This window comes from Salvia splendens, chromosome 14, assembly GCF_004379255.2.
Source record: "Salvia splendens isolate huo1 chromosome 14, SspV2, whole genome shotgun sequence".
Lineage (NCBI taxonomy): Eukaryota > Viridiplantae > Streptophyta > Magnoliopsida > Lamiales > Lamiaceae > Salvia > Salvia splendens.
In genome coordinates, this window is record NC_056045.1 from 29,531,429 (window position 1) to 29,592,443 (window position 61,015).

A 61,015-nucleotide genomic window follows, 5' to 3' on the forward strand; every position below is an offset into this window, starting at 1 on the left:
CACATTAAGTGTCATATTTTGTCATTTCGATCTGTCCCACAATAAGAGTCACATTCCACTTTTACCATAAATGATAAGTAAACCCCACATTCCTTCAACCAATTCTATTCACATTTTATTATAAAATTAATATATAATAAGTGGGACTCATAGTCCACTAACTTATTCAATCTACTTTTCTTTACATTTCTTAAAATACACTAAATGTGACACTTAATGTAGGACGGAGATAGTACATTCAAACAATGTGGGAATAGAACATTAGAGAAAATATCATACTCAATGCTTATTGTACATCCCAATTTTATAAGTAAAAAAATGTTATTCATGCCTTGAAGTTATTTTCGATTGAAAATAGATCAAATAGTGAAAAAATATAATAGTAATAATCCATGCTACTTTTAAAGTTCATGGATTAGTTACGTGCAATCTATAAAATTTATGTACCATTTATACATTTCAGTCAAATAGTAATAATATTGTGCCTAAATTATGTAGTAAAGGGTTAAGAGTTCGATGTCATTTTATTCCTCAAAAATATCCCAAACTTAGAACAATCGAAAAAAAGAAAATATTTCAATTTTTGTTAAAATTTAAGAGTTCAGACATTTTTACTAAAAATCTTAAACTTAAATTTAAGAGTTCAGACATTATTATGCTTTAATTGTTCATTCTTTCACCTTCTCGAATCTCGAACTTCCATACGCCATCTGTCTTGCTGTTTATTCAAGATTTATTTCTTGTTCCCTCTACATAATTTTTTAATCATCAATTTCTCCTTGGAGTCTCAACAAATAATTTAGAAATTTGGTTAATTATATTTGGGCTTTAATCGGGCTTTTACTCAATCCCGGCTCACCTCATTCTCTATAGCAAATTGCATATTCGAATAGTCAACTTTATATAGTTTGAAATCCAAGTACTATTATTTTCTATGATTAAATAATCCTCGTCAATTCCTCAAGACAGCCTTAATCGGAAAACACGATTATTTTTTGAAATACCAGTAAACTTTGTTTTAATTGAGAATGGGAATACATATAATAAATTATTTAATCACCTTAACCATATATATAAAGCTATTAAACGCATAAAACATCTTATAAAATGTTTCGGTGCTCTAGAGAGAAAAAAAAGACGGTTAAATAATTGGGTAAAGCTATGTGATCATAATGAGGCTGGCCATAAATGGCATTTCAGTAAATATAGATATTTTTGGATATTAATAGTTTAATGGTCTCATTTAATGCTTAATTCAGTTGACAATATTACCCTTAGTTTTTAATTGTGATTTCTTTCTTTATTCGAGTAATTTGTACTCAACTTTTTTACTACTTTGTTTGATTTATTATTATATTATATAATCTTAATAATAGTTTTTTCAATTTTAGTTATAGGAGTACAATACTCCATAATATATAATCAATAAGATAATGATGAAGTTACTCCACTCATATTATATACATATATAGTAAATTAAATGATATATCAAATTATGACATTATATTTTTAAGTGATATACTCTTATTCAAAAAATATTAAAATAATATTTTTATTAATTTTTATAAGTTACTTGAATATTATGATTAAATTTTAAAAAATAGTTAAAATTAAAATTTTTGTTATTAATTAAAAGCATTTCTACGGAACAACATCTAATATGAAGCTACTACAAAAATTTTGTGATACATATACCAAAAAATGTTGTATACGTTTGGAGTAAAAATGACTTTTTGGTGTGACATATACTCAAAAATCAGTTTGAGTTTAGTGTAAATAGTTGTAGATGTCTTTATAGATTTTATTTTTCAAGTAAAGTAAATTTTTTTAGTATTATTTAATTTTTATAAATTATTGATAAAGTCTTGTGAGATCGAGGATTTTAATATATTTAGAGTTAATTATTAATTTTATGTACCATAAGATGTTATGGTATAGCATACTCAAGAAAGAAGGAGAAATTAAATTACTATGCTACATCCTTTATATGAGAATTATTCCTTAACACAATTCTGATTTAGTCCATCTATGCATTGGGTTCTTTCATTTTTTCCGTTTAGTTTATTACTTTAAAAGTCAATATTAATTCATTATTTTACAAGCTATTAAAATATCAAAATTCAATTTAACAATTTTCTATATAGTTTCAAAATAAGTTGTGAATATGTGGCGTTACATTTCCTTATTAGTGAGTAGGTTGTGATATATAATTTAGTAAATAGTTAAATCTGAATTATCTTGACAAAATATTAATATTATTAATAGTATGTGTTTTCATTAAATTTAAATTATTTCACTATAATTAAACAGAAAATTAATCTGTAGTATAACTAAAATTGAATTGTTTTTATATCAATATATTGTTATAGTATTTACATGTATTTTATTCACAACTTGTTTTAATAATAGGATAAATTATAGTATACTTTAAATTAGTTTAAATTAAATAAGTGAAGCTAAACATAAATAATCACTAATAATAGAATTGAAATATCAGGAGCATATTTTATTAGGATTTCAAAATTAATTATATATATTAAATAATCTGAATAGTTTTTAGTACCTCTTTTTGAATTAATAAAATATGTGTTTGATTACAAATAAATAAGTGTATGTTTGATTACTAAATAATTTTATAATAATTAAATATTAGTATAATTAAAATTTTCAAAATTATTAAATTACGTAACTAAACTGTATGGTTCAATGTTTTCTAAATGTAGGCATTAGTAAATAACTAGGAAAAAGTACATTTTTTCATCATGCCTTAGAGTTGGATCTACTGATTTTCCAATCAAGTCAAGAATGAAGAATGAAATTTGAAGTCCAAATTGTCGTATTATTGGTTGGACACAAATATACGAGTACCATTTATATTTGAAGATACAAATACAATATATTATACTACTACATAAGTATTTAATATTTGAGGATATATTAGTCTTTAAAAAATTGCAACTCTCTAGATGCATAAATTTCATCAATTTAACATTAAGTACACAGAATTTTAATAATTTTTTAATATTATAACTGACCATAATATGACCATTTAGCATCACTCTAAATAATTACCGTCTATAAAAAATAATCAACGGATGAAATTGCAATTTGAATGGATTGGGACATATCACACGGCGAAGGTCGAGTGGATGGAGACGTCTTCTAACAAAATTATAAAAATACACACATTAAATTGTAGGTGACGTCACGGTGGAATTTAATCCTTGCTTGCTGGAAGACCATGATAATTGACTAATTTTAAATAACAGTATTTTCGTCCAATTAATATTTTAATTTTTAACACACAGATTTGTCAACCACCAATTACTGTATTTTAATATTTAACACAACATATATTTTCCACCACCAAGTTGTTATTAATATGTACATTTAGGAAAAGGGAAAATTGCAAATGTTTAAAGAATGGGACTAGCAGGTGGATTGAACTTTTAATTGTACTGTACCTTATAAAATTAGTAACATAATGTTACCTAAAATAGTGTATCAAACAAAAGGAAATTTGCTTATCGGTAAAACTGCACTTCATAGTTATTGTTTGATACACTATTTTACGTTTTAACTAACATTATGTTACTAATTTTATATACTAAGTTACAGTTGAATTAAAAGTTTAATCCACCTGCTAGTCCCATTTTTTAAACATTTGCAGTTTTCCCAGCGGCGAATTACTTGGATGGTGGTTTTTATATGTTGTGTTAAAAATTTAAATATTAATTGGTGGATAGCGACGAGTAAGTAGTATGTTTGAAAATTAGTAAAATACTAGTAATATTAGATTAGATGGTGTTTAGAGCATCTCCAATGCTGGCGGACGTCAAATAGCCGTCAAATAGCCTTCACACTGCCACATCATCAGCACTACAATTCTCCTGCCACATCAGCTTGCCACATCAACTGGACATCAAATAGCCATCAAATAGCCTTCACACTACCTATCCACATCACTAATAACAATTATATAATTTAATTTACAATTGTATCAACATACATAATTTAATTTACGAGACAAATACGGAAAATTCGAATAATAATATTAAAATTTAAAAAGTACATTACTTTTAAAAAAAAGTACAACAATTTAAAAAAATTACAAAAAGTAAAAAGTACATTAATTTAAAAAAGTAAAACAAAATCACTCATCGCCGCCGTCCTCGTCTCCGTCGTCGCCCAACGCTTCTTCACTGCCGTCGCCGTCGCCTCCGGCCCCGGATTTCGGCGCGGGGCTGCGACGACTCGCCGACCTTCTTCGCCTTGCCCTTCTTCTTACCCCGCCCTACTCCCTGGCTTTGAATGAGAGTTTCAGAAACGTCGTTAATATCAAAACCCAAGTCCGCTAAGGAGAAGGTCTCCGAATACTGTGCATCCGTTGGGGTCGATGTGTGCGAAGAACCGGTGGAAAAATCAAAAGTCGGCCGATAGGCGTTGTCCCCCCCGTGCGTCGCCTGCGACTGTGGAATCATATGTTGCGCCGGTGGCATCATCTGCTGCGCCGGTGGCTGCATGCCGGGTGCCCACCCCGGCATCATCTGCATAGGGGGCTGCATGCCGGGTGCCCACCCCGGAATCATCTGCTGCCACGGGTACACGTTGTAGTACCCGCTCATTGGAGGCCAACCACCTCCCCCAGGAGCCGGGGAAGTATGGGACCCTGCCCCGGGAGTCGGGGGCGTCTGAGACCCTACACCGGGAGCCGGGGGAGTCTGAGACCATCCCCCGGGATTAACTGGAGTACCTTCGTAGTTGTTCTCCATTGCTCGTTATTGATCTTGTACAGAAAGTAAGGTAGAGAGAGAGTACTCGTTAAAACAAGTGGTGCGAATGAAAATGAGGTTCAACGCGCGTATATATTGTGTTTTGCGAAAAAAAAAAAAAAATATTTAAATCCGACGCCGGTTTGGCGCCGATCCGGGAGCCACAATGGCGCCCGTGAGGATCGGCGTGGGAACCGGCGTCAGCGCGGGAATCGGCATGGCGACGCCGATTTTGACGCCGATTTCGCCCACGCCGGTTCCAATGGTTCGGCGTCAAACCGGCGTGGGCGAAAAATCGGCGCTCCGGTGGTGACGCCGACCATTGGAGATGCTCTTAAGGAAGCAAGGTTTACATTTTTCCACCGTGAAGTTCAATTTAATGTGTTTTCATACTTTCCATCCCTATTTTCTAAAGTTTGTTACTCCTCCATGGTTCTCTCGATGGCCGTCGACGTCTCCATCCACTCCACGTGTCCACCTTCGCCGCACGATATATGTATTGTCTCCATCATTCAACTGTCTAATTATATACTTCGTCAATAGAACACTTCGTCAATAGAACAGAGTAAAGAATAAATGCTATGGGACCCACAAGCCAAACACTCAAGTATTACTCCCTCCGTCCCGTGTTACTCGCACGTTTACTTTTCGGCACGGAGATTAAGGAATGAGTGTATAGCAAAGTCAACAATTTCGGCTGTAGGTGATAATTTTTACTCAAAATGGAAATAGTGCAAATAACTTGGGACGCTCAGAAAGGAAATAAGTGCAAGTAACACGGGACGGAGGGAGTACTATTTAATTAAAATTGTAAAATGACTACGTGTAACGAGAATTATTATTCAAATTATAAAACACTTAAGTTTTTATTATTATAAAAAAATTGTAGTTCAATAACAATTCTATATCGAGCCACGTAGTCATTTGAACACCAGGTTTCAAATAAAATGTTAATGAGACGGACTAAATGAAGACAGTGATTTTAGGATCTTACGGTAATACGGCTTGACTATCACCACATGCGTATGCACAAAAATATTATATTTGAAAAATCCTTGCCATTTTCTTTTGACAAATGCACGTTCTATATTTCATTCTGCGCGAAAGTATACTATGAAAATGTTGGAATTGTACTTGGTCAAATGGTTTTTGACTAATAATAAATGTTACAAGACATTTAATTTTATGAAATTAAATGCAATAGCGTCGATCTACGTTCCGAGTAGATGACCGTAGTATATTCATTTTCTCAAATCCGATTCCCGGTGAGTGAGAAATAATATATTAAATTTGGTCACAATAAAGCTAAGAAATGAGCTATGTGAAGAGACTAAGGGATTAATTAACTAAGTGTTAATTATCTCACATCGGGATGATTAACTTCTCTGATGAAGTATTTAATCAGATGAATTATCATGTGTAATAAATATCATGGAATAAGACGGGTGAAAGAGCTCACACGCGTGCACCTGGCGTCGGGTGCCATGTGCCTTGTGCCTTGGCAATTGGTCTTTGGGCTGTTCTTGGAGCTGGTCGTTGGAGCGTGGTTCGTGCCCCGCTTGTTCTTTTTAGACCACCCCAAACTCCACGCTATCCCGACGGGTCCTGGTCCCCGTCATGGTCCCGCTGGACCCCGACTCACAACGGGAGTCAAAAGGTCCCCGTTGGACCCCGACGCATAATGGGAGACATAAGGTCCCCGCTGGACCCCGACGCACAACGGGAGTCCAAAGGTCCCCGCTGGACCCCGACTCATAATGGGAGACAAAAGGTCCCCGACGGTCCATGGTGTATCCCGTCGTGTAGCATGTCCAGGTGTGTCGTGTCTCTTCAGCTCCCACTGGCTAGTGCACCAGTTAGTAACCCCCGGTGGTTACAGTCAAGCCATCATGGCACACATAGTGGCTGTTGACTCCATCAATATCCTGCAGGTGGACTTGGCCTATAAATAGGCAGTCACTCCATGCATTGTAGAGACCATTAGACACACAACACATTTGCATAGCTCTCTCCCTCTCTCTGCATTGTCTTCCCGTCGAAGCTCTGCCCTCGCCATCATCTAGTTCGTCGGTGCTTGTTCCGTCTGCGGTGCTGCAACGAACAAGACGAAGCCGTTTTATCTTTGGGGACGACACGCCAAACTGAGAGCACTACCGGGGCGTATCTCGTCTTGCGGAAAGAGGACTCCTCGACTCGGCTTACAACTTATTTTCGGTTTATTGTTCCGAATTCTTCTTTGTATTTCAATTTAGTTTATTTCAGTTTAATTTCTCCATTCTTCATTGGGTTGTATTGCCCGGTTAGTGTATCCGTGTATGACAGTTAATCAACTTTCCAACCAAGAGAAAAATCTCAATAGTTTTGATGGATGGAGACATATCTCAATAGTTTTGATGGATGGAGACATATGGTGTGGTGGCCAATGTGAATGGATCGAGAGAACCATGACGGACAACAAAATTAACAAAGGATCTAGATGGACATTTTCTTCGCATGTTGAATTGGAAATTTGGATTCAAGTTCGGTTGCCATATATATCCTTCCCCGCCTCTAGAAATCCACATCGTTTTAGTTTTAGTACATCATAAACTACTACTCTCCTTTTGTTTCTCATCTCGAGCACATTTCCCCAGTTCTCACAGTCAACTCCTCCTCCTCCTCCTCCGATCATCTCACCTCTCCTCCCAAGAAATCACCGCAAAGTCCTCCTTTGACGCCGATCATCACAGCTCTCCCACGCAGCCTACCGCCGCACGCCGTCACCAATTCCTCCTCCGCCGCGATCATCACAGCAGCCCAAAGCAAGCAGTCGCCTCATGAAGCCGTCAATTCCTCCTCCGCCGCCGATCATCACACCTCACCAGCCAATTCCCGTCATGGCTGAAGAATTTGTTTCTGCATTTGCCGATGTGCAGAAGGACGATTCGAATAATGAGAAATTGGTGGATATTGTCCGCAGCCACTATGAGAACAGCCTCATCTCCCTCGCGTTCTGCTCAACTCTCCAACGCCGTCTCAACACTGATCCTCCTTCCCTCTTCCACAAATCCTTCCTTGATAATATATCCCGTATCGTTGCAGACCACTCCACGATAGAGACTACGCTTAAACCGATGCACGATGGCTTCGTCAAGGACCTCGATAGCATCGATTTCTCCCAGAAGGTGTCTGCTGTTTTCTTCGTCGCAGCGGTCATAATCTTCACGGCCGCGAGTGCGATTGCTACTGCGAACGCCAATCCCAAGTGGGCATGGGCGGCAGTGGCTGGGGTCGCGACGGCTGCCCCCACGGCCTCCATCGTGTTTGGAGCGCTCGGAAAATGGCGCCATTCAGTACTCAACAAGAGTGAGACTGCAGTAAAGAAACAAAGGGAGATCACCACACGTATGATTAAGGCCGCCGATTACGGCATAAAAGATCTGAAATCCATCGAAATGGTAGCGAAAAAGCTGGAGTCCTCTTACAGCAAAAGGAGATCTGAAGAATTACTACAAAAAGTTAAAAACTACAATGATGAGATCAAGTGGGTTAAACAAAAAGTGCTTGATATTATTATCAAGCCCTAACACTAATTCATTTGATAGTACTCCCTCCATCCCAAATTAAAGTGATAAAAAGTACAAGTACCTTAGATTTGAATTTGTAATCTGTGTTTGAAATGTACCTTGAATTATTCCTTTTTCTGAAGTCAGGACAATGGATGTCGGACTGATGTACCTTTCTTCTTTAAGTCGGATATTGGGTGGCTGACTATATACACATTATTGAATTTACAGCACAAAGGGATTGGATGCGCGGAATGTGCTAAAACAACCCAATTTCCTTGTACACACATTCTTGAATTTACAATCTGGTCTTGATTTTTACAATTCAACATCTTCAAGATTTACAATGCACTGGTGTCAATATAACTGCCTGCCTGTGATTTTATACCTTTCCCTGGTACTACAATATTTTTGTAGGAAACGTGTTTTCATTTGGAATGAGCATTTCTTCCCCGACCCATGGTAGCCATTCCTCGTCTTCTAAATCTTATTCGTTAACAAAATTACCCTTCTATAGTCTCTAATTTTAAGATATCAACATCAGATTTTGGGCATCTCCTCCCAGTCCAAGTGTAGAAATGCAGCCAAAGCATCGACTGCTTGCTTTGCTTTCTCAATTTCTCATCGGGGTCAACGCCTACTTATTTCAATGCATCGACAACCTTGTCATCTAAAAAAACTAATGGATTGAGTAAATAACACAATAGACATGACAATATCAATCACTGTATCAACAAACATCATGAACAGCTCTAGATCACACTGATTTGAGCATTCTCCTTAAAAACACTTGAACTTTCAAAAAAGCCTAGGGAGGAGGATTCAAAAAAGCTTGAACATCATCTCCAGATATAGTATACGCCGATTCTGAATCGGAATCACAGAATTCCTCATCTTCCCTAGATGAATCGCAAGTATGAAATGTTGACTTTTGTAAGAAATGTATGCCCTTCTTATATTTATCTATGGCTAATTGTGCTTTTTAATAATTGATAATTTTAGCATAATTAAACATAAATTATGTACAATATCAAACTTTGATGCTTCGTGAAAAATTAAGTAAATTATTTTTATTGAAGGAGATAATTGAATAGAGACTATAAAATTTGAGTTTGTTCCTAATCTAATTGCATAGTTTCTTAAATCTTATGAGAAATTCATATTACCTCCATTCTTTAAAAATAGGATTAATTCTATTTTGGTCTATCCCTCAAAATTATAAACTCTTTATTCTAGAAAAATAATTTTCTATTCTATAAAAAAGTGAGGCTCATTCTCTACTAACAATACTAACAATATTTCGATCAATTTTTTTATTTCAACAACTCCTAATTATGTTCTTTAAAATCCTATGTTGCATCCAGTCCTTGTCTAGTGGGTCCCATAGCTTCATTCTTTGCTGCATTTTGTGACAATTAGACTATCCTCATCGGTAAAAAAAAAAGACTATCCTCATCGTAACCCTTATTCAACCCAACCGCAATCAACTTTTTAGTAAAATATTCATTTATCTTACATCCACATACACAACCCCCAACTTATTATAATTTTTACTTCCATCAATGACCTCAACCCAACCCACCTAATTAACTATTTTCTTTTTATATATTTTAAATTAATATCAGATTTATAATTAATTTAAATTTACAAAATATACAAAAATAAAAGTTAAAGAAAATTTAGTTTATGTCTGAATATATTTAATGGGGCATATATATAAATTAAATAAATATTAAACTAAAAAATAATTATAACATATAGATACAACAATTTAAATATAAAAAAGTTAATGAACAACAAGTAATATGTTGACATGTGGTATGACCCTTACTTTTGTTTGGGGTATGACATGTGTATGACCCGTGGGGTCAAAAAATTTATTTCATTTTACAATTATTTTTATTATTATTTTTTTCTTTTGTATGTGACCGATAGGGTCACCGATGTATATAGTTGTTTGGGGGTTTTATATAATTAACTGATCCTAATTAAGTTTTGCCTCCTGTGTTTGATTTCCTCAACACCTAATTAAGTTCTACCTCCGTCCCATCCTTGTCTTGTGGGTCCAATAACTTCATCCTTTGCTGCATTTTGTGAAGACTTCCTAATAAAGTTACCTCCTGGGTTTTATTTCAACAACTCCTGGTCCATTCCTCTCCCACTATTGCAACGGTGTATCTATGTGGGAAAGATACTTTCTTTTCTTTTTATATGTATAATAAATTAGCTTCAATAAGATTCTTTTCAAGATGTGCTACTCACTTAGCAACAGGGAAATGATTCTACTATGATAAACGTCCTGAAATGAAAAAATGATTGTAATACTACGGAACAGAGGAAGTAGAAAATAAATGGCACTTTTAGCTTAGGTAACTAGGATTAGTTTTGTTTAAATAAATTACTACGGAGTACTAGTTTATTTCATTATTTAGTTCTCTATTTAAATATCATTTAAATTCTAATTTCTACTTATTCCATTTGACATACTAACTTAAATTCATGGAGTAATATACATCATATCTTAGATTTATAAAAAAATAGTTCAAATACATTTTTCAATTATTACTATTTTTAATATCTATTTCCTGATTCATGGATTTCTTACCTGAAACAGTGAATTCCGTGTAGGTTCATTTTTAGGATGTTACAAAAAGTTTTGAGAGAAATAAGATAAATGCTATTAAAATATCAAACCTTAAACATTAAAATTAATGGTCAATTTTATTAAGAGTTCAGCCATATTACATGGGATACTAATCCAAATCCGATCTTTGTCTCACATAAAAAATTACTCTTTGCTACTAAATTTTAGAATTTTATATTATATAGAAAACTGTAATGTCGGGAGCAATTTTTGAGGGATTATTTTAGAGAGATTTTCCTTATATATTTATGTACGGAGTATTATTTGGTCACATATCAATGTATTTAATCAAGATTATCTGACTATCTAATATTTTTTTATTTCACACGTATTAATATATAATTTTTTAAGGAAATATAATATGCCGTGTATAGCATGGGTGAAATACTAATATTATATTAAAAAAATAACATTAAAACTTTTAAAATAAAGAGTGAACGGCATAAAATGGCCATAACTTTTCGCCTTGTAACAGCAGAGACCCCTAATATTTAAAAATCTCATCACATGTATCTAACAAAATATATAATCACAAACCGTGTTTTTTAGGACCATAACACCCTCAGGGCTTGAAAGGGCAAAGTCGCCATTTTGTATGGCCGCCACTGCATCACCTGCTACATGTACTGTTGACGAGACGACGAAAGCAGTTGATGTGACAGAAACATCATGTCTTTTGTCTTTTGAACCCTTCCCACTGTAGACGCCGCTTCAGACGACCTGCATTGAAATTTCCAAAATTTTGTGAATTGCAAAACACTTAGCCGGTTGTTTCTCTTTCCTATTTCCCTCCAATTCACTTTCACTTCATCATTTTCGTCTGGCATAACCCTATCTCACCACATTTTTCTACTCATTCTCGGAAAACGCCGCTGCCTTTCACGCCATTTTCATCAATGCCTCCAAAACGGAGACGAAGTTCCGCTGGAGCGTCCTCCGCCCGTAGTTCTTCAAGGCGCAAAAAGAAGCCGCCAACGCCATTGTCTTCGTCACCATCACCTCCGGCATCACCTAGATACGGTAGAAGGGGTCGAGGACCGGAGATAATCGACGTAGACCCAGAAACATGGAGCATTCGCGATCCTCGACTGGATTTCTTTGTCCCGGAAGAAGAATATAGTAAGTTCAAATTTTAAATTCCAAGCAAACGATTTTGAATGTGATTTAGCGCTCCGAAAATTGGTTGTTTTGTGAAATTATTTTGATGTCATCGCGTTTGGGAAATTGTTTTGACTGTGATTTTGGACTTTATATGTGAAATTTGTTGGTTTAAATTTGGAATTTTTCTAACTCTATACAAACCCTAACAGGGGACCGTGTCGGGATGTTTTCCGTCACTTTTCATCACGGAGGGTCAATCTTCGAAATCAATGGACAGAAGAAGTATGTTGGGGGACAATTGTCATTCTTTGACTTTTGCAATATTCGCCAATTCGTGCTCTTAGATCTTTCCAGTATGGTGTTGCGGTTGAGGTACGATAGGAAAACCATCTGTGAGTTCTATTACGTTCATCCAAGGTACAGTGATGGCTGTATGGGCGTGGACATAGGAGGTCCATTGCTGCCCATTACTGACGATCCACATCTGGTCCCTTTTCTCGAAGTCGCGGCTACTAGCACAAAGCTAGTTCACATTTATCTCGTGGAGATGACAGAGGCGGCCGCCTTGCTCAGAAGCGAAAGGAAGAAGCGGAGGAGTTTCTAAAATTTGTGGAAGCTTGTAAAAAACCCACGGTCGTCATTGAAGAGATTGACGAACCGGAACCAATTGTGCCGAAGCGTAAACCGAAAAGGAAGAAACATCAGCACGAGGAGCAGAGGAAACCATCGGCACCATTATTGATGCTTGAGTGGTACCCTAGGGATGTCGAGTTTGAAGAGTATTTGACCAAAAGTTTAGAAGACAAACGTCGCGAATGTAAGAGGGAAGATGAGGCAGCACGTAAGAATTTGATGGATGCATTTGCATCATGTAGTGCAGAACAAGCTGAAGCTGTTGTGGTGGAGGTTGAAGAGAATAATGCAGTCGATGGAGTTATTGGATGTCCATGCATGCATGCGAAGCTGTTGTGGTGCAAGATGTCCCAACCCCAATTCACCCCATGTCACCTCCTACTGGGCAATCATTGCCTACTCCAATTCACCCCTCTGTTACAGATATACAACCTGAGGTTGAGGTAGAAGATGGAGTTGAACAAGTTAGACATGGCGAACACGTTATACAACCTGAGGTTGATGTTGAAGCAGTTGTAGACCCTGCAGAGGTTAGTACACCACTGTGGACTATGTTTGTGATTTGTTATTTATGTTTGGTATTCATATGTGATTCATCTTTTGGTCAGATTGGGCAGCATGAAGATGAAGCAATTGTAGACCCTGATAGCGTGGCAGAGGTTAGTCCACACATTTGTACTAGAGTTGTGATTTATGTTTGTATGTATGGTGTTCATTTGTGATTTTATGTTAAATCAGATGGGGCAATCTATTCATAGTCAGGATGTTCAACAAGGCGAAGACAATGTGTACAACCCGACCTTGGATTTTTCAGACGAACCTCAATGTCAACTGCAGTCGGAAGTTCCCATTATCGAGGAGATTCTGGATGAATTGCTATTGTCCGGACTTGAACGTGGTGTGGAACATGCTGGACATGAAGTGCATGATGGGCCTGAAGTGCAGGGTGGACCGGAAGTGCAAGCTGGACCCGGAGTACAGTGTGGACCGGAAGTACATGATGGGCCGGAAGTAGAACCTCAAGAGGAGATATACATTCCATCGTTTGAGTACGTTCTGGACGACTGCCATCTCCATAACGAGGGACCGCTGACTGATGATGAAGACGATGAGATGGACCATTTTATCTCGTTGGCAAACATGTGCCGAGATGAGCAGCTTTTCACCTCATATTAACGACGAGTGTTGATATGATGTGTATGTTAACGACGAGTTGTTATATTTTGGTGGCAGTGATGATATGATATGTATGTTATGTGTGTTACAGACTAGTTTGTAACAAATTACTCTAGTATTTTGGTGGAAATGATATCATGACATATTTTGGTGGCATTTGATAGAGTACTTCGTCGGTTTGTATCCATTTTTGTACATAGTATGTGATTTCCGTCATAGTTGAGTAACTTCATTCGTGATTTCAGGCATAGATGAAAACAAAACGTAATCAATCAACATCAGGCATTTGATAGAGTACTTCGCCGGTTTGTATTCATTTGTGTACATGGTTTGTGATTTCAGTCATAGTTGAGTAACTTCATTCGTGATTTCAGGCATAGATGAAAACAAAACGTAATCAATCAACATCAGGCATTTGATAGAGTAATTCGTCGGTTTGTATTCATTTGTGTACATAGTTTGTGATTTCAGTCATAGTTGAGTAACCTCATTCGTGATTTCTGGCATAGATGAAAACAAAGCGTAATCAATCAACATCAGAAGATAACGAAGGAAGGAGTGAACACGACATAACTTTGTTATAACAGTAGAAAAATTACAATACATAAGAACAAGATTGTGACTTTTAATTGTCGGAGAGTTGTTGCCGTTTTACCAATTGTTAGCGCCAATACGTCACACTCTTCAGTTTTCATGCCTAGTTGTAACTTCAAGGCTTCAAACTCCACAGTTTTCATGCGTAATTTCTCTTGCAGAACACCTTCAAGTAGCGATTTGGCTCGAAGTTCAGATTCGAATTGGTCTCGCTCAAGTTTCACTCTCTGAAAGTAACTGTCTTGGCTTAGGGTGATAGACTCGCATCAACCCATCGAAAAAACTTCCAATCATCTTCCTGCATAATACTTTCTCATTAATCTTTCTGCCAACAAAATTAATGGAAAAACGAACAAAATACATGATTTTAACCTTCCATATTGGGCAGCGATAGTAACGTCTACCCGGGTTAGCAGCCGTCCTAGATGTCACAAGCTCAGCCTCAAGATCGTGATTACAATTCACAATTTCGGGACGAGGCCAATTCCAATTGAAGCTTGAACCGAAAGATTGAGAAGAAGAAGAAGACATTGCAACACGACCTGAATTCAATTCGACAGTACAAAATTCAAATCAGCAATGCAATTTCACCGAAAGATAGCACATAGCACAAAAACTAAAATCATAATTCCAGATGCCCAATTGTAAACTTCAACCAAGAATTGCAAAATTTTCCAGATGCCCCGGCTGTAACCCTACAACCATTAAATTCGACCAAGAATTGCAAAATAGTTTTTCAGATGCCCGACAGTAACCCTACAACAAAAAAAATCAACCAACAATTGCAAAATAAAATTCCAGATGAAATCGCCTAAACCCTTGTGGATACCCTAAATTTAGCGAAATCCAGATGAAATCCCCTAAATTCCAGATGCCGAGCAAAATAAAATCGCCTATTATGTTTAGAGAGGGAAATATGAAAGCCGACGAAAATGAAAGATGAAAGAAACAGAGTGTATATTCTGTTTAAAATCAACGAATGAAATCATTTAGAGAGGGGGGGAAAGATGAAAGAAAATAGGAGAATGGAAATATGATTACTATTCCGTTTGACAAGACAACTCTTACACATGCAGACTATGTGCAGCATAGGGTGCATGTTTAGTAGGTAAATAGTCTAAACTGCCCTTCAGCCCATTTGGGCATTTTCGTCCGGAAAATGGCAAAATACACAAGGTTTGTGATTATATATTTTAATTTATCAATTCTCTTCTTCAGCCCTCAGCCCTTCCGAACATCACAACTCTCCTCCCAACCAACCGCCACACGCAGTCGCCAAGTCCTCCTCCGCCGCCGATCATCATTGATCTCAGACGCAACCAACCGGGGCAGCTCATTTCCACCATGGCTAAAGACCTTATTTCGGCGTTTCAGGAGCTGCAGAAGGACGGTTCCAATAATGAGAAATTGGTGTATCTTGTCCGCAGCCACTACGACAACAGCCTCATCTCCCTCGAGTACTGCTCAACACTCCAGCGAAGTCTTAACAACTCTGCAAACGATCATCATCCTCATCCCCCCTTCTCTCACAACTTGTTCCGTCATGATGTATCCCGTCTCATTTCAGACCACTCCATGATTGTCAATACGCTGAATCCGATGTGCGACGGCTTCACCAAGGAGCTCGACCGCATCGATATCTCCCAAAAGGTGTCGATAGAAATCCACAGGGTCCATCCTCAAATCAATTAGTAATAATCAATATGATATATTGTAACAGTTACTTTTGTTTCATTTGCCAACAGGTGTCTGCTGTTTTCTTCATCGCAGCGGGCATAATCTGCACGGCCGTGAGTGCGATTGCCACGGCGAATGCCAATCCCGAGTGGGCATGGGCGGCAGTGGCAGGAGCCGCGATGGCAGCCCCAGTGGCCTCCATTCTGTTTGGCGCGCTCAGGAATTGGCGCCAATCAGTACCCTGCAACAGTGAGACTGCAGTCAGGAAACACAAGGAGATCGCAACACGTATGCTATTCGCCGCGGGTTGCGGCATAGAAGATCTCAAAAAAATTCAACTTGTAGCTAGCACCTTGGAGTCCAACAGCAAATCATTGTCGAAAACTGTTGACCACGCTAAGAAAGTGGCGGCCGTCAAAAGGAGCTCCGAAAAATTACTACAGAAAGTTAAAACTTACAATCATGACTTCAAGTGGGTTAAAAAAAAAGTTGTTGGTATTGTTACCAATCCGTAACACTCAGTTCATATGATAATACTCCCTCCATTCAAAATTAGCTAAGAGATTTCTTTTGGTTAAAAAAAAAAGAAATCAAGGTTAATTAAAAGGTTAAAAAGTACCTAGTATTGTTCCTCTCTACTTGAATATATTCAGTTCGAATTCTACCTTGTATTATTCCTTTTTCTGAAGTCAGGACAATTAATGGATGTCCGAATATGATTAGAAAGTCCATGGGGATTATTGTGTATACGCTGTTAAGGGCTTTTCCCCTTCAACCCACCGGCAACTGCAGTTGACGGCTGAAAATTAATATCCGGCGCCCGTGTTCGGGTCGGCGGCTTGATATGATCGACTGTGCGCGGGAATTCGTTCCCGTCGGGCAGTTCGTCGTCTAGGTTTTCAATTGTCAACGATATGTTGGGCAAATAATATTTTCATTCATGAGAAGTTATGAACAAAATAGCCCTATTTATATTCTATGGATCCTAGGTTTGGTTCGACCTAATCCTATTCATCGGGAAAGAACCAACAAGAAAACCCGACGGAGCTTATAATTACGCTCGACTCAATTGCAAAAATAATTAATAAAAAACAATATTCTTAAACTAAAATAATAATAATAATAAAAAAAAGACAACGCTAACAAGGACTCTCCGACTCTTATTTGGGTACGAACTCGCCGAACCGCTTCGGGGGTCGCCTATTCCTTGTTGGCTTCGATATGGCGATGGATTGTTGCGGCTGCTGCTCTTCCTGTGGTTGTAGCTCTTCCTCCGGGTCTACTTCCGACTGCCCCTCCACCGGCGGCTCCTGGACAGGTCGTTGAAGGACCGTATCAACTCCCTCCCCCATAGCAACCTCCTTGTCCTCAAGGAGAACATTTGGAAACCTTCTGTGTACTAACTCCAACGGCTCCCACGTCGGGGAATCCGTCCCATCGAACCAATGCACCAAGACATGTTTCGTCGGACCTCCTGCGTGCCACAGCACCCTACGATCAAGCACCCGGACCGGGTACACCACTGGCCTATCGCCAAAAAACTCCGACGGCAACTCCATCCCTTCATCCGCCGCATCGCCTGGCACAAACGTTCGAAGGAGACCTACGTGAAAGATGCTATGAATCCGACTTCCCGCTGGCAAACGCAACAAGTACGCCACCGGCCCTATGCGCTCCACAACCTCAAAAGGGCCGTAGTAGCGCCATGCCAACTTCGCCGACTGTGGACGCGCCACCGAGTGCTGCCTGTACGGTCGAAGCTTCAAGAGAACCATGTCGCCCACCTCAAACTCGACATGGCGACGATGTTTATTTGCGGATTCCCGCATACGCTGCTGGGCACGGTCCAAATTTCGCCGCAGCTCCACCAGCTGCTCGCTCCGTTGATGGATCAGCTCTGCGGCCGACGGGGGTGTCGACGCCGAGGGTTGTGCGAACACCAGGCTGGGGGATTCACGACCGTACAATGCCTTGAAAGGCGACATGCCCAATCCTGCGTGATGAAAACAATTGAGAGCAAGCTCCACCCACGGAAGAAAATTAGCCCACTTAGACGGTCGGTCCGTCGTAAACGCGCGCAGATACTGTTCCAAGCCTCTGTTGCGCACCTCTGTTTGTCCATCCGACTGCGGGTGATATCCGGTCGAAAAATTCAACTTGGTTCCACTCAAACGCATTAAATCCGCCCATACCTCATTCAGAAAGACCGAGTCCCTGTCCGACACCAACGTCTTGGGAAACCCATGATGGCGGACCACCGTATTAACAAACAGGTGAGCCACACGTAAAGCGTCAAAACGGGTCGGTAGGGGAGCGAAGTGAACATACTTGGACAAGCGGTCCACCACCACCATAATTGCTGTATAACCCCGAGACTGCGGCAAACCTGTAATAAAATCCATCGATACATCCTCCCACACTCGCGTGGGCACCGGCAAAGGTTGCAGCAGACCCGCAGGCCTTTGTGTGGAATATTTCGTCGTCTGACACACGACACAGGCTTCCACAAACTTCTTCACTTCTGCCTTCATCCGAGGCCAGTAAAAATCCGCCCCCACTCTTCTCAACGTGCGCTCGAACCCAGGATGGCCCGCCGACGGTGAACTATGGTATTCCGCCATGATCGACGCTCGAGCAGACGAGCGCGAGCTGACATAAATGCGGCGTTTAAAATACACGAGCCCATCCACCAAGGACAAATGGGCGGCGACTTCCCCGTTCCTGATTGTCGCCACGATTTCTCTCATTTCCGGCGAAGAGGCTGTCTCGCGGCGAAGCAAGTCAAGCAGCTGAGGTACAGGCTGGGACACGGTGACCAGCTATTGGCAGTGTAGGGTGGCGTCATCGGTAGCCTCTTCGGCTAAACCTGCGGCATCCGCCGTGGCCTGCGACTCCTCACGACGTGATAATGCATCCTCCACACTGTTAGTACTCCCCTTCTTATATTCAATTTTGAACTTCTAACCCATCAGTTTCCGTACATATAGCTACTGATCAGGAGTCTGAACCACCTGTTGAAGCAACTCCTTCAAACTCTTTTGTTCACTTCGAATCACGAACTCGCTTCCCAATAGGTATTGGCGCCATTTTTGCACCGCCTCCACGATTGCATACAACTCCTTGTGATACGTCGAAGCCACCCGACGACGCGGCCCCAGTTTCTTGCTATAGAAAGAGATGGGGTGATTGTCCTGTAGCAGGACGGCCCCAATGCCCGAATCAGAAGCATCCGTCTCCACACAAAAAGGCCGCTCAAAGTCGGGCAACCTAAGCACTGGCGCCTTTGTCATAGCATGTTAAAGAGCAATAAAACTCTCCTCCGCGGCGGGCGACCAACAGAAGGCGTCCTTCTTGAGAAGGTCGGTCAGCGGGGCGACAATTAACGCGTATTGGGCAATGAACCTCATATAGTAGCCCGTCAGACCCAAAAAACCTCTTAATTGCTTCACGGTTCGGGGCACAGGCCATGCCGTCATCGCATCAATTTTAGTAGGGTCCGTCTTCAATAAACCGTCGGTAATTAGGTGACCCAGATATTCCACTGTCGAGTTACAAAAAGAACACTTGGACAACTTGACAAAGAAACTGTGCTCCTTCAAAACTTCTAGCACGGCCGACAGATGTGTTTTGTGATCTTCGACGGTCGGGCTATAAATCAAGATGTCGTCAAAAAATACAATGACAAACTTGCGTAGCATCGGCTGGAAAATGGAGTTCATAGCGGCCTGGAAAGTAGACGGCGCATTAGTCAGGCCGAAAGGCATAACGAGGAATTCGAAGTGCCCATCGTGGGTGCGGAAAGCCGTCTTAAATACATCCTCCTCATACATCCGAATCTGGTGGTACCCCGAGCGCAAACCCAGTTTCGAAAATACTCGCGCTTTCCCCAGTTCATCAAAAAGCTCGTCCGCCGTTGGAATTGGAAAATAGTCGGGGACCGTAGCATTGTTCAAAGCCCGATAGTCAATGCAGAAACGGTAGGACCCGTCTTTCTTTCTGATAAGTAACACCGGTGACGAGAACGGGCTGCTACTCCGTTGGATAATTCCTTGTTCAAACATTTCTCGCACCTGCCGCTCGATCTCATTCTTCTGGAAATAAGGGTACCTATATGGTCGCACGTTTACCGGTTTCGACCCTGGCAGCAAATGAATCCTGTGGTCATACTGACGGGACGGAGGCATCTCAGTAGGTATCCTGAAAACGTCCCGAAAACCCTCCAAAACTGCCGCCACTCCTTCCGGTAAATCCTCGGGAAACACGTCCGACCCAGCCGGCGTCGAGTCTAGCTCCAATAAGGCAATCTCGAAACACACTGACACAACCGCCGATGACCGCAGCGTGAATAGAGATTGCACACCGAGGCGCCACGGAGGAACTGTGATCCCTTTCAAGGTGAACGGCTGTCCCTCGTGCATGAATTCCAACGTCTTGCCCGCGAAATCTGCGGAAATCCTGCCCAGTGATTCCAGCCAATCCATCCCTAAAATCACATCCGGGCCGTGAATTGGTAAGATGTGGAGGTCCACAACGAACACGGATCCCTGTACTTTCAACTCAGTTTGTCTCGCCATGTGAGTGCAGAGTAAGGCGGCCCCATTACCGACAAACACCCGAAACGGCCTAATCGGTGATAACGACAACTGTAGACTTTCCGCGATTGCTGGGTGTAGGAAGTCTCTATCACTGCCTGTGTCGATCAGTATGCAAACATCACGCTCCTGAATCTGGCCCAAAACTTTGAGCGGCCTAGATCGTCGACCCCCATCCAATGAGTGGATATGAGCGATCTCCCTAATCTCCTCCTCATCACGGATATCATCAACCTCCGCATCACCTAGCGCGTCATCCTCATCCCCATAGCAGAGCAAACGCTGCTTGCACACGTGACCCATGACCCACTTTTCCGGACAGTGCCAGCACAGGCCCAGACGAGAACGCTCCGATTTCTCCGCCTGCGACACCCTGACCGCTGGCAGGCGCGGCTGATCCTTCGGTCGTTGGCCCTGACCCGCCGAGGGCCCCGTATTTGACGGTGGTTGGGACCCCGTTGGAGCCGTTGACGTCCGATTGTCGCGACCCTACCACTGCTTACGTGGAAAAGCCGTGGAAGGTTGCGCCAGGCTCCGATCAGACTGCGCATCAGCAAGTTCTAGCGATAAAGCCATGGCCGCCGCTAGAGACGACGGACGGTGTAATTTTATGCGTTCTTGCATATCCGTCGTTAGACCCGCCACGAACAAAGTGTATAATTTCGACTCCGGGACACCCTGGACCCTATTCAAATACCTCTCAAACGTATCATGGTACTCTATCACCGTGCCTGTCTGGGTCAACTTGGCTATCAACCCAAAGTAATCTTTGAAGCTCTGTCTGTCGAAGCGGTGGCGAACGTCCTCCAGGAATTCCTGCCACGTGACAAATTCGGTATTGGCGCAGTAGTTAAATACCCATTCAGATGCTGGAGGATCGAACAGCATGACCGCGTAATGAAGACGTTGGGCGTCGGGCATCATCACATGATCAAAATAATACTGAACCCTCGAGATCCAGTTCGTTGCGTCGCTGCCATCGAACCGAGGCGGCTTAATGGACACTGAATTTTTATCGAACCCCGTAGCAGGCGGCTGATATCTGTGGGGCGGGTCCCAGCACGTAGCCGGTGTGTCGACTTGCTGCGGCCACCCTCCAAACTGTGTACGAGCGTAACGGGTCCCCGGGGGGTCCCAGGCCATCCCGCTCCTGCCCCTCTCACCGCGGCGTCCCCTATCGCCCATCGCTCCCTCGCGAATTCTGAAATTAGGGTTCTGGACGCGACCTCCTCTGTCGCCCGATTGCCTCCTGCGATAATACTCGTAATCCCCCTCATCCGCATCGTCAAACCCTAGGGGGGTTCCGGTTCACGCGACAAGTTCGGTTCCAGGCTCTCAAAACGGCGATCCGTCTCATCCCTTCACATGTCAAATTTATCCATCTTGTCCAATAATCTATCCAGCTTTCCATTCACGGAGTCGTCCTGAAGTGAATCGGATGCAGGACGATTCTCCAAATCACCGTCCCCCACCTGTGGCCGCTGGAAAGGCCCGGTACGGCGATTGTTGAAGTACGGTCGTCGCGACGTTCCATCCGGAAACGTGTCCGGTCGATGAACGCCCCACGCTGATTTTCTGTTGTTGTTGAAACAACTCATGATTACGTCGATGAAAGCACCAGATGTTAAGGGCTTTTCCCCCTCAACCCACCGGCAACTGCAGTTGACGGCTGAAAATTAATATCCGGCGCCGGTGTTCGGGTCGGCAGCTTGAGATGATCGACTGTGCGCGGGAATTCGTTCCCGTCGGGCAGTTCGTCATCTAGGTTTTCAATTGTCAACGATATGTTGGGCAAATAATATTTTCATTCATGAGAAGTTATGAACAAAATAGCCCTATTTATATTCTATGGACCCTAGGTTTGGTTCGACCTAATCCTATTCATCGGGAAAGAACCAACAAGAAAACCCGACTGAGCTTATAATTACGCTCGACTCAATTGCAAAAATAATTAATAAAAAACAATATTCTTAAACTAAAATAATAATAATAAAAAAAAAAAGACAACGCTAACAAGGACTCTCCGACTCTTATTTGGGTACGAACTCGCCGAGCCGCTTCGGGGGTCGCCTATTCCTTGTTGGCTTCGATATGGCGATGGATTGTTGCGGCTGCTGCTCTTCCTGTGGTTGTAGCTCTTCCTCCGGGTCTACTTCCGACGGCCCCTCCGCCGGCGGCTCCTGGACAGGTCGTTGAAGGACCGTATCATACGCATTCTTGCATTTACAATGCATTCTTGATTTTTACAATTCAATATCTTCAATATATTTTCAACTCCTCAATAGACTTTCGATCTTATAACATGATTTCCCCATGGCTTCCGGTTCCTAACTTAACATTTAACATAGTATTAAGAAAGAACGTAGAGAAAGACATTTTCGTGAGCCAGATGTTTTTGCAACCATACACTGCAGCGGAATTCTCAAATTAGAGGGCAAAATAGAACACTGGGCTTTTCTTTTAGTTTCAGCCCATCAATAAAAGCTTTCTTTTTTATAAAATAAATATTCTAATGCATAAAACCCACTACTGTTTTCAGATTGCATATTGTAAAAATCATTAGCAGGTGGCTCTGGATTTTGGAGTTGTATTTTTCATAATAAAAAGTTCAAAAAGCACTCTAAAACATACATACACTTTTAAAGAGCTCAAGTTTTAATGTATAATTGATAATATAAAAAAGAGATACTACTGCTATAAAGAAAAGATTTTGAATCCGATCCCGAGCGAATTTTTTTCCACTAAATTAAAAAGTTCATTATTAAGGGAGGAAGGGATATCATTGAATGCTTACATAGGCATAGCTAGAGGTAGAGTTAAAAATCACTCTAAAACAGTAAAACCCTCAAACTAAAAGCACTAATATTAGTATGTAAACATATCCAATACCTTACATGGGTTTTACCTGCATCAAAGCAAGACTAAATTTTCACTACTTAATCTAGCTCGTACTTCATATTATGATTTGATTCCATGATTTCAACATCAATATATAACAACAAATCTCACATTTCCAAGTTAAGAATTAACACAGATCTATTTTCTTGTTAGTATACCATTGTTTCAACCGAAGCAGCCAATTCACTCAACCCAAGTCTCAACATAGACTTCAGAGATAAAAACTAGCAGATTGAGAAAAAGTCTACATTTAATCTCCAACAATGTCTGAAATGGTGCATTTCAGTTCAAATCCAAATTTCGAAATTGTAGCAGAGGAAGGGCAACTCAGTATAGGAAAAGTGGCGCCTTGCACTAGGCTGTCGTCGGCAGTCTCCGGCGGAGACGAAAGGAGGGAGGAAAGAAGAAGTAAATCTGCGTTGACTTTTTCTTTATTATCATTTTTCTTTTCTCATCCTCTTATAAGGAGTATTAGACCATCCACAACGCGTCTCGCGCCGGGCTCGCGTCTCGTCTCGTCTCGGAGAGACGAGACCCCCGCGAGACGCATTACAGCGCCCATCTCGTCTCTATCTCGCGCTCGTCTCGTCGCGTAGCTCGTCTCGGCGAGACACGAGACGAGATGGCTCGTCACGCGCCAGGGACACGTGGCACGTCCCCATGCGAGCGTGACGCCCACTCGCTGGCCAGCGAGTGGGCGTCGTCACTGATGACGCAATAATTCATTTTTTAAAAAAAAAAATCGATTTTTAATTAATTTTTTTTCAAACGGTAATATTACCGTTAAATTTTTATTTTCATTTTTAAATTTTTTAATTTTTTTAATTTTTTACTCTATAAATAATTCTATTTCATACTCATTTCAAACACAAACACACATCTATTCCTCTCAAATCCTCTCTATCACTCCAATTTCCATCTTCAATCAACTCAAACAAATGGATCCTTTTGAGCAAATGCGTCAGTTAATGGAACAATCACTCGAAGAAGATCGACGACGAGAGGCGGAGGAAGCCGCACCACCCCCACGACGCTCCCGGAAGTACATCAATCGGAACCGGGAGGAAGCCGCCGCACGGTTAGTACGCGACTACTTCTGCGATAACCCGATTTGGGGAGATACCTATTTCCGTCGTCGTTTCCGCATGCGGAAACCGCTATTTCTCCACATAGCGAATACTTTGGCGGCCAGGGAGGAGTTCTTCCGAGAAGGGTTCGACGCGGTCGGTCGTCCCAGCCACACGACGCTGCAGAAATGTACTGCAGCCATCCGGCAGCTTGCGACTGGACAAACGGCCGACATATTCGACGAATACCTGCACATCGGAGACAGCACTGGGCGCTTGTGCTTGCTCAACTTCTGCAGAGGCGTCCGGGCAGCCTTCAGTGACGAATTTCTCCGGAGGCCAACCACGGAGGATTGTCAGTTCCTCCTCAACCTGCACGAACAAGTGCACGGATTCCCCGGGATGCTTGGCAGTGTCGATTGCATGCACTGGCAATGGAAGAATTGTCCGGTGGCTTGGAGGGGTTCCTACACGAGCGGCCACAAAGGCACCCACCCAACCGTTGTACTCGAGGCCGTTGCCGACTACCGACTTTGGATCTGGCACGCGTACTTCGGGGTCCCTGGCTCGAACAACGACGTAAACGTGCTCCAACAGTCCGACCTCTTTACCGAAGTTTTGGATGGTAAAGCGCCGGCCATCAACTTCGTCGCCAACAACCGGCGGTATAAAATGGGGTACTATCTCGCCGACGGCATCTACCCGAAGTGGCCAACCTTCGTGAAGACGTGCGGCAGGCCAGCGAACCCAAAGTAGGCTCTTTTTGCGCAGAAGCAGGAAGCTGCGCGCAAGGATGTGGAGAGGGCGTTCGGGGTTCTCCAAGCGCGCTTCAACATCATCAAAGCCCCGGCTCGTTCGTGGTTCATGGAGAGCATGGTCGACATCATGTATACGTGCATAATCTTGCACAACATGATTGTCCGAGACGAAGGACCCGATGCCGGAAATTGGTTCGACCCCGAATCCCTCGGAAGCTCAACCGCAAGTAGTCCGCCGCGAAGTGGAGCGCATCCATCTATACAAGAACGGTTGGCTATTCGGGCAAGGACACGCGACTCTAGCGCCCACACCCAACTCCAAGAGGATCTAATTGAGCACATTTGGGAAAATTTTGGCGGAGAAGATTAAATTATGTCATTTTTATTTTTTTAGAATTTTAATTATGTCTTCGTTTTTTTAATGTTAAGTTGTAATGTTGTTTTAATTTTAATAAAGTGTGTTTGTTTAAATTGAATTGGGTTTTAAAAAAAATTTATAAATTAAATTGAATGAATAGTAATTAAGAGACGGTATAGAGACGGTTAAGAGACGGAGCGTTGCAGGTTCCGTCTCTTAGTTAAGAGATGGAGGAAAAAAGGACAGTGGGGCCCTCAAATAGTGTTCAAATAGTAGTTAAGAGACGGTTTAAGAGACGGTATAGAGACAGCGTTGTGGATGGCCTTAATGCATAGACATTGAGATATAAATGGACCAATTTAGATTTGGGTTTGGGATTTATTTGATTGGGCTGTATTAATTTGGATTGTTTTAATCAATTTTTACTATTATGACTTATAATATCAATTAAATTTCATCGAATCATCCGATATATTATACTATCCCAACATTATTACTCCATTTAAATTTACGGCAAAAAGTCCTACTCCCTCAGTCCCCCATTATGTCCTAATTTTCTATTTTGACTAATCTCTTATTAAATTTCTCACTTTCATTTTTACTTGATAATGGCCCTATATTGCATAATTGTTTATTTATATTTTATTATAATTATAACATACTCTCTCCATTCCGTCATAAACGACCCACTTGATAATGAAGGGAATATTTCACGACATAAAAGTCTACTACACCATAAAAAAAATTTATGGACGAAAATAATTACTAAAAAGAACCTATCTCAAAGAACAAAAACTGAAAAAATTATTATTATTTTATAATACTCCGTTTGTTTATTTATTAATAAATTCTATTTCGATCTGTTTGGTTATTTTTAAAAATGGATTTGTTTTATTCTATTTTTTAATATGGATAGTTGGCATATGGTGTTAGAATTAAAATATAGATGCACAACTCTTTGAATTCCAATTGTTTTCTATTTTTTTTAAATTTTAACAAGTGCTTGGCTTGTGAGTTTATGAGATGGTCTTCGAGAGAACTGTAATCAATGAACGCGATCGATAATTAAGGTTATTTTTATTGGGACGGATAAAGAAGAAAGTGAGTTATTTTTAATACTAGGATAAAAGGAGTATAATATTATGTTCTTCTTATGAAAATATGATTTAATTAATGTATACTAAGACAATAATATACCTTAATCTTTTAATTGATAATGACCAGTAATTTGGACGTGGTTTCTGCTTTAGAGTTCTCAACAACAAACCCCTTCCCTTACCTTTCTAATTCTATTTGTGGGAAGCTTCTACGATGGAGTCCATTTATGCAAGGAGATAGTAGATCGTATGATTTTGGTTGCCCGGCCCATCGTGACAGGTCTCGATAGCATTGTAAATGCAGCTCGCGGCTTGGAGGTCGAGATCAAATCTTTGTCGGAAGCGGTTGATGATGGGGAGAAAGTGGCGGCGGTGGAAAATTGCTTCGTAGAATTACTACAGAATGATGAAAAATACAATAGTGTTGAGTAGTACTCCTAGTATTATTTTCTGTTGGGTAGTTTGTTTTATTCTTTTTATTTGTAGTTATTAGTAGTTTTATATTCTTTCTATTTTATTTTGTATATTAGTGAGTAGTATTTTTTATTTTTTCTATTTTATTAAGTACTTAGTTAATATGTATAATTGGCCGTATTTTATTTTATTTTATCACAACCATGCATATTGAATTCTTAGTACATTGGTATGAATTTATATAAAAAAAATAAGATTGGTATGAATTTGATTTTCTTTCTATTTTGGTCGCAGCCACAAGAGTAGTTTTTGTTGCCATAGGTGTCACACCGCCTAATCAAGGTAGTCGACCTACGGCCATGTCGATCGAGGCCTACGAAGGTCGGAAAGAAGCTGAATGGATCAAGGTAAAATTTCCTTTTATTCGTGAAAAGAATCATCCAAGATTTATCATTCTTTTACTACATTCATTTCTTTTGTACCTTCATTTTATATCATTCCATTGTACCAAACATGTCCTTAGACTCTCGAGACATAGCACATACCCACATCTGACACCATTCTAGAAAATCCACAAATAAAATGAGAGAGGTTTATTACCCTCAAAATATTTGTGCATATGTGATAAGGGAAAGACCCTTATCAAGTGAAAAAGATAAAGAAAGTCGCAGAGGAACCGTGCTCTGTCGACAATCGAAAATTCTAAACGGAAAAACTAAATAAACATAAAGGACAATAATTATGATTTCGTATTTCTTGTGCCTGTCAAGTAAAAGAATCATCCAAGATTTATCATTCTTTTACTACATTCATTTCTTTTGTACCTTCATTTTATATCATTCCATTGTACCAAACATGTCCTTAGAGCATCTGTAACGCGGAGGGCCGGGCCGCAAATCGCGAGTCCCGGCCCGTCCCATGCGTTACACGGAGGCGAGTCACGGCCCAGGCCTGTCCCGGGGCCGCGTTCCCGGCCTGGTGAGCGTCCCGCGTCCCTGCCTGGGACGGCGTTGCAGCTTCGGGGCCGTGACAGAAGGGCTGCAATTTTTGCCAAAAATTGGAAGAGAAGAAGAGGGAGGAAGATGAAGAACGTGCTGCAGATTTGCAATTATTTTTCTGAATTTTTACATTTTGGAAGAGGAAGAAGAGGGAGGGGAGAGGAAGAAGGAGGAAGAAGGAGAGGGGCTACGTGCTGCCTACTATCCAAATTTTTTTTTTTAAAAAATTTTTAATATTCTAATTTTTTTATATTTTTTAGGTTATAATTTATTGTTTTGTATTAAAATGAAATTCTCGTCTAATAAATGAAACTTTCCGTGTTATAAATTTCCGGTGTTTTTTATTTTACGTGTAAAATAGGTTGGAGTTGTGAATAGTGTCATTTATTAGTTGCGGTCCGAGTTGCGACATGCATGGTTACAGCAGTTGGGGCTTGAGCCGCAACTGTAGAGGAATGATGACGTGGAGGGGACTTGGGGCCGGAAATGGGGACGGGGTTATTGATGCCCTTAGACTCTCGAGACATAGCACATACCCACATCTGACACCATTCTAGAAAATCCACAAATAAAATGAGAGAGGTTTATTACCATCAAAATATTTGTGCATATGTGATAAGGGAAAGACCCTTATCAAGTGAAAAAGATAAAGAAAGTCGCAGAGAAACCGTGCTCTGTCGACAATCGGAAATTCTAAACGGAAAAACTAAATAAACATAAAGGACAATAATTATGATTTCATTGATTGAATAATGAGAATAACAATAGTCCTATTTATAATACTCCTATGAATAACCTAACTTGGTGAACAAGATAATAACGATATGGAAAAGATATGATAATATAATAATAGAGATATGAGAGATATTTTTGAAGATATACTCGTATCAATATGCTCACACACAATATTATTGATCATTTTCAGATATGAGATCTAGGTAGATAAATAGTTCACAGCTCGGATATCTTGACACTGAGCAAGAACTCGGTACATAGACAAATAGTTCACAGCTCGGATATCTTGACACTGAGCAAGAACTCGGTCAGAGTGTCGACCACCACCTTGTTGTCTGAGAAAAATTTGACCTGTGTAGTTATTATGTTTTGATTTACTTTCTTGGTGGCTAGGATTTTATTTGCTTTCCTAGTTTATAGAGATCTTTTTGTACCACACATACTATAAATATGCGTGGAGTCTTTTATTATTATTTTTCAAATTGAAGAATTAAATTAATTAATCTCATTCTTACTCTGGCGTGAAACGCCCCCTAGAACTTCAACTAGGGTTATTCTCTTTTTCTCTCTACAAATTCACTCAAATAATTCCTAGGCAAAAGCCTATCACGCATGCACTTGTCGTTTGATCAATGAGAGCACCCAAGATTTATAAGATGTATTCTGTTTAAAGAGCTTATAGGAGTACTATTCTGTTTTGATAGCTTGTAAATTGTTGATTAAGGTGTTTAAATACCAAAGGATCTCTATTATGTGAGAAAGCAGTGACAAGGTCCACACATTCAGTGGCGAAGCTTCGTCGATCTTTCTATCGTGAGGGATATAATACATTTATATATGTACACATAACTTGGGAGTAACAATTACTCCATCAAAGATCTCCACCAGCATCCTCACATTAATTTCCCCAGCCCCTTCTCAGTCCTCCTCCTCCGCCGCTCATCACAGCTCTCCAACGCAACCAACCGGCGCTGCCTATATATACCCCATCCCCATGGCCGATGAATTTGTTTCACACGGTAGATCTTTGTTTAAATTGTAAAATGGGCCTTTAAATGGGCTTATATCCAACTCCCAGACAGAGTCATTCCAATCCACTCCCAAAGCCCAACTCACTTATTTTCAATAGCAAATTACATTGCATACCAAAGACCAACTTTATATAGTATGAAAGCGAAATAATATCATTTTCCACACCAATTACTCAATCAAGTCTGTCCTAAATTACAATAATTCGAAACTAAACAGATCTGTATTTAAGAAGGTCTAAGTCAAGTGTTTGATAATAGTCTGAAGCACACCATCTTTAGCCCAATTCATCCTGTTACTGTATGCTTCAACTTTTGCTACCAAATCTTCAAAGCCCCTTTTCACAGCCCCCACTTTGTTCCCATCTTCAACCGTTTCCGACATAGATTTGTTATCGAACTTCAGCCTCCGAGCCACGCCGTGAATTTCCCTAAGATCTTCCATGCAGAGGTTGGCGCCAATAATCATAAACGCAGTTATCTCCTTGTGCTCCCTGGCTGCAGTTTCCCGCTTGTTCAGAAGTGAATGGATCCATTTCCCGACTGCCCCAAACAGAATGGAGGCCGCTGCTGCTGCCCCTGCCACAGCCGGCCCGGCCGCTTCCCTCTTGGGGTTGGCGTTCGCAGCAGCAATCGCAGCCGTGGCCGCGAAGAACATGGCAGCGAGCGTGAAGAAAACAGCCGACACCTTCTTAGAGACATCCATGGAATCGATGCGCTTGACTAAGCTCTCATCCATGGATTTGAGCGTCGTCAGCATGACCAACTGCTCCTTATAATGGCAGGATAAATCATGGTAGAAGTTGTGGACGGTCGAAGGATCGTTACCTGGCTTGTTTGTGAGTGCTGAGACGAACTCGGGCCCGTTGAGCCTGTTCACATAGTGTCTGCTGACAAAAGAGGCCAGCTTTCCATGATTCTTGGCGTCCTTCTGCAGATCACGGAACGCCGCGACGAATTCTCGGGCCATGGGGTCGGCGTAGGAGGTCATGTTAGAGGCCGGAGTTTCAAGCCCGAATCGGCTCATGTGGCTGCCCATCACCGTTTACGATGAATGAGAATGGCCGGGCCGGGCCGGATGCTTTGGAGAAGTGTGATGGGAGGCGGAAGAGGATGACTTGTGGTGCCTTGCCGATGGATATAGATAGATAGAGAGAGTGCTATTAAGGTAAGAGTGAAATGTTATATACATAAACGCTAGCAGAGTCGGGGACTAGGTATATAAGGTGGAGGAAAAAGGAAAGGGGAGGATTTTGTTGGCTGTCTTTGTTGTTTATATTTGTGTGGGACAGGATGTTCAACTTTTTCAACAAAATCGGCTTTTAAACTTTTTTAGTCTTTCTTTTAAGAAAGTTCTGAAATGGAATGCACTTTGGGCTTTGCTAAATTAAATCAGTTGGGCTAGTTTATTTTGATGGCCCGTTTGCAATTGTGTGTTGATCCAATCCGGATTTGGCCCAATACTTAAATGGCTATCCCGATGGCTGCCACGTGTACCCTCCCACGCGGATCGTGACGCTGGACTTTTAGATTTGAGGTGTGTTTGTTTGGAGTCTATACACTCTCTGGTGCCTCCTTGACTCCTCAGTCTGTTCATGTACTCTCTCTTCTCGACTTTGCTCCAGCTTCTCTCTAAACTCTCTTCTCTCTCTCTTTAAAATGCCGGCCGATCTTCTTCTCCGGTGGCTTCTTTCTCTGTTTTAGTGAGGATCGAGTGTCATCTCTCAACTCCTATGTTGATCTGGAGATTTGTGTGAGTTTCGAACGGTTGAGTTCGTTTCTGGTTTTTTCTAGAGAGATCTTCGGTTAGTTTCATAGATCTGTGGGTTTTGAGTGTTCTTGAGGCTTGAGACTGTGGCTGTGAGTCTTTGAACGCGTGGGGCGGTTCATCGTGTTGTAGTACTTGGGAAACCCTAGCTCGGGGTCCGATTGTTTCACGGTGCTCTCTTGTGACTTGTTGGATAAGATAGAGGAGGTCCTTGGCCCAGTGAAGTCGTGTGTGCGACCTGAGCCACTCTCTGATCCTTGTGTTCCAATATTTCATTTGTTGTCGGTTTACTTGCTTAGATCTGAGAGGATCCATTTCCTTGTGTTACTAACTTGTGTACTAGTTGTGCATGTAATTTCAGAGGAATAATCCGGTGCCATTGCAGTCGGTTGAGACTCGGCAATAGATTAGGGTTTCTGTAAATCTTGTATTTGTCTCAAGTTTGTGTTAGTATAATACTTGGGTTTGTAACTGGCTTGTTCTTGCTGAGATTGGCCATCTCAGCGTTGATACAAAATTAAAAGAGGTCTCGGTAATTAGTGAATCCTAAGTGATATGATCCCTACAAAAGTATTAGCTTCATTTTATTTTATCTCACATTTAATTATCTCTACACTTGATATGAAAATAATAATATTAAAGCTCAAATCGCCCAAAAGAATAGATCATACTTGGAGGAATAGTTGTTTTGTGTATTAAATTATGAGAAAAAATATTTTAATATATTAATATGAATAAAAATATTTTTTTTGGAAAAAATGTGACATCTGTTATGAGACAAATTTAAAAGTAAAATATGACATCTATTGTGAGACAAAAGAGGCTAGCTTTTCATGATTCCTAACGTCCTTTTGCAGATCACGAAACGCCACGACGAATTCTTGGGCCATGAGGCCGGCGTGGGAGGTAGGTCATAACGCCGGAGTTTCAAGCCCAAATCAGCTCATGTGGCGGCCCATCAGCGTTTACAATGATTGAGAAGGGTCGGAGTTGAGGAAATGGACTGGGCCGGTTGCTTTGGAGAAGTGTGATGAGAGGCGGGAGAGGAGGACCTGCGATTACCTAATTTGTAATATAATTCAATTAAATTTAAAATTTAAAGGTATTATTTACGTATTATATTTATCTTTATTCTATTAGTTTCGTCTATCAGAATTTTAGTAAATAAAGGGGGAGGTCTACTTATATAAACACAGTATATTCAATTAATTATCCTTTTTAATCAACATATTACTACTATCTTATTTCCTTTGGTCAGGGCCCACTCATCAACCTTCGCTACTGCCAGTATACTGGCACTTTTAACACATCATAAATTCGACTTTCATAATTTCATTTTTTTTCATCATATTCCTTTTGTCTAATATAAAGTATCTATTTTTTTAGCATTTCTCAACAAAAATGGTCCATTCCTAAAAAGATACACTATTATCACAATTTTATTCCATCTCACACATAATTTTATCTTACACTTAATGCATAAATTAATAGTATTACATAAAAGCTCATATCAACCAAAAATACCCAATCTATCCAACCAAAAAGGTTCATATTTGGGCTTGAAATGGGCTTTTACTAACTCCTAGCCTGAGTCAATCCAATCTCACTTCCAAAACCCAACCCATTTATTTTCTATGGCAAATTGCATATCAAAATACCCAACCTTATACTGTACGTACGAAAGGAAAATAATTGGCAATTTGGCACGAAGTCCAAACTAAAAAGAGATTAGGATAAACATTTTAACATTAATTTATAAAATTGTAAATAAAAGGGAGAGAGCACAATCGTATATTGAATAGATGATAAATTAACAAATTTATAAACATGTATTAATCTAGTACTTGAATACGAGTTTCGGGTACCCAAAACTCGAAAAAGTCTTGCATAAACTACTTGGATCTGTAATTTTGGGTTTTGGATAGCCAAAACCCGCCGGGTATTAGGCCTGGACGGGATCGGATATACCCGAAACCCGAGAACTAAATTGCACTAGTAGATTGGCTGACCTTAACACATTAAAATAGGGTTATAAATATGATGATAAGTTTTTTCGTTTTAAAAAAATAATAATACGTGTGTATTAAAAGGCCGGATTAATTGGGCGTACGAATCAGCTGTGAATATTTTTACTTTGTTAAATAATATCTGCAAGTTTGAGTCTCACTCTATTCAGTACTCCACTATTTTCCTTTTATATTTTTATAGTATCAATAAAACTAAATTAATCTTGTTTTCAACCCATAAAATTCTGTGGAGTTGATGCCTTTTCCCTTGAAGATGAAGAGGGGTTGGATTTTGGCTGGCTACTGGAGTTGGATGTATAGCAAAGAACTTGCTGAGTGCTGCCTAAGCCGACTGAGAGATAAGACATGCCATGCCTATTACGCAGGTTGGCCTAGAAAGGAGGTTCATAAAGTGAAGTGGAAAAGTTTGAGAAATTTCGGAATAAGGGTTTACCTTTCGAAATTTAAGATTCAATTCGCTGACCTTTCGAAATATGGGATTGAGGCATGCGAATTTTTCAGAACAAGGGATTTTTGAATTTTTCTATTTTTTCTCTTATTATTTCCATCTCAGCATTTATCATTGACCAAATCACCCTACAATATTTTCACTTCAATTTTGATAATTTTCACCTCAATTCTGATGCCTCTTGATTCTGATACCTCTCCTTTTCACCCAAAAATAAAGATGCATCCAAATCCTCGTCAGGCTCTACTCGCGAAAGATATGGATCTCCGGTGTTCCGCAGGGGCAGCAGCCGCCGTGGAACTTTGTCTTCCCGAATTGGTCGAGGAGCGCAGGAATTCGAGGGTGACAGCGCCGCTGCAGCGGCTGCTATGGTTCTTTCAGATACTGCCCGAACGTGTTCCAATCTTGCTGCTTTTGCAATTTGTAGCAGTTGAGCGACAACGGAGTCGCCAATTTCTGGTTGCCGTAGGTTGAATCAGACATATGGCTGTTGAATTGTAGTGAGGTTAAGCAGACAGCTTCCCCCCTTTTGAAGAAGTTCAAAATTTGTTTAGGTCATTAATTTGATGATGAAAGAAGATGAGGGAATATGAATGAGGTCGGGAAAGTGAAAAGAAGTGAAGGGCAAAGAAGATTGTTTTCAAGAAACAGACACACAAAAGAGAGAAAACTATTTGTGAAAAATTATAGGGTAGTTTGGACAATTCATAAATATTGAGATGGAAATAATAATAAAAATGAAGAGAAAAAATAGAAAAAATTTAAAAATCCCTTGTTCCGAAAAATTTGCATGCCTCTATCCCATATTCCGAAAGGTTAGCGAATTGAATCTTAAATTTCGAAAGGTCAGCGAATTTAAACCCTTATTCCGAAATCTCTCGAAAATTTTGGGAAGTAATGACATGGATTTTTATTTATAATTTTTAAAACTAATTTGATCAAAACTTGACTGTTGCATAAGTTATAAGTTGACAATATAAAATTTGAAATATATAAAAATAAAGTGTGGTGATACCCGGGATTTGACTGCCGCTTCCTCTCTCATCTTCTTCATCTTCACATCTCTCCAAATCAACCAGCTATCGTCGGCCCATTTCCTCCACCTCGATTCTTCTCAAAGCCACTGTGAGCGCTGATGAATAGCCACATGCATGAGTGAAACAACGTTCAGTACCTTGATGCCCAACGCTGACGTAATGGTCCACGAATTTGTTTTGGCGCTTGATGACCTGCGGAAGGACCCTTACAACACTAAGAAATTAATGGATTGCGTCCACAGCCACTACGCGAACAACCTCAACGCAACCAAGTTCTGCTCAGCTCTCCAACGACGTCTCACCCTCAGCCCTGCAACCAACAAGCTTATTCATCAACAACCGGTAAATGATTCTTTCATGCTTCACAACTTCTACCGGGAATTAGGCTTTCTTGACGAGGACCATTCGATGATGGAGAAGACGATGAAATACATCAACGAGAGCTTCAGCAACGAGCACACTTCAATCGCTGTCTCCAAGCAGAGGCACTCTTTTTTCTTCACCACAGAGGCCATGGTCTGCGCGTCCGCGGCGTCGATTGTTGCGGTGAATGCCATTCTCCATATGTCATCGGCAAGGGCAGGGATCGCTGCTGCCTTCTCCATTCTGTTGACCGGACTCGGGAAATGGCGGCAATCGGTTCTGAAGAAGGAGGAGACTGCACTCAAGAAACACAAGCAGATAACAGAGTATATGATTGTCGGCGCCGAAAATGGCGTGTATTATGTCAGGGTTATTGAGAAAATGGCGCGCAGGCGGCTTATGATGGGAAGAAAGTGGCGGCGGTGGAAAATAGATTCAAACAGTTGATATGGACAGTTGAAGAGTACGGTGATGGGATGAAATGGGTTAAGCGAAGTGTGATTGAGAGCATCATAAAAACTAAGGTTGGTTAAGATTGAACTGATTTAACCTTTTTTTGAAATTACAAGGTTAAAGTGAATAGATAATAAAGTAAGAGAAACATAGTAGTATGAGAAAAAATAAAGTTTTTTTAGCTAAAATGAAAATGACTCAACTCCCTCTGATACAATATGTATCTTGTTTTGAAATGTACTCCATCTGTTTCATTAAAAATGAAACGGTTTCCTTTTTTGGTTGTCCTATTAAAAATGAAACGTTTCATCAAATGGAAACAACTCTATCTCTACTTTTTCATCCTCTTACTTTACTCTCTCTTTCTTAACTCACAAAACAAGTATATTATATTGTTCCTTTTTCCAAAGTAAGGACAATGGGTGTACCTTTGATTTGAAATGTACCTTTTATTATACTCAATCTGTCCTATAATAGATATCACACTTTTCTTTTTAGTTTGTCCCACAAAAGATGTCACATTTCTTTTTTTTGGAAAAATCTCTCTCTCACATAAATATAAATATATTTCCTCCCTCCCCGATTAATTGTCACTCTTTTCCATTTCGGTCCGTCCCTCAATAATTATCACATTTCATTTTTACCATAAATGGTAAGTAGATCCCACATTCCACTAACTCACTTGTCACATTATATTATAAAATCAATATAAAAAAGTGGGTCTCACATTCCGTTAATTTTTTCAACTAACTTTTCTTTACATTTCTTAAAACTCGTGCCCGATCAAAGAGTGACAATTAATTGAGGACGGAGGGAGTACTATTTTTTCTTTCCACAAAACACATAAAACATCTCCTAAAATCTAATGTCATATGCCATCTATTATAGGAAGGGGGAGCACTTTTTTTCTTTTGAGTCGGATATTGGATGTCCGACTAATGTACCTTTTCTCTTTAAGTCAGATATTGAATATCTGACTATGATTAGTACGTACATGGGATTGGATGTGCAGAATTGACTAAAATGATCTGATTCTCTTGCATACACAATAAAGGAATACTGCTTGCACGAAGCGGCCCTGCTCATCACAATTCACCAACGCAACCAATCGCCACACAAATTAAGTGGTGCTCACCGATAATGTTCGCATAAGATATATAGGATATATAACATTTCTCATATAAATATACCAATTTTCAAAAAATGACAGATGAAAAGAAACAAAAAGAAATCAATTTAAGTTATTTAACAGTCTTGATTGTTTGTGATTTATTCATATTCAACACATCCAATTTGAGGAAGGGTTGAGGTGCCATGTGATCTAACCCTCTCCTCAGCATACAAGGCCTGTAATTCAATCAGACAACATTTAGAATGTATCATTCTAAAAAAATGTGCAATGTTTGATTTAATTAAAGAGGAGAAGTTAAGTATATATAATGCACAAACTTCTTTTCTCCAGTTAGCTCGTAGCACATATACAGAGAGAATGGCGATTTGCATAAAGGAACCTGCTAACATTCCTAGCCAAATTCCTTTGACACCTAGGTCAAGTTTATAGCCAAGCAATGCACCCATCGGGATCCCAACCGCGTAGTAGCAACCGATGTTTATCATAGCAACAGAGACTTGCCACCCTGCCCCGACCGCCACTCCTACATAGCCGATGACTCACTAATTAAAACCCTAATTCTATCTGCGACTACTATTCATTTCTTTCGTATTTCTTGTGCCTGCCAAGCTAAAGAATCATCCAAGGTTCAATATGCATACTAAAGAATCACTCCTAACTGTGGATGCTCACAATCTTTTGTTTCTTGCAATTGCCATAATTAATAATTTTAGAATGTTCAATATGCATACTAAATAGTAGTAGTATATTAAAAAATTATGTAGCATAACATTAAATATGAATATTTTATTTAAAATGGTAATTTTTGTTGATTATATCTAGTACTAGATACTATTTTTAAATTCTAATTTGTTATACTAAACATGAATCGTGGTGTATTTATAATATTAATTTTTTATTCTATAATAAATATTATTAAAATAATGAAATTATTAGTGAGACAGATGTCAGGGTTTTTTTTCTCCTAATTCTAGTTACCAAGTTAATAGTAATTTTTTTGGGTTACACCATGTTAATAATTTAATTACGTGATGAATACTAATTTAACTAACGACTTCTCCGACTTAATATAAAAGCGAATGACAGATAAACCATTTATTAAATAAATCCCACTTCTCATTTACACCAATTAAGATATTAATCACGACCCAGTCAAATGCATTGACTTACTAAGTCTACGAGGCGGAAGTCAACCATAATATACTTGTAATTACACTCCCCAAAGAAATTCTTGTATATCAAGTTCAACAACAAAAACCAAGATAAAACTGCATAACTAATAAAACTAAATATATCATAAACTCAATTACATTAATGATAGTAGAACAATCTAGTCTAAGATTAACATGAAATAATCAACCACGTAGATAAATTGGTAAACCTTTTTATATATTCCAAATTTCTACTATAACTACTCAGTATTTTATTCGAAACATCGAATAAGGGGTACAATTATACCTCAAAAATTATTTTTTTTTAATTTATAATTCAATTGTTAACCATTCGTCATAAATCTAATTGTCTATCTCCCAATTTTAATTTCTTCTGCACCCCTAAACCAAAAATTCTGAATCCGTCAGTCGATTCAAAACAATAGTATGGAAAATAACAAGCATGTGCAATATCATGAATAATAAAGAACAACCTAAATGATTATTATGGAATAAGAGAACGACCTAAATATTGCAACTTGTAACGTGCAATATTGTCACAATCAGCTGGCTTCATATGTATAAATAACCCCAAAACATATCTTCAATTCCACAGCATTTGGTTTAATTTCATCGAGAGAATAAAAACAAATTGATCTGCAATAAGAAAATTATATTGAAGAATGGCTCCGCCTCCGTCCTACACCGTGTCTCCGGTCGTGTCGCTCATCGTCAGGCTCTTAACGTTCATATGCCTCTTGATATCGCTCATCCTCCTCGCCACCGCCACTGGCACTGCTTCGACCACCTACGCGGACGTCGAAGTCAGATTCAATGACTTCATTGCATACCGGTATGTATCCCATGCACATGAAATTAAATTGCTACAATTTGTCCTTTTTTATCGTTAGTTAGAAACTAAAGAATTAACTTTCGAAATAGAGGTCAAACGAAAATTTGACCTATAAAATTTTTAATAAATGTCACTGATTAGGAAAATTTTAATAGATATTGTAAGACTTCAGTTTTACCCCTCTCGTTGAAGTGAACGGATTCTTCTCTTAGGTTACAAACAATTTCCATCCAAATGAATCTCTAAAAGAGAAATTTGTTCTGGATCCGTCACTAAAGAGAGAGATTAGATAAGTAACTATATGTAAAGAAATTTAGAAATTCTCTCTAATTTTTTGTAATTTTAATTTAAAATATTTTAAAATTATTTAACTTATCCAAAATTTGGCAGATATCTATGTGCTGCAGTGGTGATCGGATTAGCATACACAGCCATGCAATCGGCCTTCACTGTATACCAAATAACAACTGGAAATCGATTTGGAGGCGAGGGCCTTGTTTTGATTGATTTCTATTGTGACAAGGTAATTAATCAACTTAATTTTTTAATACTATTTTCTATTGGTTATTTTAGTGTAATATTTAGTGCTATTGACATTTACAAACATGTGGATCTCATTTTGATCTATATTACAAATTCGAGCATGTAAAAGAGCGAAGGGGCCGATGGAGAAAAATAATTTGATTTTTTTTATTTTATAAATAACGAGGTGCTAAAATAACCTCTTTTGTTAAAAATAGGAAAGATAAAAAGTGGTTTTTAAAAAAGGAATTGTTGAGGTCCTGTGTTGAATCTCTCAACACCCTTTGAAGCAACACAAATGGTCAAACACAAGACTTTGTAAATTTTTATAATATGTATGTTTTTGGATTATAGCATCGACACGATATTATAGGGTTAATTTTTTTTATTCTAGTGCATTATTTACATTCTTTTTTTGATTCTAGATCAGTACACAATAAGAATGTAAATAATGTCCTAGAATCAACAGAGAATTAAGCACAATATTATAACTAGTGTCTTACCTTGAATTATAGGTGGCGTCTTACATTCTCGCCACGGGTGGGGCGGCAAGTATCGGAATGGCCTTGGACTTGAAGGACCTAGGAGATGCGCTGGGCATCAGCAATTTTATGGGTGTCGCCAACGCTGCCGCGAGCCTTTGCTTATTAGCATTCCTTGGCACCGCCGTCTCGTCGATATTCTCCTCATTTGCTCTTCCCAAAAGAGTCTAATTTCAAGTCTATATTTTCCATTTAATTTGATTGCTTTATTTTGTAAGCTCAATTTGGTTGGTATTTGTTGGAGTTTCCGAATTTTATTGTATGGTTTATTCCTTGTAAGTAATGCATGTGCGATTAGGCTCGATCATGTAATATTGTTAATTTACTTTATTTCTTCATATAATACATGGTCCTACTTATTTGGATTTGACATTTGGGCCTTTATTGTAAAGAATTTTATTTTATGTCATTGGGCTTAACTAGCCTTTGATTTATACTAATTTCAAGAAATTTAATTCGAATGATGAACCATTTTCGAACTATGACATTTTCTTTCACAATGTGAATATTAATGTCATAGTTCTTTCATTAAAATCACTTTTGCATTCTTAACTCTATTACAATTGATTTTTTTTTTCAAAATTATGACTGTATAAAAAATAGATTAAAAAGACTCGTCTACAAATTGAAGGAGAAAAATTAAATTTTGAGTTTTAATTAAATACACATTTAACAAAATTAAATGTGGTGAGGGTAGTTCATCAGTATATATAGGTTGCCCATCTACTCCAACTACAATCCAACCTTATTAATTGCCTCATCAATCAATCTCCGCCCAAATTTCACGCCATAAATTCCACCCCATTTTTCGTTTTCAGGTAGATCTTCCTCCATTGGAGCTACCAGCTGCGTGCGGCAAAAAACGATGAAGGTTTCCGTCGTCACTCGCAGCGGCCGCGAGCTCATCAAGGGAGGCCTTGAGCTCACTGATTCCGTACGTTTCTTCCGTTTTCCAATTGATTTATGCTCTTTCATCTCTGGATTTGAGGTTTTGAACTGTGAATTTCATGCTCTACTTTGTTTTCAGTGTTTGTTGTACTTGTATTAGTGAAATACTGTGTTCATAGTAGATTTGGTTGTATGTGATTGGGTATATGTAATCAAACGGTGTATAATGTAATTGGTGTAGTTCATGTAGATGAAGTGTTGATAGAACTTTTTTTTGGTAATTAGGTAGTAGATTTGGGGTTGAATTTGTGGATTTGTGACAGTTATGGAGTTGTGTTTTTGGTGAATGAGGTTTTGATATAGGATCTGATTTGGTGTGATTTTGCAGGCTACTGTGGCTGATCTGCAGGAGGCTATTCACAAAAAGAGTAAGTTGTTCTGGATTTCTGTATTGCTCTTGTTTTTGGTTGGTTCTTATCTTCTTCGGGCATTGCTTCCTGATAAAGTTACTCAGGATTGAACTGTGGACTATGTGGATTTTTTTGTTGTTGTGATTAATTCGTTAGGTGTTTACAGACGAATGCTTTCAATGAGATTAGGATACGAACAATGTTAACCCTGCGTATTGTGAAAATGAACATGAGTTCTTTGGACTTACGCATACTTAATCTTGGTAGGATGTGATGGGTGTGTGTGTTTGTGATCCATAAAATTGTGAATTACGAACAATTAAATTAGGATATGAACATGAGTTATTTGGAATTATGTGTAATTGAATAATTGATAGACAAGTTCACAAATAATTTTGGTGGGATGTGATGGGAAAGGATGTGTATGTTTGTGATCCATCATCCATGAAATTGTGAATTAAGTACTGTGGAAGCATAATTAGTTCCAAAAATTTATTTCTTGAATAGCTCTTTTGGTCTCCAGAAATCTGTAGGAATAGTCCCTTTTTTCTTGGTTTGCATTACAATTCAATTCAAACACTTCTATAAGGGAGGAATATAGGAAATCTTGTTTCCCATTGCTCATTGCTTTGCTTAGATTTTCATTATATTAAATTCATAATGCTTAATCTGAAACTTTGTGAATAATGTATGTATACAAATTTCCTGCTCATGTGCAATATTGCATGCTGTCTCTATCACTCCATAACCTCTTACTTTTTTGTGTTTTTTTTCCCATTTAAGTTAGATAACAATTAGTTATATGATGACATACAATATTCTGATTATGTTGAGCTCCCGTCTGTCATGCTTCAAGTGGCAATTTCATAGTATTGGGTTGTTTCACTTGTTTGTTAGTTTTTCATTTATCCCTACGATATGGTGATTAAATTTCCTTATATTCCGCCTACAGCCAAAAAATGCTACCCGTCCAGGCAGCGCTTGACCCTCCCTGTCCCGTCTGGGTCAAAGGAGAGGCCTACCGTCCTTAACTACAAAAAGAGCCTGAAGGAATACACCGAGGGGAATGAGTTAACTGTCGTTTTCAAGGATCTCGGCACACAAGTCAATTATAGCACTCTTTTCTTCTTTGAGTACTTGGGTCCTCTGGTTCTCTATCCAATCTTTTATTACTTCCCTGTATACATGATCTTCGGATACAAAGGGGAACGCGTCATTCACCCGGTTCAGACATACGCCATGTATTACTGGTGCTTCCACTACTTCAAACGTATCATGGAGACCTTCTTCGTGCACCGTTTCAGCCATGCAACGTCACCACTCTCGAACGTTTTCCGGAACTGTGCTTATTACTGGACTTTCGGTGCTTGGATTGCATATTACGTGAACCACCCGCTCTACACTCCTGTGAGTGACCTCCAAATGAAAATTGGCTTTGCTTTTGGGGCACTTTGCCAGGTTTCCAACTTCTATTGCCACATTTTGTTGCGAAATCTTCGGAAATCTGATGGAGGCGGGTACCAAATCCCGCGAGGATTCCTCTTCAACATTGTGACTTGTGCAAACTATACAACTGAGATCTATCAGTGGCTGGGCTTCAATATCGCGACACAAACTGTAGCAGGTATCGTTTTCATGGTGGTAGCGGCTGCCATAATGACAAACTGGGCCCTTGCCAAGCACCATCGTCTAAAGAAGGTGACTATTCTTCACTTTTGCTCCAGAAGCAAACTTTTACCATCTCTAAACAATTTTCATTTTACCATCTCTTTATGTCTATGTAATGTAGTCATCATGATTTTGATTTGTATGCAATGGTGCCATTTCTTGCAGCTGTTCGATGGGAAAGATGGAAGGCCTAAATATCCCCGGAGATGGGTGATACTGCCCCCGTTCCTGTAGAATCGACAGCCCTCGGGTTTACTTCTTCTTATCTAGCGAAACGATCTACGCTGCTGCCTGTTGAAGCTAGCCGATTCTTGTAGCCACGAGTTTTCATTTATGTAGATGATGGATTTCTCATTCTCTCATTTTCTGCTACTCTGCTATAGCTTGTTGTGCCCCTTTATTCCTAAAAAACTGGAGGAAAAAACAATGATTTAGATTATCTTTCTTTTTATGGTATTGTCAACTTTTTTATTACATTTGTTGTTAGATTCAACATCTAAGAAATGAGTCAATGTTAACTAAGTGTAATGCGAGAACAAATATATCAACGTGAAAGTCTTATTATGGATATGTGATTTTATTTGGAGTCGTAAAACATGTGTATTCATTAGATTTGAAATGCAATATTTGTAGTATTTAACAAGATTAACATTATAACACTCAGAATTTAAAACTCAGAAATAAACAAAATCACAATGTATATTTTTGCTTAAAATAATACTCCCTCCGTACCACATAATTTGACCCAGTTTTCCATTTTGGGTCGTCCCACGTAATTTGACTCATTTCACTTTTACCATTTTTTGTAGTGGACCCCACATTCCACTAACTCATTCCTACTTACATTTAATTATAAAACTAATATATAAAAATGGGACTCACGTTCCACTAACTTTTTCAACTCACTTTTCATTACATTTCTTAAAACCCGTGCCCGGTCAAAGTGTACCAAATTATGTGGGACGGAGGGAGTACTATATTGCGTAATTTAAGAAACAAAATAATATTGATAGCCAAAAGAATGATATTGAATTAATGCTATTACTATTTTAAACGAGTCAGTTTTAGGTAGTACTCTTTGTATTTTCTTTTAAAGGCGTATAAAAATAAAACAAAAAGTCATCTCGTTTTCACATTTTCTTTTAATAATACTCCAGTAAAGCTGGCGGTTTATCAGTACAGAGGTTGATCATCCATCAATCAGTTTCCGCCACCATAAATTCTTCCCCATTTCTTCTTTCCGAGTAGATCTACCAATGGAGCTACAAAAAATTATGAAGGTTTACGTCTACACTCGCACAGGCCGCGAGCTTGTCGAGGGAGGCTTTGAGCTCGCCGATTCCGTATGTTTCTTCCGTTTCCCTCAATTGGTTTATGCCCTTTCATGTCCGGATTTGAAGTTATAAACTATCAATATCGTGCGCTAGTGTAATTTCAATGTTTATTTTGAAATGTTGTAGCTAGCGAATTACTGCTCTCATAGTTGTTGACTTGTTGATTTGGGCGTATGTGATTAGGTATATGAGGTCAAACATTGTATAATGCGATTGGTGCAGTTCATGTAGGCGAAGTGTTGATATAACTTTTTTTTTTGTGTTTTGGTAGTAGAATCGGGTTTGAATTTGTGAGTGTTATGTTTGTGTTTTGGTGAATTAGGTTTTGATTTGGTGTTTTGTGCAGGCTACTGTGGCTGATCTGCAGGAGGCCATTCACAAGAAGAGTGAGTTGTTTTTTAGGGGTTCCTTGCTGTTGTTCTTGGTTGAATCTTGTCTTCTTCGAGGTTCTTGCTTTTCGTTTAAGAGAATAAAGTTTCTTACGATGGAACTGTGAACTAGTATATTAATCTGCATGTGGCTGTGATTTATTCATTATATTAATTTGTAAGTAAAACTTACAAATTAGGTTTTTGCCTCCAAACTGGGTTGGCTGACTGGCTGTAGTGTTTACATACTAATGCTTTCATTGAGATTAGTATCGTGAAAATGAACATGAGTTCTATGATTAGTATACTAATCATAGTATTTCTGTAGATTTGTTATTCTATCCATTTCTGCTATATTATTCCTAAAAAGCTCAGCAAAAAAACAATGATTTTGATATCTTTCTTTTTAGTTGGGTTATAGTATTACATTTGTTGTTAGATTCTCCATTTAAGAAATGAGTGAATAGTGTTGGTAGCAAATGTCCTATAGGTTATGATGTTTTTCTTTTGTGCTAAGAGTGTAGTACTTTTTAATGTGTTTGATTCTGCACACGAGATTCTCTATTGGCAGATTGTCGGAAACTTAGAAAGTTTGATCAAATTTTGATATATGCCGCAACTCTAAAATAGCTAGAAAAAACATTAAATACTATGATTTGTTAGCAGTTAGTTATCATACGAGTCACCTATGTGTAATATATTGTTGATATTTTTTAAAGAATGTGTGGAATTGAATTTATAAATTATTGGATGGAAAAGTACTAATATCAATGAGCACAAAAAATCCAAACTACTATCAATTTTGGATATAGAATATTCATATTATCAGCACTTGCCCCCGGAGACGTTCATATTAAAAGTTGAATTTATACTAGTATTATCAATCAATAGGTGGATGGTTATAGCTTGAGGGCTTGTTTAGTTTCCTAGTTTTGTCTATTAAAAAATTCTTATGCATTTAGGCTCAAAATATAATTGTAAAACGTACATAATCTCTTGGTTCCAGTTTCGTTTCAAAATCGATTTTTTCAATGATTTTTTTTCCTTCTGATTTTCCATGATATTTCCTGGTTGTAATAATTTCAATAATTTACACCAATTAAGACGAAAGAAATAAAACATGTGACTTTCATTGGAGTATATTAAACAGAAATGTAAAAGTAAAAATAGTAAAAGGAAGAAGAATAGTAAAAGCGAAAATAGAGGGAATTTTGAAGATCTGCGTGGCCCACAACACGCCAACCTCCACCGTAGATCCAAACTGTTTTGATCCAACGCTACACATTTCTCCATTCTCTTCATATAACTCCCTCTTCAACGAACCATGGTTTCATCTCCCTCTCTCTCTACAACTACTGCGTTCCGGAAGGTACATTTCGCATTCACGTGAATTCAATTCGATGCATTTTGTAATCGCAACCATTTTTGCTTGCATTCGTTTTCCTCTTTCGCGCCAATTTGTGATAACATGAGCTTAGACGAGTTGTTTTTCATGTTTCGTGATGAATTTTGTTCTTCGCTTGTGTGGAATTATGGTTCGGAATTCGTGCGTGATCACGTCATTGTAGGTGAGACTGTTTGAGTGATTTCAATGTATCGGATCTGCATGTTGGAATTTGATTCCGAGCGATGGTTTTGTGAAATGCATTAAATTCGAGTTATGATTGACGTTGTTTCAAGGTTGGGCTTAGTAATTAATGATTGCTGGATTTCATTCGTGATCGGCTTGGATGATATCATTATACGAATCTAATTTTGTTATTGCGTCAGTTTTCATATTTGCAGGAGTCGATTTGCGTGATAATGTCGATAATCTATGAAGTTTTTAGCTGAAAATGATCTAAACAGTGCATACTAATACTTTCCATTTCAGAAAATGGTATTTTTATTGTTTGTATAATTCACATTTATGACGTTGCTAGCTCATTTGCCTTTGGCGCTGTTTTATTTGTGATGATGTTTTTCCAAAGATTCTTTTTGTTTAATGACCAAAAAAAACTAGTGTCCTTGGTTACTTTCCTTTTTTGTATCATTGTATGATTATTAATGGCTGCTCCTGCTCATAATTTTGGAAAGTTGGAGGAGCTGTTCCGACTTTGGTTCTGTATTTTTAGTGGTAAATTGGAAGTTATCCTCATATCTGTTAAAAATAGGATCATGGAATAATTTTTATGATATCACTGATTGTGCTAATTAAAGCTATTTTTTAGTATTAGAACTAGTGTAAGATGGCAGAAGCAGAGGATATTCAGCCCCTCGTCTGTGACAATGGAACTGGAATGGTTAAGGTATATTGACAAATTCATGTCTATAAACTTGTTTAGGCGTCTTCTTTCTGGACCTAATTTGATCTGGCTTGTTGAAAACTTATATGTGGCTTAGGCTGGATTTGCTGGAGATGATGCTCCACGAGCTGTGTTTCCTAGCATCGTTGGTCGCCCCCGACATACTGGCGTGATGGTGGGCATGGGCCAGAAAGATGCATATGTTGGTGACGAAGCTCAGTCGAAGAGAGGTATTCTGACTCTTAAGTACCCCATTGAGCATGGTATCGTCAACAATTGGGACGACATGGAGAAGATCTGGCATCACACGTTCTATAACGAGCTTCGTGTTGCCCCTGAGGAGCACCCTATTCTCCTGACTGAGGCTCCACTCAACCCCAAGGCTAACAGAGAGAAGATGACTCAGATCATGTTCGAGACATTCAACGCCCCTGCTATGTATGTCGCCATTCAGGCCGTCCTGTCTCTGTATGCCAGTGGTCGTACGACTGGTAAGCATCTCGTATATGCTAATCAGGTTGTAACTTAACAATGATATAAATGTTGATAACTGTTTCTGTCTCTTGTGAAGGTATTGTGCTGGATTCTGGTGATGGTGTGAGCCACACTGTCCCCATCTATGAGGGGTACTCACTGCCACACGCCATCCTTCGTATCGACTTGGCTGGGCGCGACCTCACTGACTACCTGATGAAGATTCTCACTGAGCGTGGCTACTCTTTCACCACCTCAGCAGAGCGGGAAATTGTGAGGGACATGAAGGAGAAGCTGTCCTACATCGCCCTGGACTACGAGCAGGAGCTCGAGACTGCAAAGACCAGCTCCTCTGTGGAGAAGAGCTACGAGTTGCCTGACGGGCAGGTGATCACCATTGGCAACGAGCGTTTCAGGTGCCCTGAGGTCCTCTTCCAGCCCGCGATGATAGGTATGGAAGCTGCTGGTGTCCACGAGACCACGTACAACTCCATCATGAAGTGCGACGTGGATATCAGGAAGGACTTGTATGGCAACATTGTGCTCAGTGGTGGCACTACCATGTTCACTGGCATTGCTGACAGAATGAGCAAGGAAATCACTGCCCTCGCCCCGAGCAGCATGAAGATCAAGGTCGTCGCGCCTCCTGAGAGGAAATACAGTGTCTGGATTGGAGGCTCCATCTTGGCATCCCTCAGCACTTTCCAACAGGTTACCTCCACATCTTACAACCACTTATTTTTGTAACAAAAAAAAATCTACTAAATTTATTTGTTGTCATCGTTGCAGATGTGGATCGCGAAGGCTGAATATGATGAGTCTGGCCCATCTATTGTGCATAGGAAGTGCTTCTAAACATATGGATGCAAGCGGCTGGAAGCGCAGGTCGTAGCATACTAGTTGTAGCTTTGTTATTTCTATATTTGCTGATTCTGATATTGAATCGATGAACTTCAAAAGCTAGGATTTTGTTTCTTGATAATGTTCTTATTATCCCCAAATTTCATTTGTTGTGAAGTTCCTGGACATAGTTTCCTTGTACTTCAATTCTTTTCTTATATTGAATTACATATTCTAATACTAATGCAGTATTCTCTTTACATAGTTTAAGCTCTCCTGTTTCCATATATCCAATGAAAAAAACATAATAACACTAATATCACACACACAAAGACACACACCCAAGGCGCATATGTTTATACAGAAGACAGTAGTGAGGCTCTGGTCTGAAGTTCCTTGTCCCAAAATGGATGATCTTCTTCCATGGCAAGTGAGCAGCCTTTTACGTTATCGTTTTCAGCTATCATGTTGGTTTTTAGTAACTTGGTGTATTCATCTGATCCCAATAAGTTAGCCTTGGCTGCAGCATCACGATGGCCGACCAAGAAGAGGGATTTCGATCTGAAAATTGGGCGACGACCAGCATCGTCGTCCGAGCTCTCATCAGCCGGAGTCTGGTTGAAACTCCCGAAGCCATTGATTTTTCCAACGGTTAGCTTCCTTGCTCTTGCTCTTTCTTCTTTGAGATATGACCTGTCTTGGAGTAGACTCACTACTCTCTCTGATTTGTTCTTCACACTCGATCCCCAGTTGAATCTGCATTTCATACACCAATACTTTTATTAATCTCTTGGTCATTAATTCTTGATTTTACATTTCTTAAAACCCGAGCAGAGTTAAAGTGAGGTAGGTAATCATTGGCGGAGGGAGTATAGAATATGAAATGTTAAATTTTAGGTGTAATTGCGTGATTCTAGTGTTGCACGTGAACTATAAATTCTGCGTGCAAATACACGAACTTTGTAGGTTGAGATGGAAGACAAGGAGTAAAGGAAAAAGTACCCTTTGTTATCTATGAAGTGAAAAGTTGCCATATCTGAGATGGTGTCTTGATGGATCTCAAATTCCTCAGCAATTCTTTGTGGTCCATGTGTGAGAAGGTGTTCAAGAAGGATTAGAGCTTTGTAGGAAGCCCTCCAGTTCCATGTTTCAAATTTTGACAACCTGAATCACATAAAACATATTTAGAAACGTCACTATTGTTGGGTTACACGCGCGGGCTTGATCCAAAGCGGACAATATCAAACTAATGTTACAGTCGACGATCCTAACAAGTGGTATCAGAGAGAGGTTGCTATGGTTTGTTGGGTTACAAACCCTTCCCATATCGGATGAGTGAGGGAAGTTGGAAGGTGTATATAATTCCTTTCCAACCCCAATTAGTTTGAGGTGTGCGGGCTTGATCCAAAGCGGACAATATCAAACTAATGTTGCAGTAGACGATCCTAACAACTATTTACTTTAATTAAAAAGGAATTGGGGATAATTGGATTTGGTGGGCTTTGATAAGTGGATTTGGCTACCACCATCCCAAACTCTTCGTCTAAAACTATAGTATCTTAATTTATCGATTTTTTAATATGTAGAAACTCATATAATGTGACGATGAAACACATTTTAGTTGTGAAACTTTTTTCCCACCAACGATAGGACAAGTTCTATGCCCGACGATGATGCAATTTTTTGTCGATTTTAAATTCCAATGATTGTCGTGGCACTACCAATCTAATTCTATTTCAATTCCTTCTAACTATTATCATTTTTTTATTAGATCCTAATAAATGTTATTCCCTCCGCTCCGTCTCATAGTAGATGTCACAGTTTCCTTTTTAGTTTATTCCAAAAAAGATGTCACATTTTATTTTTTGGAAAAAGTTCATTCTCACATCAATTATAAAATTATATTTTCTCTCAACACTTAACACACAAACTAACATCTCCTAAAATCCCGTGTCATCTCCCAAGTGTGACATCTACTATGGGACAGAGGGAGTACATGTTTTAATTAAAAAATAATATTAAAATTCTAAAAAATTAAGGACGTGATAATCTTTAAGCTAGTTAAAAAAAATTGCCATAAAACATGAACATACATACATTTTTTTTAATATGGCAATATATTTGTAAAAATCGAAATAAACAAGAAAAGAGGAAGGTCACCTATGATGCAGGATATGAACAATTCTCTCATAATCATCAACTTCAAAGGCAGCTCGAGCTATGACTCTCATGGCATGAACATCTGCTGCCAATGAATCTCCATTTGTCACATCTTCAGTCAATCTTCACATACATACATATTAATTAAATTAAACATCATAAAAGCATAATATATGAAATGAAAATAAATGGATCTAACTCTCACATTTGTGCAGGTGTTACATCAGTCAGAACCAATCTTGCTGTCTTGATCTTCTCTCTCAAGAAAAAAGAAGCTTGCCTCTTGAAATCCTCCATCAAAGACCCCATTTTTCTTCCCACTTTTGATTTTCTATCTAAAATCTTGTGGTTTTTCAATTTTATGGAATAATGGGCTATTTATATATAACTAGTGTATCTATTTTTGAATACAGAAAACTAGTCTAGATGAGGTAGGCAATGTAACTACTCCATTATAGCAAAATGAGAATTCAACCACTCTATAAAGTGGTTTTGCATGTATATTGGAGAAGATAAGGTGAATTCAAAAATGATTTCTTTAATCATGATTTGACTATGGGATTAACAGAAAACTGGCGAATTCCATTAGGTTGTCAATATTTAATCTATTTTATTTGTCTTTGTGTGCTTGTTTTACTGTTGATGTGTGGTTTAATCCCTAATGAGAATAGAAAATTCAAGTTGTGATGCTATGTTTGTCCATTTGTGGAAGTAATATTTGAATTTTGGTGAATCTTGACTCTTTGTGATTTTTGTCCTAAATAATGGTTGGCATTTATGCAATTGGTTGTGAAAATCTGTGCTAGCAATAGTAGTGTCTAGACTCTAGAGTAATTGTGAAATTATTGATGAGGTTTTGGCACTTAATTTGATTTATAGTGATGATTAGATATCGAATCCAATTCTAAATATTGGACGGCGTTTCAATTTCGATTACGAAATAATTTAGTGTATTAAATATATAGAGAAACAAAAAAAATTAGTTCATGATTTACTTTAAAAAAAATTAAAAATACATCTTTTGTTGGACAAAATAATGTGTTGTACAGTATCTTTCTAGAGGTAGTTCTTATGAAATTAGACTCCTTTTTTGATAGTTAAATAAATAGAAACTTTTAAAAACCCTGTTACGGTATACTCAAATCTGAGAACTTTTGATCTCGGGCAAAATTAAACTCTTATATTTTCGGCCATTATACTGTAACAATTAATATCCAATATTAGAACAGCTCTACAACCTCTATCCATCAAGTTGAGTTGAAGGAATCAAAACAAAAATCAAATCTAATACAGATGTATGGAATGAAATCCTTCGAAAAATCTCAGTTGAATGATCAGTCAGATAAGCAATGGATGCTAACAGCAGATCTATTACAAAATATTACAGCTCTGTCACAAGCATTGTTTGTCAGAATCTCAGCTGCATCAATTAGTATGTGTTTACCTTAACACGTCGTATCAAATCCAATTCTCCGTCTTAGAACAATACATCGAGGTATAGATGATCCCACAACCTAACCTGGGTCGTGGGGAAGCTTCCTTCATGAATGAATTTTCCACATGCCCGTTCTATAGCCAACAGACATGAGTCCCATCTCCCACAACATATTTGGAATGCTAAACAAGTTGACCTTTGATCCGGGAATTTCAGACCAGCTGACAGAGATTTCAATCATGGGGATGCGGAAAAATTTGCACAAGTATACTAATTCAACATCGAAGCACCACCTGCACCAGATTCAAGATTCATTCAATGGAGGAACCCAATTGACTAGACCCGAAAAAGAGCAACAGAGATGCAAGAAACAAACTTTTAAGAGGTTGAATTACTGAATATACTAGCATACTAAATTATGAAGTTCCTCAGCATTCTACTTATGTTTATAATGGACTTATCTTGCTTTTTTGGGGATAGATGGAACTGACGTAACTGAAAAAGAATATGACAAAGAAACAAATTTTGTAGTATGATTCAAGCAAGAAATGCTGTATAGTGACCAAATATATATGACAACGATACAGCAGAAGCAGAAACAAATCAGCATTTTCGTCCTTCCAAAGCACAAGTAGTCAAAGATGGTTAATGAGTCACCTTTTTAAGCGGATATTCGTGAATAGTTTCCGGGCAGCAGCTCTTGTGAACATCTTAAAACCACACTGAAACAAAAAGAGGAACGAGGAGAAGAAACTAAGAAAAGTGAAAAAATACCATGTAACCACAAGAAAGCCTCTAAGGATAATAACATGAAGCATAGTAACGACGGATAATGAGATAGCAGAGTTCTCAAGTTTCCATTACCTGTGTGTCTCTAATTCCAGGACCAGCAGCCAAAAGAACTACCAAGTGGAATCCCTTCATCAAGAAATTCCGGTACCATTTCCTCTGAAAAATTAGACATATGTGAACGCAGATTAGACAACATACACAAAACATGACAAACTAAAAGTAACTCAGCACAAGTGACCATGCAATTTCACTCAACTGATGCTAGAGCCTTCTCCTCCAGATGAGCACGTGACCCAAAAGCCGCAATAGGGACATCAGAGATCCTTAAAGTCGCATCACTAGATGCAGAGTCTCCATATTGTTGTTCCTTAGCAGCAACTGCATGAATCTGACAAGGGAATTGTCAGCTAAGATAAGAAACGATGTAAGATTATTTTTTAGTTTCATCTTTCAGGAAATTTTTTAAAATGAGTTGCATAAGGAGACCATAAGGCTGCCGGTATTTCATTGAAACAATGTCTCGATTTACTTAAATGAGTCATTTCAGGTAGGGGTCATCAATGCAGTCTTACACTGGGTTAAAAGATTAAGTGTTTCTGTAAAATGATGGTTATATGAATGACAATAAGGCACATCTGGATAGTAAAAACACGACTAACCTGGTTTTCAAGTTTCTCAAGGTCACTCACTTTGGTGGCACCATCAGCATCAAGCATTAAAAGTAGTTCACCGCGTGAGTGAAGCATACCCTGTTTAGCCATGCTTCCCGAAGCAAAAAGATTTAGTGTTTTATTTGTAGTATAAGACCTAGGATACATAACATCCACGTTTTGCGGCATAATAATTATTCAGAATGACTCACTTTCCTTATGGCTTCTCCCTTTCCATGGTTCCGCCCAAGAAGAACTAGCCTGACATTTTCGACAGTGTATTTCTTCACAAAGTCAAATGCTACTCTTTTTGTACCATCAGCACTTCCATCATCAACAATAATCACCTATTCCAATATTGGATCATAACAAATATGCAGTTTTCTAATCAGCCACTCGTAATGCAACATCCTTTTGCACACAAACATAATGATGAGATTGAAAAGATAAAAGCAAAGGAAACCTAAACAATATTGCACTAATGTATCATCCAAAGCAAAAACGTTAATCATTAGAATGACCAATAATCGACATCAAATTTGAAATTTCAAGTACCAAACTACAGGCTTCAGTATCTAACTCGATAAGCAAGCACATCTCCCAGATTAACATTTATCTACACATCTGAAACAGATTAGCTAGGAATGTCACATTGCTTGGCCCTTTCACATTATAGCAACTACTAACAGACACACATCTATAAACAGTGTTTGTTAAGTACCTCATATGTAAACGCTTTGTCCTTTGCTGCTCGTTCTTCAAGATAGCTACAGTTATTGATACAGTTATAAGTAAACGTCTTCAAGATATACTGACGATTTTACATGAAGTACCAAAACAGTGTAGATGATGCTGAATACCTATTATGTGTGTTACTCAGTGTACATAATTAATTATTACAGGACTACACAAGATTTAATACTAGCTACGATGTAACTGTGATGTAAACAACCCCCGTCCAATTAAGAAAACTCCAAGATAAACCAATGGAGCATACTTTCTGAATAGATTGCAATCAATTTTCCTATCAGAGATATGTTCTAAAAGCTATTATTGAAAACTTAATAGCATATGAGGTAAGGATCTAGATCATGCAAGCTACTATAATGCAGAAGCACTTTCAAATGGACCAGATCGTCTTAAGAATCATAAAGAAGTAAAACTCAAAATATGATTAATTTCAAATATATATACATCCAGATGACATTGTAAATGCACACAAATTCAGGAGAGCAAATGGTTGGATGTGATTACTTCAAGGTTTCATCAAGAGCCCCCGGAAGTCTGTGCTCTTCGTTGTACGCTGGAATTATCAAAGAGATGTACTTTTCAGCCGGATCGGAGATATGAGGAACCAGAACCTAGTTCAGAATAGAAACTCAATCAACAAATGCACCCATGTAAGCTGCAGGAAGACATCAAACTACTTCCAAATTTTCACCAAGCTTCAAACCATTGAATCAGATTTTTCTAACCATCAAACTCTATCTCTAGAAAATCATAATTCTCATCCCTTTAAGAAATAATCAGATTCCAATAAAGATTGTGCTACTGAATACCATCAGCTGTCTATTTAAACATACAAAAACCCTCAATTGTATCATACCGATTTCAACGAATTCGGATCCTCGAAAACTGGCGGCGCCTCAACGTGACACCTAAAATCGGAAAAAAGGTTAAAACTGCAAAAAAGGAGAAATTTTGAGAGAAATACAAACCAATTGAGGGTCTGAATCCTACTTGTGACTGCGACTTCTATTGAAGGAGGCGAAAACGATTGCCGCCAACAATCCAAACGCAAAAACTGAGGCCACGATCGATAGGGACTCAAACAACGCCCAAAAGAAACCCATGCCTTTTCCCAATTAGAAATTTCAAAATTGCACAACTAATTCCCAATAAATCAGGAATTCAAAAAAACCCAACTTGATTCACCGAAATCCTAATCGGGAATTCAACTCGATAACAGTAATCAGCCGATCTGAGTCAGTTTAGCTAAGTCGTAGAGCTAAAGGCTCGCGCCTAGGATTTTAATAATACTGTACATAATTTGGGTTGCTTTCGTTGATATTGAGAAAGTAAACTCTGCAAAAATCCTTGTTCGTTACTCTGTTTTCTGGTGTAGTTCGTTTTTCGATTTTCTTTTTTTATTAATACTACGATTGATTAAAAAAATTATTTGATCCGTCTTTAAATCTTAGTATATTGGCATGTCATCAAATTTAAAAGTGATCTATACTTATTTTCCAACACGATTCAAATGAGATGTATCTATTGATCCGCCAATATAATATAACACACAAAATATAATTTTTTGATATTTTAGCCCACTTTGTAAGTTTATTGAAAATAACAAAATTGGATCAAAGTTCATGACTTTAAGAACTAATGTTAATGTGTTTTGTGAATGAAGAGGAGAATGTTTTTTTTGGTTAATGTAAAAGATGTTGCATCATATTGTATACTATAAGATGAAATATACTTACTCTCTCCATTCACGAAAAATATACCCAGTGTTGGACGTCACATGTTTTAGTGAGAAATTAGTAAAATAAGAAAAAAGTGGAGAAAGCGATAAAATATGAGAGATTGAGAGAAAAATCGATAAAGTTCTAATGTTCGAATTTGTTGTGATGCAATCTTTAAATTTATGTTCATTTCATCATTCGTCTATGAAGGAAAACAATATCTAAAATCATCCAAAAATAGTTTATAGAGGCGACCTTTTAGCTATTGCTAGTACATGGAGTAGTAAGCAATTCTACTTTATTTATGTAACCTTTTAACTTCATTGCATAGTAAGCAACCTTTTCCACAAAATGACAATATCCAAGTATAGATGACTTGAACCTCCGACCTATTGGTTGGAGCACAAGTATTATACCCGTTTCGTCGTCTTACACAGGCCGCGAGGAGAGACTCCTGCATAATGATTTGTAGGCATCGACGCAAGGCTTGAATTTCTCTTCAGCAGCTGCCTGTAAACTCAAGAATCAAAACTAATCCATCCAATCCTACAATCTCAGTAAGCAATTTTGCTTTATTTATGTAACCTTTTAACATGTGTCGAGGCCATGGAAACACATGCTCGTTCTTAATAAACAAACTCGATATCAAGCTGTATCATGTAGCAAAAGTAACGGGAGAGAGTGGCGAAAGGAAGAGGGAAAGAAAAAGAACTCACTCGTGAAGAAGCTTCATGCCTATCGGGATGCCACTTCAGAGCAGACGAGCGAAAGCTGCATAAAAAAACAATGGTCATAAATTCTAGCTTTCGAAGTTACACAGATATATGATAAAAGCGTTAGAAGTGCTAACGCAGCCTTGACATCTTCGATGTTCAAAGGACCAGTTGCTGGCAAACCAAGGCTTCTCCGGTCAGCGTATGTTCCTATACTGAAAGAATGAGATTCTGTCCCACTTTCAGCATCCTGGTCATTGAATCTACTGTGACTCCAGTAAGAATTCTTTGTCCACTCGGATCTCTGCTCCGTGTGGCTGAAGTTCCAACTGGAGTCTTTTCCAAATGAAGCGAAAAATGTTTTTGCAGGGTCGTCATCATGGCCATCAAATGGATTTTCTCTCCGATGGTTCCCTAATTATAGTAAACATGTCATTTGAATTCTGTGGGGAAATAATTAGACAAGTGCATGATAAAACTCACAAATACAAGAACTGCAGTAGGTCTGTAGGTGAAACTTACGTTTCGACTTCTTGTGGGAAGCTCTCTTGGAACGATGAACAGGCTTTATTCGAGACTTCTTGTTCAACTGATCTGCATAGCCTGTTGCTATCTTTGAACATGAGAGAATGACAAGAACAGAGCAGCATTAACCGGTAACCCAATGAGTGGGAAGAAAAGCGCAATGAATAAATTGCAATATCAGCAAAGAGGTAAGAATCACGTTAAAACCTTTGTAATCACATATCATGGCGTACAACATAAACAATACACACAAAAAAAATATGTCGTGTAGATCTCCACATGCTAAAACGTTTATTTAGCATTCATACACATACAGCACCGTATCATATAGCTTTATACGACGCCAGGCATGTATGAGTACATGTGACTGATAAATTGCATACCTCATTTCTTGATGTTGAGTAATCCCCATTGCAGAGGATGTCTTTAAGAGCTTTGTTCGTGTCAGCCCGCTTCTGCCGTACCGTATATTTTATATAAGCCTGAAAGGAAAGTGCATATATTCCATCTTAAGAAAACTACGTGAAAGAACATTACTTCCCTGACATCAACGAGATGAACTCAAGAAATTACGTAACTCGTTAGATATGAGGAAGGCTTGCCAAAGACAAACATTGTATGAGGATGTTCCAGTCCTCCAAAGAGATCTACTAGGGGATAAATTTTAGAGATAAAATTTGAATTTGTACGAACAAGAATGGTATGAGTCGTACGACTAGATGTTCCACAGTTCTCGAAAGATGATCTATTTAGTGGATAAATCTAGAGGCAAATTCTGCCAAAGTGAAATGTTAAGTTCTAGAGAAAAATCTGAATTTGTAGGAGCACGAATGAGCATATCAAGAGTCTTTTTATTTCAAAACAACCACTTACTGGAAACCAAAGTTGAACAATATTTGATGCAATAATCTTTAACAAGATATTAAGGTAACTTCTCCACCTTTAATGATTCTTGATCCGTCCTTACACCCTGCGATTTATTCCAATCGTCAAAAACACTACATTTTTAGTAAAAACATATACGACAGCTAATGTTATCAACCAGAAAAAACTATTTACAGAAAAGTTTTACACGCAAACTAAGATCTGTATTAAGGACAATCAGACAATAATAAAGGATCCAGATATAAGAGCTCCGAAATTCCATCTTAACAAAAAAATGCCATTAGTATTATTGAAACAATGAAGAAAATGTAACAACACAGCTGTTTGTCATCTCGGCTCTGTCAACCTTGCTACAAAAGTGATTACTTTATGTGTTTGATGGATTCAATTATTCATAGATTAGCTTATACTGTAACTCAACTCAACCCCCAAATACATATGTTATCTCATCAGAGGAACACAAGCATGAAAACATTCCATGATTATCGCTCTTTGTGGTGACTATCCCATAACATACACAGTCTGTCAAACACCCAAACTAGTTGAGCACTTTCAAATGATGCCACACAAATAACTAAATAAGTATAAATTGTACGAAATACTCCCTCTTTCCACGAAAACTAGTTTTTTTTCCATTTTTGGTCAGTCCAACAAAGTTGGCCTCTATCTACGGTGAGTTTCTCTCTTTATTGAGGTGAGTCGTGATTTCCACAAACAATACTTCAACCACATTATCTCTATCTCTCTCTCTTACACCAATTTTCCATTAAAACATGTGTATTCATTCCACTACCAAGACTATCATTCATGAACGGATGGAGTGTAATAGAGGCCAGAGCTTCCTAAGACTAGTTCTTATTACCCTAAACCCATCACCTTATTCTAGATAAACCTAAAATAAGGAATGATAAAATATGCATGAAGATAAAATTTATTTTTATTAATTAAGAAAATGAAAAAATAACAATTTCTTTTTTTGAAGTAAGAATGTATCTGATCTGAGTCGTACTACAAGATCACTGATCCAAATTCATCAGTAATATTAACAAATATACCGATTTTCTTTACTTCCATTTTTCCACTTGTTTACCCTCTCTACACATTCATATGAAAATCACTGATATTCAAATTAATTATACATCAAGATAAAAATAAATAAATAAATAAAACCCTTCCAAAAGCCAAGATTCAGACTTTGAACAATAACCAGCTAAAAGAGCCTCATATCTACATAGAGAATAACATCACAAGCAAAAAAAAATAGAAAATAACTAAAAAGAGTTCATATAATCACATACATAAAGGAAACCAGAACCAGAGTGTGAAAGCAAAAAAACTCACATTGGCAAACTTATTTTTCCATTTCTCAAAGACAGCATTTGTTGAATGGAATGAGGCGAATTGGGCAGCTGCTATTCCTAGTCTTTCCGATTGAGTGACGGCGTTGTTGATGATCAATAAATTCCGACATCTTTGTAGAATTTGCATGAGGAATTCCTTTGATTCTTGGATGAATTGGTCACAATGATTTGAGAAAAATCTATTCTTTCGAAGAATTGTAGAATCCGTCAAAATTGATTGGGATTTCCGTAAACGTGTATTGGGATTCATTTAATTAGGTTTGAATATTCAATTGTTTTTAATAAAAATGTATAATAATTATAATAAAAAAGGGAAATTTTAAATAAAAGCATAATATCTGGTAAATTTGCTATTCGTACTCGAAATTTAATACTCAACCTTAAGGTAAATTTACATTTTTCTCAATTTTATACGGTATGATTTGGATAAAATTGTATTTAATGTGACATTTTTTTCATTTTCTTTAACACAAATAACTAAAATATCCAATCAATTGGAAACATATGGTCACCAAATCAAAAAGTTACATAGAACATTTCAAATAAAAAAAATTAAGAAAAATATTACTCCAGAATTCATGATTTTCTACTAACTAGTTCTAAAATTGTATAGGATATTAACATAATTTGATTAAAGTCATTTTTAAAAAAAAGTAAGTTACTTATTGAAATTAAAACTATAGGAAACAGTCAAACAACATTATAATTTATAGCTGACCAATCAATCTTACATAATGATTTCAAATATAAACCAATAATTGAAATCAATAAAAATGTTTAAAAATCATTTTATAAAATCTACGGGCCACGGGCAGTTACAGTTGGGCTGACCTCTTATTCCCAAGCATCCTTTTATTTTTGCGGGCCAGCTTGCATATTGTAAATCATAAATTAATCAAATTAAGTTAAATTATCATAACTTACAAAAATAAATATTATAATGCTATTAAAATTAGGAATGTATGAGTATTCATTTCACATATATTGAGTTAACTTGAATGAATTATATTCAGTTATTATCCATGTGCAATAAACTAATTATTATATGTTATTATATGAATAAAAAATTAAATAAAAAATAGTTATAGCAATCTCAGATTTTTCAACGACGAAATAAAAATATAAATAAATAAAAAAATATATAAATCTCATAGTATTTCTACATCAAAAATATATATAAAAATCGATAGAGATAAGAGATAAGTATTACTCCTATTATCTTAATTTTTGTTCGGATAGAAAGAAATCTATCTCGTTTATCGTGTATATAGTTAGGATATTGAATATTCACCGCGAGTTTTATTATTTGAAAAAAAAGTATATAAATAAAAAATCTAATTATTGGACAGTCCAAAATTTTACATAGGTGAATAAAG

At 38.3% G+C, this 61,015-nt stretch overlaps 7 protein-coding genes across 12 annotated transcripts; 3 read left to right on the forward strand and 4 right to left on the reverse strand.

The window, feature by feature from the left end:
* Nucleotides 1-7,588: 7,588 nt before the first annotated feature.
* On the forward strand, nt 7,589-8,338 carry LOC121764498 (putative UPF0496 protein 5). Its single transcript, XM_042160510.1, has one exon. The coding sequence runs from the start codon at nt 7,589-7,591 to the stop codon at nt 8,336-8,338; it is 750 nt and encodes a 249-aa protein (XP_042016444.1).
* Nucleotides 8,339-30,325: 21,987 nt separating this feature from the next.
* LOC121764500 (UPF0496 protein 1-like) lies at nt 30,326-31,126 on the reverse strand. The gene has a single exon (XM_042160511.1). It carries the CDS (start codon nt 31,124-31,126, stop codon nt 30,326-30,328), a length of 801 nt encoding a protein of 266 aa, XP_042016445.1.
* An 8,019-nt stretch (nt 31,127-39,145) lies between these two features.
* On the forward strand, nt 39,146-40,554 carry LOC121764501 (CASP-like protein PIMP1). The gene is made up of 3 exons (XM_042160512.1): nt 39,146-39,319; nt 39,710-39,842; nt 40,357-40,554. Exons 1-3 carry the CDS (start codon nt 39,150-39,152, stop codon nt 40,552-40,554), a joined length of 501 nt encoding a protein of 166 aa, XP_042016446.1. The 5' UTR covers nt 39,146-39,149.
* Nucleotides 40,555-41,114: 560 nt separating this feature from the next.
* Nucleotides 41,115-48,898, forward strand: LOC121764738 (actin-1-like). 6 transcript variants are annotated; one of them, XM_042160749.1, is made up of 6 exons: nt 41,201-41,317; nt 45,030-45,069; nt 47,262-47,339; nt 47,434-47,827; nt 47,908-48,521; nt 48,600-48,898. In XM_042160749.1, exons 3-6 carry the CDS (start codon nt 47,280-47,282, stop codon nt 48,663-48,665), a joined length of 1,134 nt encoding a protein of 377 aa, XP_042016683.1. In that variant the 5' UTR covers nt 41,201-41,317; nt 45,030-45,069; nt 47,262-47,279; the 3' UTR covers nt 48,666-48,898. The 6 variants fall into 6 exon arrangements, with proteins under 6 accessions (XP_042016689.1, XP_042016683.1, XP_042016686.1 ...); XM_042160752.1 differs by lacking the exon at nt 41,201-41,317 and adding an exon at nt 44,533-44,692; XM_042160754.1 differs by lacking the exon at nt 41,201-41,317 and adding an exon at nt 44,533-44,692 and having other exon boundaries at nt 47,268-47,339.
* Nucleotides 48,842-51,184, reverse strand: LOC121764739 (ENTH domain-containing protein C794.11c-like). The gene is made up of 4 exons (XM_042160756.1): nt 51,016-51,184; nt 50,811-50,933; nt 49,653-49,814; nt 48,842-49,406 (listed from the first exon to the last, which is right to left on the reverse strand). Exons 1-4 carry the CDS (start codon nt 51,117-51,119, stop codon nt 49,007-49,009), a joined length of 789 nt encoding a protein of 262 aa, XP_042016690.1. The 5' UTR covers nt 51,120-51,184; the 3' UTR covers nt 48,842-49,006.
* A 796-nt stretch (nt 51,185-51,980) lies between these two features.
* Nucleotides 51,981-55,818, reverse strand: LOC121763946 (dolichyl-phosphate beta-glucosyltransferase-like). Its single transcript, XM_042160038.1, has 10 exons — nt 55,428-55,818; nt 55,294-55,345; nt 54,942-55,048; nt 54,409-54,454; nt 53,900-54,034; nt 53,697-53,786; nt 53,294-53,425; nt 53,110-53,193; nt 52,903-52,967; nt 51,981-52,538 (listed from the first exon to the last, which is right to left on the reverse strand). Exons 1-10 carry the CDS (start codon nt 55,538-55,540, stop codon nt 52,352-52,354), a joined length of 1,011 nt encoding a protein of 336 aa, XP_042015972.1. The 5' UTR covers nt 55,541-55,818; the 3' UTR covers nt 51,981-52,351.
* Nucleotides 55,819-56,290: 472 nt separating this feature from the next.
* LOC121765902 lies at nt 56,291-59,870 on the reverse strand. The gene is made up of 7 exons (XM_042162188.1): nt 59,620-59,870; nt 58,334-58,363; nt 57,777-57,875; nt 57,391-57,481; nt 57,006-57,282; nt 56,872-56,926; nt 56,291-56,665 (listed from the first exon to the last, which is right to left on the reverse strand). Exons 1-7 carry the CDS (start codon nt 59,764-59,766, stop codon nt 56,585-56,587), a joined length of 780 nt encoding a protein of 259 aa, XP_042018122.1. The 5' UTR covers nt 59,767-59,870; the 3' UTR covers nt 56,291-56,584.
* Nucleotides 59,871-61,015: the final 1,145 nt, after the last annotated feature.

Bases quoted from the DNA above. Each gene is read 5' to 3' on its own strand.
- LOC121764498 (XM_042160510.1), top strand. From the start codon at position 7,589: ATGAAGCCGTCAATTCCTCCTCCGCCGCCGATCATCACACCTCACCAG.
- LOC121764500 (XM_042160511.1), bottom strand. From the start codon at position 31,126: ATGGGCAGCCACATGAGCCGATTCGGGCTTGAAACTCCGGCCTCTAAC.
- LOC121764501 (XM_042160512.1), top strand. From the start codon at position 39,150: ATGGCTCCGCCTCCGTCCTACACCGTGTCTCCGGTCGTGTCGCTCATC. The intron at 39,320-39,709 runs GTATGTATCCCA...AAAATTTGGCAG, and splicing joins AATGACTTCATTGCATACCG to ATATCTATGTGCTGCAGTGG. The intron at 39,843-40,356 runs GTAATTAATCAA...CTTGAATTATAG, and splicing joins TTGATTTCTATTGTGACAAG to GTGGCGTCTTACATTCTCGC.
- LOC121764738 (XM_042160749.1), top strand. From the start codon at position 47,280: ATGGCAGAAGCAGAGGATATTCAGCCCCTCGTCTGTGACAATGGAACT. The intron at 47,340-47,433 runs GTATATTGACAA...TATGTGGCTTAG, and splicing joins ATGGAACTGGAATGGTTAAG to GCTGGATTTGCTGGAGATGA. The intron at 48,522-48,599 runs GTTACCTCCACA...TCATCGTTGCAG, and splicing joins CCCTCAGCACTTTCCAACAG to ATGTGGATCGCGAAGGCTGA.
- LOC121764739 (XM_042160756.1), bottom strand. From the start codon at position 51,119: ATGGGGTCTTTGATGGAGGATTTCAAGAGGCAAGCTTCTTTTTTCTTG. The intron at 50,934-51,015 runs GTGAGAGTTAGA...ATGTATGTGAAG, and splicing joins GATGTAACACCTGCACAAAT to ATTGACTGAAGATGTGACAA. The intron at 49,815-50,810 runs GTGACCTTCCTC...TATGTGATTCAG, and splicing joins GTTCATATCCTGCATCATAG to GTTGTCAAAATTTGAAACAT.
- LOC121763946 (XM_042160038.1), bottom strand. From the start codon at position 55,540: ATGGGTTTCTTTTGGGCGTTGTTTGAGTCCCTATCGATCGTGGCCTCA. The intron at 53,426-53,696 runs GTTAGTCGTGTT...TTCCCTTGTCAG, and splicing joins TTGAGAAACTTGAAAACCAG to ATTCATGCAGTTGCTGCTAA. The intron at 52,968-53,109 runs GTAATGGAAACT...TTTTTGTTTCAG, and splicing joins CTGGAATTAGAGACACACAG to TGTGGTTTTAAGATGTTCAC.
- LOC121765902 (XM_042162188.1), bottom strand. From the start codon at position 59,766: ATGCAAATTCTACAAAGATGTCGGAATTTATTGATCATCAACAACGCC. The intron at 58,364-59,619 runs GTGAGTTTTTTT...AATAAATCGCAG, and splicing joins GGAAAAATAAGTTTGCCAAT to GGTGTAAGGACGGATCAAGA. The intron at 57,876-58,333 runs GTGGAGAAGTTA...CTTTCCTTTCAG, and splicing joins CGGATCAAGAATCATTAAAG to GCTTATATAAAATATACGGT.